Here is a 72,089-nt window from a genome sequence, read left to right as displayed (position 1 = left end):
GTTGTGATTTTAGTCAAGAGGAGAATCTCAAACTCTATGTATTCTTCAAGAATCTTCATCCATTCCTCCATTCCTGAAGTGGAACATTTCATGTCAAAGTATGGTTTTGTGATTCAATTTTTCATCTGTGAAGTATTGAGATTTTTTCCTACATTCAATTATGTATTAATTTTATGTAGTGTGATGACTAATGCGCTTGATTTATGTAAAGCCAATATATTGCTTATAATTTTGGAAGCAAGTGGTGATAAACTCTCTTGGTGTAGATTGAAGGCGAAAGGTGTGGATGTGGGGCAAGTTCTAGCTAGGATTGCTCCCCAGTCAACAATGAGTGTTGTTGATGAGTTACTGTTTGTTGAATTAAGGCGAAAGATATCTGATCTTTGTTCATTGACTGGGGTGTGTGTTTCCTATTTCTCTTTACTATTATTTATTGTTCACATAATGCTCTCAATTTCACACTATGCTTCTCAATATTTAAATATTTAGTTATTTGTTGTAGGATGGTGTGTGCACTGTTCTAGCAGATATAGTAGACTTTCGTACTGAGAAGGGTTGGATGTATGTCTCTTGTAAGCATTGTGGGAAAAAAGTGGTGCCCCATGGGGAGGGGTTTTTTTCTTTTTTTTGTGAGCAGTGTACTTCCATTATTAAGGCAATCATATCAAGGTAATGCTTTTAGGTGAAAATGTTATACTTCTGAATGTTTGAGGGACTTGCATGACACTTTGTTCCTATTGGTTTAAATTGTTATCATAGGTATATGGTTACTTGTGAGGTTATGGATGAGAGTGGGTCCTGCACTGTTGTCATATTTGATAGAGAATTTTCTAGGATGGTTGGTTGTTCTGCAGTAGAGATGGGGGACTGCATTCTCAAACAGTTTGGTGATGAAGGGGTATGTCTATATTAATATATTTATTCAAGTATTGATATGTTCTTGTGGGATATTATTTATTAATAGATTTCTTGATGTATGTTCAAGTTGGTGATGGAGATGGAATCCCAGCAAGCATCTTAGAGCCCCTCACTTGGAAGAGATACTTATTTAAAATGCGTGTTCCTGAGGATTATGTAAAGGCGTATTCCAACACATGTATCCCTGTGCGCTTGACCAAAGATAAGGATAAAATTCATTCCTATCTAAATTTAATAGCAGAGAAGATGCCATCTCAGAATCTTGATATGGAAACTGACGTTCAGCATGAGCCTGTTGTTGGGCTCCCATCCCAGGATGATATTGGAGAAAATACGGATGTATCTTTGAAGGTTGAGGTGAATGAGCAAGGTCTTGATGTGGATGTTGATGGTGAAAGAAACAGTAAAGGCGATAGCTTGGCGGTTTTACATCGTCGTGGGAAGGCAAAATGGAAGTTGACCATTGAAGATTAAATGTAACATCTTTAAAATATATATATATATATTATATTTTATTACTATTAAATAATAATATTTTATTTAAAAAAACAAAAAAAATGGTGGAAGGGGACAACACGTTCAGCTTTCCATCAAAAGCTGAACGTATTTAAGAGGAAGAGGAATTTGGGGGGGAGTTTTTGACTGAAGGAAGAAAAATATGGAGGGAGCATTAATAAATGAAGAAAAAATTGAGGAAGGACGGTGGAATTTGAAGGATAAAAAGAGAAGTGATCGCAAAGAATGGAAAGAAAGAGTGAGATGCGCTGAAGGAGAGACTGAGAGAAAAGAAGTGTTAGCAGTTTGAAGAGTCATACAAGCTTTGGGGATCATATAAGTACATAAAAAAACACTTCTTTCTATTAAATTTTCCTTATGAATATTTCCTATATATTTAGAGCTTTATATTAGTAGTATTACTACACTGTTTAGAGAAAATTTTGTGATTTGGGTATAGAATAAGTATTGAGTTTCGAAAATATTTAACAGTAGAAATTTAAAGATATATTATTAAGAAATTTTAATCGGTTTAGATTTGTCCATTTATTACTTTTGGTATTTAAAATTAGATTTATTTGCTGAAAAATCTGTCATTTATGATATATATATATATCATATTTATACCGATTAAAATTAAGTTAAATAATTTATTTGGGTTGTTTGATATATTATTAAAATTTTAATCGGTTTATATTTGTTTATTGATTGTTTTGAGAATTTTAAACTAAAATTTTGGTTGGAAAATGTATCATTCAAGATATATAGAATATTTTTATGAATTAAATTTAAGTTAAATAACTTACTTGGGTTACTTAATATATTATTAATATTTTAATCGGTTTAAAATGTAAAATAGGTTAAGACTATATTATTAGAAAAATTTTGAAACTGGAAACTTAAGTTAAAAATTGAGATTCTTACAATATTAGATAAAAACAATATTTTATAAATATTTATAATTTAAATGAGTTATTTGATAGAAAAAAAATGTTATTTGAAGTAAGAATTTTTGGATAGTAAATATATGTATAGATATTATTAATAATAAATTCTATGTAATTTAAGTTAATTATTTGTATGCATATTAAATTATATCTATATTATTTGTAGATTATCTTGTACTTCGGAGTTTGTAATTTGCGCTCTTATTTCTCAAGCTGTGAGGTTAAGCTTGGAGTAGAGGTAACCGGGGTTAATTTATTTTATATACATGCCTTGGGATCGTAAGGTGTTTATTATGTTTTTATTTTCTCAAGTTAATTTGTGAAAATATACCTATGAATAAAATATATATTTTCTTATATGACAAATTTTGGTGAAGTGGGAAGTATATTGATTTAAGTATGCTTGAGTTGTGCTTTATTGTAAATTTTGTTTTCTTGTGGTGCTGAATTTAATATACTAATATTTTGTTATAAAAAAAATGATGAAAATGTGTCGTACTTTGTTTGAAATTATATCATCTTACTTTGAAAAATTATGAGATTTTTAATATATATATTGTGACTATACATGGGGTTCATATGTGGAGGTTAGGATTTTGTTATATGGAGAATAATTGTTCTTGAAGCCCGCGCGGCATGCCTACACTATTGATCCCAGTGTTTGGCTTCTTTTTGTTAGACCCCTGTAGTTTTTTCTTTTCCTTGGCCCGAAATTGAGAATGAACTCTTGGGTAGACACCTCTTGCACCATAGTCCATTCTTGGGTGACGTAGGTACAGGAAGGGGCCCGTTGCTTGATGTGAGTGGGGTGACCTTTGGCCGGGTTACTCAGCACAGAAAGCCCGGGTCCTTGTCAAGGAGTCATAAGGAGGAGAAAGGTGATAGGAGGGCATATTTCATTGTGTTGTTGCATATATGTACTTTTATATGAATTGTGTTGTGGATGGAGAGATATACTCTTTTTATGTGATTATATCTATTAAAGTACCATTTATTTCTTAAACTATATTTAAGCACTACTTCACCAACTTGCCATCCTACTTGTATATGTCATAAATTAATACTTGGTTACTGGGACTTTACGTTTCACCCCGCTGTTCATCAATACTTTTCAAGAGAGCCATCTAGTTTGGCTCGGCGTGAAGGGAAGCAACCAGAGGCATAGGCAAGCATAACTTAGTAGTCCTCTTTTGGTTTAGGCATGTAATGTTATGTATATTGCCATCTTAGGGCCCACAACTGTGTTGACATATACTTTCTTTTGTTTGGATGACTGTAGTTGATGGAATGCTGTTAAAATGGCTGAAGGCCATAAGACTCTGCTGTATGTGATACTCTTATATGTATGCCTTATAGGCAAGGTTGAGCAACCTATGTTTCTTATGCCCTAAGTCTTTGTGGGATGAATATTATGTTGGGCTTGTGGACGGTTACTGTACCCTGAGGCTTTGTTCTACGTTGTTAAACCCATGGGTGTTTTATGTATCCTGAGCTACTTGGGACGTTTTCGAAATAAGTCAAACTTTTTATAACCATGGTAGTATTTTAACACTCTAACTCAATTCTTTTTCTACCATGGTTATTATTTTAAAAAAATAGTTTTATAATTATGTATTAAGAAGAGTTCTTTTCATTAAACATTGTGCTTGTGTCTTCTATTTAGTCTTACATTATGTCTATTTTGTTGTTCTTGATTACTTTAGCCTTTTAATGTTGGTTTAGACTTTGTATGGTTTTCTATGTTTATGCCCTTGGATTGGCAAGACTATGATTTGATGCCCATATTACTTAATGCATATCCCAATTCAGTTTTTTCCTGTTTTATTGCCTTGCTTAGCACATTTCCCATTTCAAACAACAATAATGTGGTAATCTTCATTGATATATATGACTTAGGAGTTAATGAAAATGTTCAGTTTTCATATTAACTGAGTATAAAATTGATAATTTTATCAACAAACAGAGTTTGCTGTTTGATAAACAAACAGTTTAAATTTAACAAAGAACTAAACATTAGTTAATATACTGTAATTTAGATAATTTTTGGATACATATAAATATGCGGTCAATGTTTCCATTTCAGTTTTTAAATTATCTACAGATTTAAATAACTGTGACAAAAGGGTTATGACAGATGGGTGCGGATTTTATTGCCCAAATTGCTCTCAAATAATATTAATGGAATGCTACAATTTAATGTTATCCAAAAATGTAATATTCATTATGTTAATCAGGGATCAGATTAATTGATACAATAAATATCAATGCATTTATATATCTAGACTAATAAAAAACTACCAATTACTGTCAAGGAAAAAAAGTCATAGCGATAAATATTTTAGTTGTATATTAAATAAGAGCAATATACTTACCAACTAAATATAAGGTATATTCATATTCAAACTATTGTGAAGTTAAGGATGCAGATATATTGGACTCAAAGATACTTTGAAGGGAAAATTCTAATTAAATCTATTTGAAATAGCAAAATTCTAATTTAAGCCTACACTTTTAACAAATTCTTAATTAGTCCAAGAGGCCTAATTGAGAATTCTTAAATATTTCTAAAAGACCAAAATACCCTTCATAATTAAAAAGCCTAATGTTAGTTTTAATTCTTTTAATTGAATTTAACTAACACGTTTTTTCTTTAAACATTATCACATGAAAATTTGTCCAAAAATATTATCATATAAAAAACAAAAAAAGAAAAATCACAATTATGACCAATAAAAAGTAATTGAAAATTCAAGATAAAAAAAATACATAATTTCTAGATATCTATAGAATTGCAAAAATATGGGAACTAATAAAAATTTTACGATTTCAAATGTAAAAGATTAACAAGATCTTTTTTTTTTGTGCGAAAAAAAATCAAATCAAAGATTCATGGAATTGTTGAATATCTATTAAAATTAATTTTACTATTTCACAACTTACATTGAGACTCATCAATTCATCTTCAATTTTCCGGTCTCTAAGATTTATTCAATATCAAATTTTTATTATATAAAAAAAAAACTAAAAGGCCATAAATTCTAGAGTTGACATAACGTTCACAATTACAAAACACACCTTTGACATAAAATCTAAGAAAGACCACATCCTCATTAGTAAATCTACTAGAATAATTAAAACTAAAATCAGATTTACACCTACTTTCAATTTTCCTTTTTTATTACAAAGAGGCATTCCGGTCTTTCAGCAACATTTGAAAATCCCTAATTAGGCCTCTTAGCCTAATTAGGAATTCGTTAAAAGTATAAGCCTTAATTCGAATTTCATTATTTCAGATGGATTTAATTGGGATTTTCCCTACTTTGAAATCGTTTATAGGTAGATAAATGTTCTTCTTCTTCTTTTTTTTTTTTTAAATATCACCTTTTTTAACTATTTTCTACCCACTTTTCTAATAGTCCGATATATCTGTGTTGGTGATCGCATTTAATTTAAACCAACAAACCCAAAATTTCTTATTTTTCAAATTATTTTATATGATCATGGGTATTCAATTTGAAAATTTTTGTTTGGAATTATGCAAGTTGAAAGTTTGTATTTGAAATCCAAAGCAAGGTTATGACAGATAATATTTAAACTACTTTATAAATTGATAAATTATATAAAGAGCTATAATCACAAAATCCAGAAATGTGGTCAGTTTTTTATTATATATTTATCGGCAATTTCTTAAAATAAATTGGTTATGAGGATATTGGGGTATATTTATCCAATCGTGATTATAACTCTTTACTATATATACCAAACAAGTGGTTATGCCGCTTAATACTGAAACTACCCACTTAAGATTAAAATTGATTTATAAATTGATAAATTATAGAAAGAGATATAATCACAAAATCTGGAAACATGTGGCAGTTTTCTATGTTGATGAAAAGGAATCAAACATTCTTTCATACATTAGCTTTCCTTTGTCTATACAACTTCCCCTATAATTATTAACTAGGACATTATCATATCAAACAAAAACATTATATTTTTCCTTTGTAATTATGATATGAAACTATTGCATCCAATGTTTTTCAAATGGCTAACCATTCTGTTTTCATTTGATTTTTTATAGGTAATAGAACATATTACACCCGTGCATTGCATGGATCTTGTACTAGTTTCTTCAAAAGCATAGCATCGTGGAGTTTCCAAACCAATGATGTGAAAGTTGGGGTAGGACCAAGTAGGAGTATTTATAATTAAAAGATTGGAAAACATTATTAAAAAAATTTATGCTACCACAAATGGGGCAAATCATACTAATGCTTGATAGAATATAAAAGCATGACAAAAGGGCAATAAAGGAAGATTATAATAAGGTCCCATCCAAGATAATTAAATACAAAAAGGTCTCTTAAAAACATTAAATTAATTTGAAATCCCAAGGAACCTCATTGCAAGAAATTCCACTTGTTTAATTACTAACTTACCCTTATCTTTTTTTCAAGTATGCATTGATAACTGAAAAGCAGTCATTAGCAACTTAAAGTGTAACGATTAGCAACTATCGTTGCAGGTATTGACAACTCATAAATTACATTTTTATGATACGCTAAGAAAATATGTTGTCAATACCTGCCTTGATAGTTGTTAATCATCATGCCTTAAGTTGTAAACGACTACTCTTTCAGTTGTTAATGCATGTTAAAAAATAAAAAAGGGCAGTTTAGTAATTAGGCAAGTGGAATTTCTTGCAATGAGATCCCTTAAGACTTCAAATTAATTTGATGATTTTAAGGGACCTTTTTGTATTTAATTCTCTTGTGTGGGACCTTATTGTGATTTTTCCAAAGATAAAAGATTGAGTGTACAGCTAATATTTATAACTAAATAACTAAGCCATCATTCTCTTGATTCAATTGTTCCATATAAATGGTAAACAAATGTTATAATCATACCCTTAAACAATTATTTAAAAGAACTTTGTGTGTGTCTATCTTTTTGTTTTTGAAAAATTGCATTTCTTGTGAATTTGTGATTTTTTTTAGAATAGATTTTTGTTCATACAAGTACCTCACCCTATCTAGAATGTAATTTCTTGCTAATTTGTTGTGTTGTTAAGTGCTACTCCAATTCTAAACATAAAGCAGTAAAATTATCATCCAATTTATTTATATGTAAATCATTAAACAATATAAATTTGCACTAAAATATTATCCAATTGGATGCTAAAACCTCATTCATCAACGTCCAATCTATTTATATATAGTGAAAACACAATCACATTAAAACTTATCTTCATAGTTATTTCTTTAAATAAAATAATGTCAAAGTTAGTTATAGTAGTTTGGGATGAGTATAGAATTGGATAAACCAATATGACTTTGTCTCGAATCCATCTTGTTGAAGGGCACAGACTGTGTTTTCTGATTTGTGTCTTATCTCGATTTGAAGATGTCACAAGTCAAAATTGAAGTAATTCCTCTTCTCTTGACTCTTAGGCATTTTAATCCAAGCTCCTCATAGAAGCCTCACACAATGGTTCGTGCAGAAAACCATTGGAACATCTCAGTTGATGAAGAGCTCAGTCCTTAGATGGTGGCATCTCTAATGGGATAGCTTCATCTTCTCTCTTGTATATAACTTTATTCTTTTAGCTTCTTTTAACATCGTTAAAAAAAAAATGTTGCGAAGGAATTGAAATTACAAAATCTATTACACGTACGTACGTTCATGGTTCATGATGTTTTCCAATATATTTAACCAAATCTGCCAAAGCAATTTGAAATATGAAAAATAAAATATAAAAATAAGATAAAATGCTTAGAAAAAAAAGAAAAAAAAACATAAAATTGGAGAACTTATTAAATAGAGTAACCCAAAAAATAAAAAGAAGCTAAATTATGCATAATTTTCTTGAATAGTTTTTTTCCTTATATGTATTTGCCGTCAATTTGCTGTGAATTTCTTCAAAAGTATAGCATTCTGAAGGTTCCAAATTGATAACGTGAAAGTTGGGGTGGGACTAGCTAGCAGTATCTATGGTTAAATGAGAGGAAATCATTATTAAAAAGAGATATGTCTATTGCTGCTCCAAATGGGGCAAATTATAGGGAAAATTTCGATTAAAGACCGCAGATGAGAATTAATTTTAAACATCCTCTAAAAAAATCAGAAATTTCAGTTAATGATTGTGAAATTTCACTGAAAGACCAAGAGGGCAAACTGAAATTAATTATTGAAGCCATTTTACTAAAATGCCTAGCGTACTGTATCTTCTGAAAAGGAAGAAGAAAGAGGGAAAAAGAACAGCTTCGTGTGTGAGGTAAACATTTTTCCCAAAATTTTGTTCTATTGAACTGATTGTTGGGTTGTAATAGTTGAATAATAAAGAAATGAGTGTTTAAATGCATGGGTAAGTAGATAGTGAGGGAGAAAAAAATTTGATATAGCTTTTAAGTTTAGAGAGAGATTGTTATCTTCTTCTTCTTCTGAGTTAGTAAACATGAGGTGTTAGTGATTTTTGAAAAGTGGGTGAGAATGGGGGAACACTAATTGTAACAAGTTGTTAAAGGAACTCAGGAAGGGAGAACTGAAAGGAAAATGGGTGAATGTACTGAAATGGCTGATATGAAAACGAAATGTGTAGAAAATGGTAACTTGCAGTTGTGAAAATATGTATTCGAATTGTAAATTTGCAGATTGGAGTTGTGCAAGAAAATGACAATTTAATGTTATGAAAACTGGTATTTCTGTTGTAAACCCGCAAATTCTTGTTGTTAACAGATACTGTCTATTATTATTGAAAGTTGATTGAAATTGATAGTTGAATGATGTGCAGCAATATATTATAAATAACAATTGGTGGCGAGAAACAACTATTTTGCAAAAATATGAGTTGATTAAGTGCTTATCTATAAGTGTATTATTTTTAGACTTCAATCTTGTACTCCACTATGTTCCTTGTTTGATGGTCCTTAATGTTGTGTAATAAGAAGAACTTAGTTCCTTAAGGTCAGACTTATTGTGGCGGCTCATTACTCATGCAAGAAATACATGGTTGGCAGTTGCTATACAACTACTTGCAAAGATATAGACACAACCAAGAGAAATTGAAGAGGGATCTGTCAGCTGAAGATGTTTTTTATATTAACAAAGGATGGGTCAATTTTTACGGATAAGGATTACCCACAATTTCATTTTCAATGCAATGAACTATATATTATGTGTTTATTACATGTCTAGTAATGATAATATATTTTTTCCTACAAATTTCATACTTTGAGTGCAAATGTTGACTACTAAAATTAGGAAATTTACAAAAAATAATAGCTAAGTTTACAACAGGAGTTCCTGTTTTTGCAAGTGGTTTTTTAAAATATAATTGAAATATCACGCTAGAGTCTATTAAGTATGTTCATGATTGGGTTTAGACAATTTGCATAAGGCGTTGGGAAATTTAGAATAGGAACTTGTGTATTTGTTAGTGGACTTACGTAATTGGCAATAGGAGTTAGGGATTGGGCTAAAATGATACGTGCGTTACAACAGGAATTAGAGAATTTGCAAAAACAATACATTAATTAACAACTAAAATACATCCATTCACAAATGGACAAAATCTTTCATACATTTACAGTTTTACCGGCCAATTTTAGTGCAAAAATTGGGGTAGCTTGTTATTAGATACAGTCATGAAATATTTCAACTATCAATTTATTATACGAAAAAGATTACAACCCACTACCAAATATGCCCACTTACTCTCGTGTACTGTCCAAATGTAACGCTTGTCTCAAGTCTTTCTCATTGTTTCCCATCACCAGTATCTATTTATAATCCGTTACTGCACATCATTCAACTATCAATTTCAATCAACTTTCAATAATAATAAACAGTATCCATTAACAACAGGAATTTGCGGGTTTACAACAGAAATACCGGTTTTCATAACATTAGATTGTTATTTTCCTGCACAACTCCAATTTGCAAATTTACAATCCGGATACATATTTTCACAATTACAAGTTACCATTTTCTGCACATTTCGTTTTCATATCAGCCATTTTAACACATTCACCCATTCTCCTTTCAGTTCTCCCTTCCTGAGTTTCTTCAACAATGTATTACAGTCAGTGTTCCCCCATTCTCATCCACTTTTCAAAAATCACTAACACTTCATGCTTATTAACTCCAAAGAAGAAGAAGATAACAATCTCTCTCTAAAGAAGAAGATAACAATCTCTCTCTAAAGAAGAAGATAACAATCTCTCTCTAAACTTAAAAGTTATATCAGATTTTTTTCTTCCTCACTATCTACTTACCCATGCATTTAAACACTCATTTCTACATTATTCAACTATCACAACCCAACAATCAGCTCAACAGAACGAAATTTAAGGAAAAATGTTTACCTCACGCACAAAAGTGTTCTTTTTCCCTCTTTCTTCTTCCTTTCCAGCAGATACAGTACGCAAGGCATTTCAGTAAAATGGCTTCGGCAATTAATTTCAATTTACCCCTTGGGTCTTTAGTGATATTTCAGATTTTTTTGGGGTTGTTTGAAATTAATTCCTATCTGCGGTCCTTAATCGAAGCTTTCCCCAAATTATTCTAATGTTGGACATGACATAAAAGATGCCATTACAGAAGGAGTAATAATATTAAGAACGATTGAAAAGAGGTGCGAATAGAAAAGGATAAACGATCTTGAGTGCACAACTAAGCCATCATTTTCTCGATCCACTTGTCGCATATAAATGATAAGCAAATGTTATAATCATACCTCTAAACACTGATTTTTTTTTGGAGAAAAGAACTTTTATATATTTTTAGGGTTAGTGTTTAATAATAAAGTTTATCTTAAAGGATACTGGACACCATGAAATTTACTTGTATGTAAAAATAAACATGAATTTGTCAAAATAGGGTATTTGGCACCATGCCGTGTTATACTGTTATTGGGGCCCACAAAGTTAGTTTTAAGGTGCACTTTTAATAGTGGAGTCTACATCAAGAGATATTGAGTACCATAAAGTTTGCTTGAACTTTTTCAAAAGGAAAAATAATAATTCATCAACTTCCATAAATGTCTGTTAACCTTATTCTTTTGGGTTCTACCAAATGCCACATTTTCTCTCTATCTATTCCCATCCGTCTTTCTCTCTTCATAGTTAACGCATGCTCTCTATGTCATATCGTTTTCTCAACATCCAAGTATTTTATATGTATTTACTCAAGACGAAGTCTTTCCCCTATAAGATACGAGATTCATTGCTTGCACCCAAGTATTACCTCTAGTCCTTAATACAGGATGCAGTTGACTAATTGGAGGGTATTAAAATTAAATAAATTTCTTTAAAGTGTTATATTCATCATTTTTTTCCAAATTAATCTACTTGGCTTATAAACTAATATAATATAATAATGCAAATAAATATTTTAAAGAGATCATATAATATATGCTATAATTAAGTAATTATTTTACTTTTTCAATTTTCTCAAACTAAGGAGAACGAGGAAGTAGAAATGAGTGGAGAGAAAACATGATATTTGGTGTGACCTAAAAGAATAAGGTTAATGGTCATTTATAAAAATTGATGAATTTTGTTAGTTTTTTTCCTTTTTAAGAAAGTTTGCATAAAAAAGTAAACGTTATGGTACTCAGTGCTCCTTGATGTAAATTTTATTATTAAAAATACACTTTAAAACTGACTTCGTGGGTCCCACTAACGATAAACTAATGCACATTAACGATATGGTGCCAGGTGCCTCATTTTGACAACTTCATATATATTTTTACATTCAAATAAATTTTATGGTACCTAATGCCCCTTGGAATAAACTTTATTATTAAAATTGTATCTTGATCCTATTTTTTAAATGTATTTTTCGTGAATTTGTGATGTTTCAGAATAGACTTCTGCTCACATATACCGTACCCTATCCAGAATGTGTTTTTTGTGAATTTGTTGTGTTTTTAAGTATATATTAACAATAAAACCGTGATGTTCTTATTTTTCCACACAAACTAATATTGAATAGATATAAATATTACTGTGACAGTAAAATTACCATCCAAGTTATTTATACGTAAATCATCATACAGGATAAAATTTGCATTAATGTATTATCCAATTGGATACTAAAACTTCATTCATTACCATCCATTTATAGTGTAAACACCCAAAAAAAAAAAAAAGAACTCGTCTCCCATATTCTTTGAATAAAACAATTTCCTTTCACCAAAAAAAAGAAGACAATATCAAAGTTAGTTATAGTATTTGTTTGACAAGAGCATATTAGTATAAATGAGGATGGCCTTATGCCGCGTCCCTTCTTGTTGAAGGGCAAAGAATGTGTTTTCTGACTCGTGCCTCGTCCTGACACGGAGGCATTTGAGCCTTATATGAGACAAAATTAAGATGAAATGAGATGAGTTGCTTGGTCTACTCTCTTGTATCTTTATGCTTTTACATACTTTTAATATAAAACAAAACATTGTGAAATAATTGAGATTATAAATATGGGTGAAAATAAACTTGGCCTGTTTTCAAAAAAAAAAAAAGGATCAAGTTTGTTTGAAAGTCTGTTTAGCTTAACAAATTAGATCTAGACTTTCTGATAAGCCTATTAAATCTGTTAGGCTGACCTGAACTTATTATAAATTAGTTAATGCTATTATTTTTTTAGGGAGAATCCCAATTAAATCCAATTAAAGTGCTTAAATTCAAATTCAGGCCTAAACTTTTAACAAATTTATAATTAGGCTATGAAGCCTCATTAGTCATTTTTGCATGTTGCTAAATAACTAGAATGCCCCTCTTTAATTATAAAAAAAATGATTGCTTTACCCCTTCCAAATGGTTCCTCTTTTCTCTTATGATTATTTTTTTATTCAACATACATAAATAATTTTATAATGTTTAAAATTTGTATATATAACTAAAACCTTTAAAAATATTTAATTAAACATTTCAAATTATAATATAAGTATCCTCTAAATAAATATTTTGTATTTTCAGATTGTAAAAATTTATTTTTAAGATTTTAAAATATCTTGATTACAAGAAATATTTTATATTAAGTTGTTACGAATTACATTTTTGGATTGGAATCCAATGTTTGCTTAAATAAATAAAACTAAAATAAATTATAAGAACATAATATTAAATATTTTATGTAATTGAAATATTTTAAGATCTTAGATTAAATGTTTACAAACATAAAATAAAAAAAATTTACTTTAAGGCTATTTATTTTAAAATTTAAAATTTTTTATTAATTTTTTTTAAAAATTTAGTTTTATATACAAATTTTAAACATTATAATATTTTTATGTTTTTTTATCCTAAAAATTATCATAAAAAGTGGGAGATCACTTGGGGGAATCAAATAATCAATTTTTTTATTTTAATTAAAGAGAGGCATTCTGTTTATTTAAGAACATTAAAAAATCTTGAATTAGGACTCATGTCCTAATTAAAAATTTATTAAAAGAGTATATTAAATTGGATTTAGGTATTTCATTCGGATTTTATTAGGATTTTTGTCATTTTTTATGTGCTCTTTTAATTTATTTTTTTTATACATAGTTAATATTTCTTTAGATTTTGAAGTTTAATTGACAAGTGAAGATAATGATATAATTCAAAATAAGAATGTCAATAAATAATATGATCTTTAAGTTTTAAAACTATAGATAAAATAGCAACCAAAAATTCTTTTTTAAAAGGATAGTTACAATGAAGGGGAAGAAGCGATAAATTAACTAACTTATGTGTTATGTTAATCAAATTATAATAATCCCTTCATTCATTGTAAAGTTATTAACTTTTCTTCCTATTTATTTGTCTTAATTTTAATTTTCATTTTGCACTTAGATGTAGTCTTTTTTCACGTTTTAACATACAATTATGACTCTTTTTTAATAATATCTTTATTAACTATAATTAAGATTTAAAATATTACCATGATATTAAAATTTAAATAAAAGAAAATACTAAAAAATAATTATTATATAGTACTATGTTTTGCTTTTTATTAGTGAATGTACTTTTTACTATATAATTTGAAAATTTTAAAAATACAAGTTTTTTAATAGGTCAGATTTAGGCCAAAAATAAGTATATAAGAGGCCACAGGTCAAGTTCTAGCCAACTTGCTATAAAACAGGTCTAGCTTGACTGTTTATTTCCAGCCCTTGTTGCAAAGCCTATTTAATGATTATGCTTCATGATATTTTCCAATATATTTGACCAAAAATGAAGAAGCAAGTTGAAATTTTGGGAAAAATAAAAATGAGATCAAATACTTAGAAAGAAGAAAAAATAAGCATGAGGATGTAATAAATGCGGTAAGTCAAATAATAAAAAGTTATAGGCTAAATTATGCACAATTTTCTTGAACTTTGGACCATGTATAGATGATTTTCATAACCTTTGAAATTTTACAATGAACGTCATAAACTCTTATATTTATGCAGATAACTCCCATACGAATAATTGTATATATTATTCATTTGCACAAAGAATAATCTACATATCAATCAAAGTTTGAGGGATTATACGCATAAAAAAAAAGTTTAAAGGAGTATATAATTGATAGTTGGTGGTTATTTACACGTATTTAATACTCTTCCGGTTTTAAACATAAGACTCACTTTGTAGTGTATTTAGGACCGAAGGAGTATTATGAAGTTTTAAAAGTTAAATGAATTATTTTTATATGATCTAAAGTCCATATGGGTTTTATTTATTTTAGTAAAAAATACAAGAAGTAAAAATCTAATGTATGCAACTTGGTGCGAACCCATAAGGGAAAATCTCATGAACCCACAACCAATCTGAATATACACACCCCAAAAATGTAAAGAAAGGTCTGGTGATTTATTTGAACCCTTGAACATGAAAGAACAAGGACCCTAAGTGTTGAAAGATGCCACAAGATTGATCAAGCCTTGATAAGTCTTTTAGTTCAATGAAGAACCTTAGAGAGAATTTCTCTTAAATTAGAAATTGCAAAATGCAACCTTTTAATTCAAATTCCAATCTGCCTTTAAAATGAGGGTTACAATATCTTATAGAGGATACATTTAGAAATCTGACATAAAAAGCATTAAATGCAATTTAGAAAATCAAAATACAAAATACTAACTTAAATAAAATCATAAGGACTTTATTCAGGTAACTTGGAAATTTAAAAGTCAAATCTGCCAACTAATTATGAATTTTCGCTCAAATGCATTTAATGAAATATAATCAGCATATCAAGTCCAAAATATGATTAATTAGGCCCAAATGAGTCTTCTCATGTGTTGTACTTTATCTAAGCTCCTTAAATTGAAGTCTCCAAGCCCAAGATATGATCAGTAGCTCCTTTTTCAGCCCAAATGATGTTGGTGATGTCCTTAGCATTTTCATCCAGATTTGATATTCCAACAAATGTCATTTGCTTTGTCAAGGTGTCTTACACTAACCCACTCAAAGCTTGCTTAATTCTTTTAGCTCTTGCTATTGAAAGTTGAGCAGTTAGCTTGCTGTATTGTATCACAACTTGACAAGAAGGCATCTTGTAAAAAGTCATTTGTATATGGTCTCAAATCTCAAACATGTATTGTAACACCAATTTTAAATCTATGTAATCTAATCCCGCTTTTACTATTTTATCATGGTAATAATTACTTAAAATCCACTGAACAGTGAGTACCATGGTAGAAAGTTTGAAAGCTGATTTTAAATTGTTAACCATGGATGAAAAAAAGGATCAAAACACAATAATTAAAGCCTACGAGGTTTCAATAGGAAATAACTAATGATTACGCAAAACTTTATCATAGTAACATGATACAGAAAAGAGGCTAGCATGGTAGGAAAAAAATTCACATATCAAATAAAATACTTCAACAAGAGTACGTCAACAAGAGGGATGAGGCAAAGTTACCAAGCTTCAACATTCTCCAAATTGTAATTCATATGGTCACCATAATGATATTCCAAGTTCATATTTCACACCAATCAAGTGCACTTAGTTTATAAACTACTAATTTCAATAGTTAATAGCGAGGAAATATCCAATTTGATGAAGTTCATAATAAAAAATAAGCTCAAATGAGTTAAGTATGCCCAAGAGGGGGAAAAAAAGTAAACAGAAGGATCCTAAGCGATAAATCTAGCAGAAAAGGGTTTATCTTTCACAACGTAACGAATCAAAATTCAAATTTCTATTAGGAGAAGTGCTAACATTTCGTGTCTCGAATAAGAGGATACCCATGTTTGGTGGGGAAAAAACATATTTAACACATGGTAACAGTATTTGACCAAAAAATGATAAAAGTAGACGCTTTACAACTCTATTATAATCCTCAAACTTCAAATCTCTTCAATTCTCTTAAGCCACCTCTAAAACCCTCCTCTGAAAAATGTTAGAAACTATGGGGTTAATAGGGCGATATTACTTGTATGAATCTTTTGATAGAAGGCAAAATATTCTTTCATAATAATAAATGTGTATTATTTTTCTTTTGGGCTCGGCCTGAACTTGCTACAGCCTACATGTGACTAATTCAAGACCACATTTCCACGGGAGTCTTAAGTCCAGCGGGCCTTGAATCAACAGGCCCAATTAAAAATGGGCTGTAACACAATCGGCCCATATGAAAGTCGCTTTCATTTAAAGCCCACAGTCCTGCAAGAAAATTGAAGGCCATAGTAAAATCTCTTCTATTGCTCATACGAGAAATTGTTATGTTCCGTTTAATTCACCGGGAGTGTATGGGCTAGCCTTCCATAATGTAGTAAACTAACCCTCTATTTTGGATGGGAAGAAAAGTTAAAAGGAAGAAAATGAGAAAATAAAATAAAATAAAGAGAAACCTAGAATGAAAATATTATTACTCATCATACCTGGATGAATGAGAGAAAACAGAGAGAAAAGAAAATGAGTACATGTCAAAATGACTAAAATATTTTAGGGATAATTAATCCACAGCTCCTTATAGTTTCAACTAATTTTGAATCAGGTCCTTATAGTTTTTTTTCTTTTTATTAGGTCCTTATACTTTCACCTGTTTTTAATTAGGTCATTGTATTTATTTTTCTTTTTATCAAGTCCTTATAAGTTCACCTTATTTTTAATTAAGTCCCTGAATTTTTTATTCTTTATTTTATAAATTCTAATAGTACTATTATATAAACATAAAATAGTATATATTATTTAATATTAGTTTATAAACAATAATATTCTAAAGATATTGAATTATTATAATGATTTTAATTTTTTCAGCAAAAAAATTAATTGTTCTAAAAAATTTTCCTGAATTAATTAATTCTATTACTTTTTTATTACATAATTATTAATTTAATTTAATTATTAATATTTTATATTTTAGTATTAATTTATTTAATTAAGCTTATATTTAATTAATAAATAAAAATTAAAACTACATGAACCTGATTAAAAATTTAGTGAAATTATAAGGACTTAATTAAAAGAAAAATAAATACAAGGACCTAATTAAAAAAAGGTAAAATTATAAGGACCTGATAAAAAGAAAAAAAACTATAGGGATCTGATTCAAAATTTGTTGAAATTATAAGGACTTGCAGATTAATTAACCCAATATTTTATTATAAACAATTAATAAAGAAAGTAAATAATTCAGCAAAAGAAAATTATTTTTCCAGGTAAAAAATAAAAATGCGATAATTTTTTAAATAAAAAATAAATAAATTATACATTATCCAATATTTTAATAAAATGATTAAAAACGAATAAAATGAAAGACTATAATAACATGAAAAATTGTTATTAGGAACATGTCAGTAATAATACTATTAAAATTAATTTTAATACTTATAAAATAAAATGTCTTACACCATGATCCCAGATGGCGGTGATAGGAATGAATTTTTTCAGTGAAAATCTCTCCACTCATGGAGTATGTAGTGAAATATTGGGAGTAAAATGAGGTGTGGAACCTATCTTATTTTTTCCTCACTTTTCCTTTTCTTCTATTTTCTTTTCTATCCAAGCAGGAAAACATTTCGTTCCTCCCCATTTTCCACCCTATTTTTCCTTCATTTCTCTTTTTCTCTCAATCCTGGCAAATCATAAAGTGCAAATCCCTGCATTTAGTGCTCAATAATGTATTGAACAAGAATACCGTGTCTAGCTAAAAATATCTCTTTTAAGCTCACACGCTCATTGTCACAACCAAATCCTAGTCTTCCCATAAAGGGAAACAGAAAAGGGAGTTGCCAAAATATAATTTAAAGGATAATTTTGAAAATCTAAAAAAAAGTGGTCTATGAAAACAGAATAAGGTCTGGGAGTTGATTGTGCATGAAGAAGGTGCTAGGCACCCCCATAACACCCATTCATCAGAAAAGTTACCCTAAGTTGAATATAAAAATAATATGACCTTTAAAAAAATATTTTAATTATCCAAAGAAAGAAAATAAATAAATAAAGGAAAGAAAAACTTTTTATTTGCAAAACAAAGAAATTAAAGAGAAAAGAAATAAATTATTTACATAGTTGGACTTGACCTAAGATAAAAACTTAGAGTCTATGTACTTTTTAGAGGAATCAAAGCCCACATAGGTCCAAAGTAAAAATGCATGTCATTTGGTTGGTGTTTTTTAGGAAAACATTTATGTTATTTATTAGGAAAATTATTTTCTGGTTTGTTTGTATTTTTTATTTGGCAAAACATTTCTTTTATCTTCATTTAAAGAAAAAGAAGGTCCTTGAAAAAACTTTTGGATTAAATTTTCTAAGGAGATTCTAATAATCTCACATAGAAGGATAATCAATTTTGCCTAAGAAGGTTTTAAAAACTTCGCATGGCATAAATTTATTTTGAAAAAGCTTTCTGAGGAAATTCTAATAATCTCACACGGAAGATTAATCAATTTCACCTAAGGAGGTTTTGGAAACCTCACACAGCATAAAATCATTGTGAAAACAATTTTTTTTCCTATTTGCGGAAATTGAGTGAAAATAAAGAAAGAAGGAAGAAGACAAAGAGGCTTCATCAAATTATCTAGCAAAAAGGAACAAGCAACAATGGTATGATAAAAACAAGGCTCAAGATGGCAAGGAGGGAAAACACGGAGCCAATAGTTATAGAGGGCATAGTGAGAATGCGTACCTCTGATGCTTTAAAATTTGCTACAAAAAACAAAAAGGGTGAAGGAGGCGTATAATAAAATAAGTGAAGGGACAAGGGTGAAAAAACATGTAGCAATTTAATCCCAATAAAACCATAATCAGACTACTTTCGCACGTCACAACATATTTTATGGGGGTGAAAGAAGGTCACTGAGATTACCGTCACTGCTACGCATGCGAAATGCCCAATAAACTTCAAGAGACATTCATAGCATTAGTAATAGCAAGTGTCAAAAATGATACTTTTTTATGTGTAACATCCTTATTTTTATCCCTAAAATTTAATTAAATTTATAAATAAATATATTTTAGTATCAAGTTAATGGAGATTTAAATATAGGCAAATTATTTTTTTTGAATTAATCATGACTCTCTTTGTGTGTGTGTGAATGTACATGTGTGATATTATAGAAATAAATAAGTGCAGCATAGTATAGAAATCCCACATGGACTAAATAATAGAATGAAGGAGTTTTAGGAACCTATATATAGGAGGTGATGCGTAGAGTTAAAAGTAAGCAAACAATTTTCGCACATATTTAAGGCAGTCTCAAAAAGTATTAGTTTTGAGTTTGTTAATCGTTAGATCAAATTAAAATTTGGTCAGCCCATTTAGAACATCTAACTTGTCAATTTCAATGGTTGGATTATCAATCTGATCTCTGAGTTACAAGTTATTAGATATAAATCCTATCATAACGTTTTTCGAATACATGCCTTATTTGTATTTAACTGTTAGCTAGGAAACCAGATAACTGAATTTCTATTCGTTGTATGTTCTATATGTATTTGTGAGTGGTTTTTATAACTAAATTCTTTTATATAAAGTTTTTATTTGCATAATCTATCTTGTGGTATACTGTTTTAAGGGGACTAAATACAGTAAGTTTAGAAATAATTGATTTTTGGAATATGATGCGTTTGTTAAAGTTTTGATGAGTGATGTTCTTATGTATGTGTATATCAACTTGAATGTTTTGAATCATTTGTATTTGGGATGGGTTGGGAGGAGATGATTGGAGTTACTAAGATATATATACTTACCATTGGGTATTGGCCTCTATACGAAGCTTTATAGTTGGCCTTTGTTCTTGTTCTACTGGTTCTTTAAGGGATTACGACACCCCAGTAGTTCTTCGAGGGGGAACCATGGTCCACTGACTGCTTTATGTACTTTGGCTGGTCCATATCATTCATGTAGTGAGCTTGTAAGAGTGGCCAGTCATATGGCAAGACTTAACCCATGGGTTCAGTCAGTAAAAATAAGGAGCAGATAAGGTTGGATTTTGGATTTGTACTAGCATGTTTTATTTGAATGATTCCTAAGTTTCTATCTTGTGGATAAGATAACAGTTCAATTTTCTTTTTGTTGAAATAAAAAGAACACTGGATCGAAACATACCGGGTCAGATCTCGGGTCGGGTCGGGTCGGGTCGGTCAGATCTTCTTAGCTCACGCTTAAGCTAGACTATAAAAGTCTAAGCTTTTTAAGTGCACAGTAGAGCACCTCTTTGCAAGAAAGAAATAAGAGAGAGGGAGAGAGATATAGTAGGAAAGTTCTACTACTGGAGTGATCTGAACTGATGGGGGGAAGCCTCTATTTATAGCTTTTGTCAGGGATATTTTGGGTAGCATAAAAATATCCACTGAGCCTATCAGATAAAATCTGAGATAAGATATAATATATCCTTATCTCATAATATCATGATATTTGAATTTAAATCCAGAATCAGTCACAATTAATTCTAAATATATATACTTAATATATATTTAATCTACACAATATAAATTAATTAGATTTATATCGTAACCGATTAGATATGATTTAGGGTGTTTGACCAAGTCAAACATATCACAATATCGCTTGGATATTTGACTGATATATTCTCTTTATACCCGGTCAAATAATCCGGCCCATCAAGGGCGGATCCAAGCCCAAAATCTAACATCTCCCACTCGCACTTGATGGGCTGCCCATCGTGCGATAGCTAAATCTTTCATTGCTTCATACTAGGTGTCTGCCGTGACCGCGTGGGCATGACATCATCAATTCGGGTGCTTGTGTACTAGGAATCCTTTATGCAGGACCAGCACACAAGAACACCCTTGGTGTACCTGCAAATTGTATGCTTGTTGCCTCGAATGCCCTAGTTTTATCCATACACTTTACTTGTGGCATATCTAATCCCTCTCAAGTTATTTTGTTTACTCAGATTGCCTTCCCATACGTATGGTATCCACACTTGCTTAGTTATTCTATTCAACCTGCAAGGGACATGTCACAGACACCAACGTAGATGTGTATTTCAGGATAAATCTTCCTTCTGACTATTCATCATTTAGATTTGGCATAGTCGCTTTCTCAGTTTTGACCCGTTAGATCGCATCATTCTTGACCATGGGGTTTAAGCTAGAGTAGCTGCCACTAAACCAAAACCTTGTGATGTTGTCTAAGTCTTAAGGGCATTATGAAAGGTTTATTTCCTTTCTGGGACTCATACCGTAATGGATCAGGGATCTTCCATCTACGTCCCATGTTGCGGATTTGAGTGAGCTCATGCAGTATGAATTGCATGCTATGGTGCTCAATCCACCAGGTGGAGTATGTCACTTTTGGTTTTAATAGCACCGTACAGACTTAAGTTCCAAATGTACTCCAACATTTAAACCAAGAGCTCTTTCATCACAACTATATATGACGTCTTACTAGTGAAGAGTTCCTTGTCTGGCTATAGGTCTCATGGACGACACATTATCCATGATTCAGCCTAAAATTTTATGGGTCTCATCTTAGTCTAGCTGAGGTGACATTTGTGCAGTGATTCTTCTCTACCATCTCATGGTGATCATCTGCTGTCAAACTTTCCATATCCCATGAGAACATAGCGAGGCCGTTGCTCGTGTGAGTGAGCCAACCTTGTGACCTGTACGATATATTTGTATTGCATACCTCGTGCCTATGCATGTATAAATACACAAATGTATATACAAGAAAAATTTCTTTGAACTGGATAAAATGCATTGAATTACTAAGTAAGAGGAAACAAAAAGTTCAGTACAACATACCTTGTGCCTGTGTATTTGAACAAAAAAAGGATCAAAAAGAAAAAGGAGTTCAATACATCATGCTCTACGCATGGCCAAGGCCTTTACATGCTTAACGAAAGGATCTCTAGCTATAGGCTTGGTTAGGGGATCTACCAACATCTTATGAGTGGACAAGTATTGAACTGTCACTTGTTTCTTAGCGATCATATCCCTTACAAAGTGATATTTTATGTTTATATGCTTAGTACGATTGTGGTACTTAGGGTCCTTTGCATAGGCTATTGCTACTTGACTATCGCAGTGAATCAAAGTTGGTCCCTCACTCCCACCATGGATTCCCAATCGTACTAAGAATCTTTTGAGCCACACAGCTTCTTGGACAGCTGCAGAACAAGCTACATATTCTGCTTCCATGGATGAAAGAGACACACACGTTTGTTTCTTGCTGCTCCAGGAGATTGCTCCGTTATTCAGTAGGAAAGCATAGCCTGATGTCGAGTGTCGCTCGTCCAGGTCTCCTGCCCAATCAGTATCGGAATAACCCTCCGCACGAAGGCCATTTCCTTGATAGCATAGCTCATAGTCCATGGTTCTTTTTAGATATCTCATAATCCTCTTTACAGCTTCCCAGTGTTTGACTCCTGGATTGGATTGGAACCGGCTCACAAGTCCGACTGCGAAGCATATGTCTGGCCTGGTACACAACATGGCATACATTAGGCTGCCAATAGCACTTGAGTATGGGACTCTCTTCATGCGTTCTATATCGCATTGTTTTGTAGGGCGCATTTCCTCGCTTAGGTTATGTCCCTTAACCACAAGGGTATCTATAGGCTTGCAGTCTCTCATATTAAAACGCTCAAGAATCTTTGCTATGTATGCCTTTTGTGACAATGACAGCAATTTTCTAGAATGATCTCTTTTTATCTTAACGCCTAAGATATATTCTGCTTCGCCCATGTCTTTCATCTCGAAGTTCAAGGATAACCACTCTTTGATCATCTTTATTAGTTTTAGATTGGTACCAACTAGTAGTATGTCGTCGACATAGAGGGATAGAATGACAAAGTTGTCTCCAAACCGCTTGATATAAACGTAGTGATCTTCCTCGATCATTTCAAAGTCATAGGAGCTTATAGCTTTGTGGAACCTTAAGTACCACTGCCTAGATGATTGCTTGAGTCCATAAATGGATCTCAAGAGTTTACAAACCTTTTGTTCGTTCCCTTTCTGTATGAAGCCCTCAGGCTGTTCCATATAGATTTCTTCATCTAGTTTTCCATTCAAGAAAGCGGTTTTTACATCCATCTGATATAACTCTAAGTCTAAACTTGCTACTAAAGCCAGTATCAGTCGTATCGAGTTGAAACGTACAACAGGTGAGAAGGTGTCTGCGTAATCCACTCCTTCCCGTTGTGTATACCCTTTGGCAACTAACCTTGCTTTGGGTTTATCAATTGATCCATCAGCCTTACGTTTGTCCTTGAGAACCCACTTGCTCCCAATTGCCTTTCGGCCAGGTGGTAGATCAACTAATTCCTATACTTGGTTGGATTCCATGGAATCCATTTTCTCTTGTAAGGCCTTCTGCCATTTTTCCTTAGCAGGTCCTATTAGTGCTTCTTTAACATTTATGGGGTCTTCTTCATCGTTTTCTGGACTAACAATGAAGGTTGCTCCTTCAATTGAGAAGCGTCTCCTAGGAGTTTTGTTTCTGTTACTTCTCCTTAGTGGGGTTGTTGTAGGACTTTCTTCCTGTGACTGGGTTAAACCTTGTTGTGAAAATGATTCAACCCTCCTACTCGGATCAGTAGACTAAGGAACACTTTGTTGTACCTCATTGCCATCATCTTCATAAAGACGGCTTGTTCGATCAATACTCCATTTACTAGGATATTCGGTTTCTATGAATGTTGCGTCCCTTGACTCTATCTCAGTCACTGAGCCATCATCATTTTCACCAATGAAGACATACCCTTTAGAGTTCTCAGAGTATCTTATGAAGATACACTTTTTGCCCCTCGGTTCTAGCTTGTCATACTTATGGGAAGAATCACGAATGTAGGCTGCTGACCCCCATGGTCTTAGGATGCTTAGATCCGGTTTGCGGTTTGTCCATGATTCATAAGGGGTTGTGGTGACTGATTTAGAAGGCACTCGGTTAAGTATGAATGTGGCAGTTAAAAGAGCATTTCCCCAATATAAGGTTGGAAGCTTAGCTTGTGCCATCATTGATCTAACCATATCGAGGAGAGTTCTATTTCTCCTTTCAGCAACTCCGTTTTGTTGAGGAGTGCCAGGGATTGTTAGTTGCCTAACAATACCCCTTTCTTCATAGAGCTCCTTGAACTGATCAGAGAGGTATTGTCGACCTCGGTCAGTTCTTAAGGCTTTGATTCTTGAACCTAGTTGATTTTCCACTAGATTGAGATATTTTCTAAAGCACGCTAATGCCTCAGATTTGTGGGAAATCAGGTAAGTATAGCCATATCGGGAAGAATCATCGATGAAGGTAATAAAATACCATGCTCCGTGACGTGCCCTAACACTCATTGGTCCGCAAATATCAGAGTGTACCAGTTCAAGAGGATGGTTAGCCCTGGTTGCCTTTCCGAAAGGTTTCCTTGTGCTCTTGCCAGCAAGGTAATGTTCACACAGAGACATTTCCTTTTTGGACAAGTTTCCTTGCAAACCCTCTTTTGCCAGTTTGGTCATGCGTTCTTGACCAATATGTCCTAATCTAGCGTGTCATATATCGTAATTGACATAGAAAGAAAGTGCATAGCAAGAACTAGAAAAATTATCATTGAAATTTTCTAAAACAAAGAAACCATCCGAAACATAACCAGAAACTGAAAAGTTGGTCCCATACGAAATGTCTACTGTGAAATCATGGAAAAAGACATTGAAACGAAATTTAACTAAGGAAATAACAGACACAAGATTTCGTCAGATTTCCAGAGCGTAGAGGACGTTTTGCAGGACTATGGTTCTTCCTCCATGCAGGGTCAACTTACAAGTACCGATCCCTTTGACTTCTACTCTCGCGTTGTTCCCAACATAAAGCCATCTGCTTCTTGCTGGTAACCGATAAAATTCTGTGAAGTTACCACGATCCTTACTCACGTGGTCTGTGGCTCCTGAGTCTATAACCCAAACAGGATTAGTTTCAACAATAAACGCAGTGCTAGAAACATAAGATAAATGTATTGAATCTGAATCCAATACCTTTTTCTGCTCAGGGCAATCCTTGGCATAATGCCCCTTTTGTTGGCAAGCATAGCATTTGATGGTTGCTATGTTCGCTTCTTTGCAGGTTTCTTGCCTTTCTTGAAGGAACTCTTTCCCTTCTTTACTTTAGGGCTTCCTTTCTTATTTTGAGAGCCTTTGCTTCTCTTGGACTGGTTTTGGGAGGCTGCTCCTCCCTTTCCTTCAATTAAATATGCCTTACTGATAGGTTTCACATTTTCCATTCGATCATCCTCCAGTTGGAGGTGGCGAGCTACATCAGCAAAGGTTTTTATACTCTCGTTGTGAGTAATGGTGTGCTTCATGGTGTCCCAACTTGCTGGGAGATATCTCATGACAGCTTGAATCTATTGCTCATCAGATAAGGTGCTTCTGGCTTCCTTAAGCTCCCTGATTAAGTTCTGCATTGCCCTTAGGTGATGCCTTATGGGAGTGTTAGGACCCAACTTGAAATTGTCAAGTTTGACGGTGAGTCTCCTAAGCCTTGCAGCAGAGGTACCGTCAAATACGGATTTCAGTGCTGCCCACATGGTAGAGGCTGAAGGGTGTGTTTCGAATTGCAGCAACACATTGTCAGTCATGGTACTCAGCATAGTAATTCTGGCAATAGTGTCCCTTCTTTTCTGGCCGCATAGCCGTCCTGGTCCCTTCACGATGCATTCGCCTCAGGCTCTGGAAGAAAAGTAGTCAACACATCAGTGACTTGTTCTTCGAGGACATATGATATCTTACGACGCCACATGCTGTAATTGTCTCCGTTCAACTTGTCACCTCCTACGAGGTCAGCTATAATGGACTTGATTCCTCTTTGAAACATCATGCTATCATATAGACAACAATGCATTTTAGTACAGTATGCAACATACATGTTATTCAAGTAGGTCATAGGTCGTCCGGGTAAGAGACTCACCATTTTCATGATCAGGAGACAACTAGGTTGGCTCCCATCCCATTCTCCATTACTCCTGGTTAGTCTATTACCTTTCTTATCTTTGACTTTCCTTGAACATATCCCCAATTTGAGTTTTCCTCATGAAAACTCCCACTCAAATAAAGCATTTAAAATTTTTAAAAAAAACTTTATTTATCAAAGCATAAATGTTTACAAAAATTTGGATAATCCAAAAATAAAGTCTCAAGAGTAAACATAAAATGAAAAAGGAAAAATAAATGTGAACAAAAACTCATTCGTTCATGATATATTTTATCATGGGTTCTCTCAAACTCTCTTTAACATCTTTCCAGCATCTACAAAGACTTTGTTTAAAAAATCTTTCACTAAAAATGTGCCCCCTCTGTAACATCCTGAGTTTTATCGGGTTTTAATAGCCTCTTTTGGGTTGATTTTGAGGATAGATTAGTGATTTAATCTTGATCTTGGTGTTTGGGTTGGATTTGAGGTTTGTTGGAGGAATAGGTGAACGTACCCCTCTCAGGGTATGTTCCCCGCGGCGAAGTAAACTTCGCCACGGCGCACCGGGAGTTTCAGAGGGGAGTGTCTTCCCGGGAAGGTTTGGCCGCGGCGAAGTTGTTCTGGTGAGCGAGGCTTCCCTTTCGGGAAGGTTTCGCCGCGGCGAAGGCAGGGGCATGCCGCGGCGAAGTTTTTCTGGGCGAGCGAGAGTTTCCTCTCGGGAAGCTTTCGCCGCGGCGAAGATTGGGGTTCACCGCGGCGAAGTCAGGTTTTCAGGCGAGTAATCCCTCTCAGGATTAGTTCGCCGCGGTGAAAGGTCGCGATTCTATATAATCGCTGGAGGGTTCAGTTGTGCGAAAATAAGAAAATCTGAAGGAGGAGAGAGGAGCTCTGCTAGGGTTTCGGTTTTGAGGCTTGGGAAAGACATTTCTAAGGATCCATTACCTCAAGTAAGTGATTTTAACCTCTAATCTTCTTTCTTTCTTGGAATTTCTTGGAATTTCTGAGGATTTTTGGTGGAACCCTAGGATTTTCTAAGTTGTGATGAAATTGAGGTTTTTGACCGATTGTTTTGAGTTTAATTGATTGCATTGGGTTAGTTTAAGTATTTAATCGGTATAGTTTTCCTGGATTTAAAGAATCTTGAATTTTTGGAGCTAGGGTTTATGGAAATGGATGATTTGGGATTGAGGATGATAATGTAGAGATTGATTTTGAGTTTTGTGAATTGGGTTATGTTAAGGAGGGTTAAATTGGATGTTTAATCGGTTTAGATTTGTTGTTGGAACCTTAATTGCTCAAATGAGATGTTGGAGGTTGAATTCCTATAGTGGGTCCTTGAGGTTTGAACTCTAATTGATGCTTGGAAGGAGACTTGATGTTTTAAAAGACTTTGAGGACTTTGGAGTGTTGTTTTGATAGTTATACCCTTTAAGTTGGGTAGAGTGTTGATGGGAGATAGGAATTTTTGTGTCCCCAAGTGTTGTTTTGGCCACATTATTAGTTTGAAAGCTAATATATGATGGTTGTGTGTTTGTGTGCTTGTATAGACCGGTTGTGAGTCTTGGTGGTGCATGGGGCCACATCGTTGGTTTGTTATTCCTTGCTCAGGCGAGAGGTAACCACTTTCCAATCCTTAGTACTTGCTTCTGTGGTATTGTGAGTAGATTTGTGTTTGGTGCTCCAAGTAATAATTGTGTTCAAACTATATGTTGTGTATAAAAAGGAAAACCGTCTTGTGGGGTTTTGATTGATGATGAATGAAATCTTGAAGTTGTGAAAGATATGCCACTGAATGAGATTAATTGTGAAATGATTATTACTCTTGATTATGATTTGAGTATGATACATTGATTGGGAATTGGTGAGAGATTTGTCTGTTATTACCACGTGGTAAGGCCTCCATTAATGCATGATGGTTGGCTTAGTACGTCCCCCATAGTGAGGGATAGGCCTTTTGGCTCCCAACGTCCCCCAGAGTGAGGGATAGGCCTTTTATGGCTCCTTACGTCCCCCATAGTGAGGGATAGGTCGGCTCCGGCTCCTGAAAATCCCCCAAAGTGAGGGATTTGGTTGATGGGATTGCATCATTGCACTTGCATGAATTGTTGTGGCTATCGTTTTATATTATTTGTGAACTGCCCCACTTGACACCTCACGAGCACCTATTTAGTAGTACCTAGTATTGGAAAGGTTGGTTACTGGGACTTTGTCTCACCCCGTGGTTTACAATGTTTTCAGGTGAAGGTTCCGGGCGTGCGCCTTCGGGAAGAGACGCAGAGGCTTGAGCTTGGTTAGCTTTAGGCCTCTAGCATTTGTATATGTATGACTAGTATATATTGCCACATTTAGGACTGCTTTTTGATATATTTGATTACCCGGCCTTGTTGTAAACGAGCTAGTGTTTGATGAACTCTGGATTATATAGTTGAAAACTTTTTATATGGGCTGTTGTGGATGTGTCTTGTTACCCGGGCCGGAGGCTCGGAGGCCCAGTGGATATGAATGGATTATTTTAGTTGCATGCAACGTCTTACGGGTTGACCCGAGTTTGAAAGTCAATTTCTAAAAATATGAAATTTTCCTTCTACTATGGTAGCTCGTTTTAACAGCTTTCCTTTTCTACCATAGTAGTGGGCTTTATGATGATTTATGATGTTTTTGGAGGTTAAGGGTTTTACACCCTCCTTGCTAGTTCCTCTTTGTATTAGATTGCAATGTTTGAGAAAAAGAGTGCGTCTTGTTCATTGACAATTTATTTAGCATAATAACTCAATTTTGAAAATAGGCACTTTTGATGCTTGTATTCATCAGCATGCTTTTCTGCTATTTGTTCTATTAAATTTATGTCCTTGGGTCTGCAGACTTCTTCTTCTTGTTGGTTAGGAACACATTTCCTTTTACTACTGCTCCCCTCAGGTACATTAGAGTTTACTTGTGATTGAGACGCTTTTCTTTTATTTGTACTTTCTTCAGCATAATAATTTGAAGATTTCGGAGCATCAGAAAGAGGAGAATAAGTTGGATATTTTCCAAAAGAGTGGTTAGAATTTGAGTGTGAGTTGGCCACTTCCTAAACCCAAAAAGAAGGAGTTAAGAAAAATATAAAAATAAATATTCAAAGCATTTATTTCCTATTTTTCGTACCTAAAAAGTCATAAAAAATAGGCACATAATATATCAATTTATAGTTCATGATTTTAGAAATATTTCAGGTCGAATAGGGCTAAAAAATAGGCCCTCACGCACCCTCACGCGCCTCAATATGCATTCCCTTTTTTTTAAAATAAAATTAAGGAGGACTTTTGCCCACTCTCGGGATCGGCGTGTGTCATACACGCGCCGCCTTTCTGGCCTCTCGCCATTACCTAACCTATTCTAGCTGATTCCTCACGTCTTAAGGAGTCTATATATGTGCTTTTTATGACAAAAGGATCCCTAGGTGGACCCCAAAATTTTAGAAAAAATCAATTAATCTTTTTTTTAATTTAAGAAGGAAAAAAAGAATTTTTAAATTTTTTTTTTAGGTGACTGACCTGACTTCCAGGGAGGATCCGGGTCCATAGACCCGAAATGCAGCGTTTCACTTGAAGTGAAACGCTGCATCCTGGCCAACCCAAAACGACACCGTTTTGGGCTGGTCAGGTCGTCCCTGACCTCCAGCCGGGTCGCCCCAAATCCAGCTAGAGCTCCCGCGGGTCCATCGCGACCTGCCATTTTCGAACCTCGATTTCTTCCTCCTCCGAGCTCCGTTTTATGCATTTTAGGTGTCTATGAACTCGTATTTTCGTGCTCTACAACTCTATGGGTTCATTTTCTTTAAAAAAACATCATTTTAAAGACCCAAAAAACAGGATTGTACGGCCGACGCTGGGGCTTTTGGGAAAATGGATTTAGATCACGTTTTTGAACCTCACGGCATTACAGGTAATGTTTTTGAGCTTCAAATATATATACAGAGTGTGTATTTGAGTTTAAAACACAAGCATATCGAATTCGAATGATATACGGGCATATTTATGATGCAGCGGAAAAAATGAGCGTGAATAATATATGCATACATATATTGAAAGCCTCAAGAACATCTCGGCTCTGATGCTAATGTTGAAATAAAAAGAACACTGGATCGAAAACATACCAAGTCAGATCTCGGGTCGGGTCAGTCAGATCTTCTTAGCTCACGCTTATGCTAGACTATAAAAGTCTAAGCTTTTAAGTGCACAATAGAGCACCTCTTTGCAAGAAAGAAATAAGAGAGAGGGAGAGAGATATAGTAGGAAAGTTCTACTACTAGAGTGATCTGAACTGATAGGGGGAAGCCTCTATTTATAGCTTTTGTCAAGGATATTTTAGGTAGCATAAAAATATCCACTGAGCCCATCAGATAAAATCTGAGATAAGATATAATATATTCTTATCTCATAATATCATGATATTTGAATTTAAATCCAGAATCAATCACAATTAATTCTAAATATATATATACTTAATATATATTTAATCTACACAATATAAATTAATTAGATTTATATCGTAACCGATTGGATATGATTCAGGATGTTTGACCAAGTCAAACATATCACAATATCGCTTAGATATTTGACTGATATATTCTCTTTATACCCGGTCAAATAATCTGGCCCATCAAGGGCGGATCCAAGCCCAAAATCTAACATTTTTGTTGAGATTAATCAAGATGTTTTGAGACTGACTAATAAATATAGTAAATATATTCTACCGGCTGAGTGGAGGTATATTTGTTTTAAAAAGTACATTCCCCTGAACATCTCATTAGCCCATGCTAGTGTGTGATATAGGTAGGGATTTAGCTATTGAGACGTTGTCTTACTTCTATTGGTTTACCATTTTCAGAAAACAATATGTTAACAAGACCTTCAGGGAAGACTCCTGAGGCTCAATAGTTGCAGTTAACAATATAGAGCTTCTAAGCCTTACTTTATGCAATCGTTTAGTATATTGCCGTATCAGGACCACATTCATTTTGGACTTCTTTTACTTTCTCATATTTTTATGTTGTTTATCTTGATAAATATATTACATCTTCTATTTTTAGTTTATTTTGTCTGGATACTGGTTTGGAGTGCTGGCAGTGGGCTTGAGGCCCTTAGTTTGCATGTGATTGGATTATTTGTGGATCCATAATGAGATAATGATAATTTCTGCAAGTTTAGTCATTGTTACTGTCAATTGAGATAGTCAAATCTGAACTACTATTATAATTTATCAATCAGGAGCGTGTTGTTTTATAAATATGTTAGTTATGACTAATCTTTCCTAACATAGTTTGTATGTGAATGTGCTATATGATAGTATATATTGATTACAGATGATATTTTTTTTCTTCTAACCATGATAGCCTTAGTTGAGGTTGAATGCCCTTTTACTTCTAAATAATCATGATATGGTATGTTTATTAGTTTTATTCCTTTCTATCATGATTAATTCTTGTGAGGTAAGTGGTGATGTTACATTATGCCTCATGCACACTCATGCCAACTTATGATGATGACATCATGGAACCAACTGAGAGAAAAAAGGAATCAAAGTAAGCACATACATGGAGCAATGAATGAGAACACAATTCAAACATGGATAAGGGAACCAGAGTAGTGAGAATCAAACACAAAAGAAGTAACATAGATTAATCCAAATTATAATTGACTCTACTCTCCAACCATTGATGTTCAAGCGCACATATATGACAATGATCACAAGAGCATAAGCTTTGCTTAAATAGGAGAAAGGGGGGAAAAAAAAGAATAATGGACTTCACTCTCACTAGCCTCTTCTTTTCCTTGCTAAATCCTAGTTATTGTTATGAAAAAAGATGAGAGAAGAGCTCTCTGCCTTGCCTCTCTCCTTAGAAAAATTCATGTCTTTCTCTAACTGATACTCCCTATTTATAAGCTCCAGCTAGGTTTTTTTAATTTTAATTTTTGTCAATATGACTCATAATATGACTTCCTATTTAAGCATTAAATTATCATCAAATCTTGATTTTTTATTTTTATTTTTTCATAATTATGATTCCAAAGGATATTTTCAATTGGAGAACCAATCAACTTAAATGTGGGATTTTTATTTTTATAATATGATTTTTCTTATTTTCCTCTTTCATGTGTTCATCCCATATTTCCTAATTTAGAGGTCAATCAACAATTAACTGCATCTTATCTTCTTTTTTTTTGACCATGTTCTTTTTATTAAAAATTATGGTTAGAAAGATATTCTTGCTTGCTATTTTTGGAAGATTTTTAAACATGGTCTCCAAGAAAGAATCAAGGAGAAGTTTTTGATTATCTTTTTTATTATTTTTAATATTTTTGTTTATTATTTAGTGGGCCCAGACAAAGTGAGGTGTTTACACTCACTAATTCTTTTTTCCCTGAAAAAACTTTTTATTATTTAAAAAAGGGTTGACCTAGAAAAAAAAAGATTGGGAAAATCCCCTTAAAAAGACACTTAAATAACTCAAGTTCTTGTTTGGGTCATTAAATATGTTCAATTCTTCATTAGGTCACATGAACCAAAGAAAAATTTTAAAATTTTATGAAATGACTCAAATGCCTCTTTCATTAGAAATCTAGAGAGATAAGAGCATTGTGTAAGATCTCTAAATGGGTGAAACTTGGCATCTACTATTACAAAGTTAAAAAATAAAATTCGGAGGCAATATTGAGTTATTTTTTATATTAAATCTTTCTCTATTAATCCTGATAGTTTCGTCTTGACAGAAAGTTGTATATTTAGAATTTAAATGTGTTAAGTGTGAGATGAAATGTATTAATTTTCAAGGTTGTATTGTGACAAAGTTTTATTCAAAGACTTATTACAAGTGTGTTATGGAGACAAATAGTTGTTAATTGAGAATTGAAGCGTATCTATCTATTACTATTATAAGGGAGGGGTCTCCGTAAAGCTATCTAGAAGTTCGACAAGTGGCGCAATGAGGAGGAAGATAAATGCCTTAATTTTTTTAATCATTTTTAAATAATAAGCACTCGTTTTTGCAATTTAACAAATCAGTTAATATTTGTTTGTTAATTGCAGATTTCAGTTACCCCATATTTTGTTCCTAAATATTTTGATTTAGCTAGTTTTTTCTGAAAATTGGGTTGGTGGTAACTTAAAAAATTTGATTTAGCTCAATTAATAATATAAAAGTATGAAATTTTCACTAAACCATTCCACCTAGATTAATATAAACTCGAACTAAATACATTTAAAAAAGAATTGGTATAATTAAACATAGGATATGTATTTACTTGCCATCAAGTTATCTGTTTTAATTTTATAGTGCATTAATTATTAAGTTTGACCTCTAGAATTTTATTACGAACAAAATATATCATGGGTCACAAAATATAGAAGACTCTGCAGCGGGCTTTATACAGATCAACATTTTTGAATTACACATTTCAAGATTGTGTCATGTACATATCGCATGTTTAGGGGTTATACACGCACGCATTACTAATATTGTTCATTTTCTTATTGTAACTTTAGATGAATTTTTGGCTGTATAAAGAGCAGGAGCCTATAGATTTATTCTTGTCAGTAAATTACTTTTGTTGTTATTGCACCATCTGTTTTCTCCTAGTGTTGACATGGCTCTTGCATTCGATTCAGTTAGTGCTATTAACCCATGTAGACAAAATTGGAGAATCAAGGTTTGCGTGGTTCGATTATGGATATGCCTGGATGCTATTCTGATGAAGAGATATCATCTTTAGAAATGATTCATAGGGACAAGGATGTATGTGTTTTATTGATTAATTTAGGCATGTTACTTCTTGTGTTCTAACAATTATTTTTCTACAGGGTGACAACATTTATGCTACAATTAAGACTGCCTTCCTTCCACGACATTGCAAGAATTTTGAAGAGGGAAAAACTTATGTGGTGTCGTATTTTTAAGTTTTTCCCAATACAGGCTCGTACTGAACCATTGATCATCTCTACCGAGCAAACTTTATTTTTTCCACTTTTGTTCGACCATGTGCGGATGACTGCAAAATAAGCAACTTTGGATTTGCATTCGTTCATTTTCTGAAATATTATTCGATCAATTTCATGATCGATATCTAATTAGTAGGCTATTATATAAGTGTTGGGTATGTGATTATTATGTTGAAATTATTTGTGGTGAGCTAACTCTATGTTTTCTCTTGTTGATGTCATAGGGTTACTAACTGGAGTAAGAGAAGAAAAAGAATGCAAATGTCAATAGATGCACACAGTTTAGGCTTGATGTAAAGTTATTGGATGAAGGGAACACTCTTATTCTGAGTTTGTTTCTCCCAATTTAACTAAGTCGGTGATTAAAAACTTAGGTTTAGCATGAAATTTTTCTTTTTGTTTCTGTCATTTTGATTGGAAGGAAAAATTAGAGTGTACGTTGGGGAAGATTTTACTGATGAAGTTCTACAGCATGCGCCCCGTGTCCATGTTGGTTCTACTATTATCATCATTCAAAAGTGCAAAGTTAGGGAGTTTAGAGGTCTGATACTATTTAGTTGACACCATAGCTACATTGTGTTCCTTTGAACAATAATAAGTCTAATTTTTTCCATGTAATTGCATGGCAGGAAGGAAAAAAAAATCTAATTTCATGTACTCTTCCTATCTCTTGATTCATTCTACAATATAAGGAGTTCAGGAGTTTGTGGAGAAGAATAGAATTATACTGGTTTGAATATAATAGAGTCTACATTTATCCCAGGTTTTACTGTATATAATGGTATTCATGGTCTTTTTTAATATTTTCCACATATTGAAAGGTATGGGGACTCAATTGGGCCAAATACTTGCTTGAATTGCTCCACAAACTGTACTATCTGTGGCCAATGATCTACTGGTTGTAGATGACCGAAGAAAAATATTAGATTTACGACCTGGACAAGTAGTGCGTATATAATGCAATGCATTGTTTTCTACTTGTTTTGTTTGTATTTTCATCATTCTTGCTATTCTTATCTTAATACTATACATATACCTTGTGTTATTTATTACAGAAATCTGTCGTGGTTACTCTGGCAGATATTGCAAATATGAGATCTGATCATGGATGGGTGTACATGTCATGCAAACAATGTAGCAAAAAAGTGGCCCCAAATAGAGAAGGTTTCTTTTGTGATAAGTGTCAAGCTATAGTAAAAGTTGTTATTCCCAAGTAATATTAATGAGATATATCTCTTTCAGTGGTTGTAGTTTTAATACAAATATGTTTATTATTTTATACAGTATCGATATTTTATTATCAGGCTCATGGTGGACTGTGAAATACTAGATGACATTGGATCATGTCATGTTGTAATTTTTGATCAAGAATTATCCAAACTATTTGGATGTTCTACAGCTGAGTCGAAGGCATGTCAGACTAATCAGGTTGTTAAACAACAAGCATACGAATTGTTTTGTGTCATGCAAGTTTTTAATCCTATGTCATTTATATTTCTAACTGTTTGTCAATTATTTATCAAGGACGAGTCTGATAAAGGTATCTTCTTGTATATTCTTGAGCAAATATCTTAGAAGAGGTATTTGTTCAAGATACGTATTCTAGGAGACTATGTTAGTGGGAATTCCAATGTGTATGTGGCTACTCAGTTGACAAAACAATAAAACCATAATACAGTCTTTTTTGAACACATCACGTGAAGACGTTGCATCAAAGGGTTGTATTTCCATTGGTCTCATAGAAGAAAAGGTATAACTGTTTCATTTTCCATTATATCATTTTATATATGTTTCGAATGTATTACACAAACATATACATATATTTTTGTGCACCTAAGTCTTTGTGTTTGTGTAGAACACTGAGTAGTACTTGGTAGAATCATCTAATGGTGCAAGTTCTTCTCCTAATCAAACTATGCATGCAAATTTCCCTGAATTATCAAAGTTTGACTCAACCTCTGCACACCAAGTGGCAGCTGCAACAGGCCTAAGTTTTGAAGCAATAAAGTCCATAGTAGAATTCAAAGTTCCAATTGTAAACACTACTAATGTTGAGAAGGTAAACCCATCTAGTAATTTCCCATCAGCTGACTGTCAAGTTCAGGTAGAGAGTAGCAAGCACAATGCTAGTTTTGTGGAAATCCCTTTTGTTACATCTAGAATGGTACTGAAAATATGTTAAATGATTCACTTGGTGGAAATCTTGAAGCTGATGAAAATAACACATTGTTTGCAAGACGCTGTAGAGCAAAATGCAAACAAATCTTGGAAGAATAGGCTTAAATTGATGATTTGAACTTTATGCCGTGTTGTTCATTTCATTTCTAGCTCGTAGTCTTAATTTGGTCTTTTTAATATGTTTTTAGGTTATGTATTCATTTCTAGTTATTGTGTGCTTTGGTCGTGTTCCTAGAGACAATTATGCTTTTTATAATGGTCAAACAATTTTGTTTGTTTCATTTCATACTTATCTTTTTTGATTATATAATTTACATTTCGTCTTGGAATGATTAAGAAAAAATATGATGCATATTTCATCTATTTCATCATTCATACAATATTTTACATAATTTTTTTTACCTTCTTGTCATTATAAATAACATATATAATAATGATGTAACTTCTGTTTTTTCTCCTTTAGTCTATTGAGATGGTTATACAAGCTTTAAAAAAAAGGTAAACTGCTAATAAAAATTTAATATATATAGCTAGGATGCATGGCATTTGTATTTATTTGTATTATCCACTTGCAGGACTTCTTTTTTTTTTTTGGAGCAATTATCCACTTGTGTTGCAAGTGGATTTAAAAATAGCTAAATGTACTGATATCTTACACGCCAAGTTTGTTCTAGGCCCATTGATGTATTCCTATTTTATAATATATTTTTATATATAATTAAGGGATTTTGTAATATTTAAAGGGTTTAAAATGCAATAGATACTCATAATTTGAAGCAAGAAAATTATATAAATGAATTGCTTAAAAGTTCTTTTTTTAATTATATTTTTTATAATTTTCCTTTTGAAAGGTATCTTTACTTTGATTTTAGGGAATATTCTGTCAAGCAAAATAGGGGTCCCATGGAAACTACATTTGTGGCAGCCACTTGGCATTAAAAGAGAATTTTTCAATTATCTAATTGGAAATTATCCAAAATATCTAGCCAAAATATCTCTTATCTTCCACCATAAATTAAAGAGCTTGAATAATTAATTTCTTTTGTGGATAATTTTTTTATCGTATTTTTTGAATAAATATTTTATTCATATATCCATTATCTATTTAATTTTCCAAATATCCACAATATCATCTTTATCCTCTTTCTAAACCCTAACCCTAGTTCATCCTATCATCGTATCTTTATTCAAATTTGAAATATTATCCTTTTATTTAATATCATTTAAATTCAAAAGCTTTTTTTACTTTGGTTGCCATGAAGATCACCAAATCAAGAGAATTCAAATTCAAGGTTGTATCAAGATTACAAGATGAAAGAAGATGAAAGATCAAGCTAGGAGTTTCAAAGGTTTCTTCATCTGACTAGGACAGATTCAAGAGCTGTAAAAAGAGATCAAGGAGGCCTTGGAGAAGTACGAAGTTGTCTACACTACACAAGCACAAGCTTACACTTGGCTTCCTCTTGTGTCTAATTGTTTCACTCTTTTCTTTTTATTATTTTCTTTTTATCATTATGGTGCCATCTAGCCATATGTGTGACTAGTCCTCTGTTCCTAAGGATAAGATGACGTGGCTTGAGTTCTTGTTTATTTTAAGGAGTTTGTTAGTGTTTATATTTCAATCCACAAGTATGTTGCTTTCATGAATTTTTCTAGGTTAGGATTTCTATCTCTATGGATTGTTATTAAATTTGTGTTTTAGTTAAACAATTATGTTTTGAAGTTTTCAATGAATACATTTTCAGTTTCCGCATAATTCTATGAGTGTTTATCTTAATGGATTTTACAAGTAGTTCATGTTCTAGGATTTTTCGATAGATAATTCTCTTCAAGGAACAAGATATAATAGTTTAATTGAATTCACAAGCTAAGTGATTTTTAAATGATTAATTGAAAGATGATTATATGCTAGCTCTCTAGGTATAATTATTAATTAATTAATTATGACTGAGACGTTATCTAAGATTTTTCTTTTTGACTTAGTAATTGTTTTTATACGAACTCCTTATCCTTTTAAACCGTGATAACTACTCATCAACATCCTTAGGAACTGCATCATTCTAGTAAAGTCTTCATTCTTTTTACTTTCTTTTAATTATTGTTATTCCCATTTTATTTTTCTTGATTTATTTTCCAAAAAAAAAGTCAATCAATTTTCTTTCCAACTTCTTCCTTCTCTACATCATGTTTTTTTTAATTAAAAAAGTTTTTAAAATTTTAACAAAGCTCCTCATAGAGAGAGACGACCTAGATTGACTTCTATATTATATATGATTAATTTTCACGACAAGATGATCACCCACTGACAATTTAATAAATTCCAACTTAAGGTAAGGTGTTTGTGACAGCGGTGTGGAAAAAAAAAAAGAAGAAAAAATTGCCTCTAATATGATAAATACTCCTATAGATTTAAATTAGCCTACTACTAGCGAACAAAAAACGGAGCAAATTGATCAATTGCTTCATCGCCAACTTCGTGTACAATATTCCGAGCTAGCATTAATTTTTTCCTAGGTAATATTAATGAGATATATCTTTTTGGTGGTCGTAGTTTTAATACAAAAATATTTATTATTTTATACAATACTGATATTTTACTGTCAGGTTCATGGTGAACTATGAGATACTGAATGATACTGGATCTGTGGATCATATCATGTTATAACTTTTGACTCAGCCAACGCTTTTTTTTTTTTTTGCTTTCTCCACAATAATTAATAATTAATTATTCCTTATTTGGTTTTCATTTTTTTTTCGAGGAATTAGCTAATAATATTAGTGCCCTTAAGATATTATAGCATTATTTTTATCATAAAATATATTTAGAGAGAAAAATAAGTTAATAGAATTTAAAAAGACTAACATGCATTGTTATATTTTAATACTTAAAGTTCATTATTATATTTACAACTAAAATATTTAATATTTATTTTGCATTTTAGATTCGGAATAAAATCTTGAATAAATATTTTAAATTAAAAAAACTAAAAATCATAATATACATATGGGATCTTATATTTAAAACAAGAAGTAATAACTAAGAAAGAATGAACACAGGTTAATGATTCCTAATTTACATTGTTGATGGTAGTTATCAAATTAAATTATACAAGTGTATTTTAAATCTCAAATTGGAAAAAAAATCTCAAAATTAAATAACTATTTATACATATAAAAGTGGATACTTAGTCTTCTATCAAAATTTAGTGGTTGAATCATATGTATACATAACAATATTACAAGTGAAGTCACTTGGCCTTTATAATGCCATACGGTTAATTGTGATTATATTAGCAAAACATGTTACAAGAGCATATAGAACGTTTAAGAGCAAATAATGATATTAAATGATAGAAATGTCACAAAAAAAAAAACCTTCAATATTGCTTATAAAGAAACTTTTTATAATCTTATATTCTGAGCATATACATGATTTTTTTTTGGGTGACAGAAACATATATATAAATTTAACTAATTTAACTAATCATTATATAGTGATTGAACTTTTTATACTCTATGAAAAAATACTAATTCACACCTGTGCGTTGCACAGGTACTGTACTAGTTTAAATGTGAAATGAAATATACTGATTTTCAAAGTTGTGTTGTAATCAAATTTTATTCAAAAACTTATTGCAAGTGTCTTATAGGAATAAAAAGCTGAAAATTTAAAATTAAAATGTGTTAACTATGAAATGAAACATATTAATTGTCAAGGTTCTGTTATGATCAAATTTTGTTCAAAAACTTGTTACAATTGTGATTTGGAGACATAAACCCGTTAATTTAAAACTGAAACTTGTTAATTGTGTAATTAAACTTATTTATTTTCAGAGATGTATTGTTATAAAGTTTTATTAAAAAACTTATGCAAATATGTCATGGAGATAGAAAATTATTAATTTAGAATTAAAACATATTAACTATGAAATTAAACATGTTAATTTATAGTTCTTCTTTTTTGGTCTCTAATAAAAATGGTATTAGAATCATTTCATAAAATTTTGAAATTCTTGTTGTAGGTCATGTGACTTAATTCAGAATTCAACATACTTGATGATCCAAATAAAAAATTGAATTATTTAAGTATCTTTTATAGGGTTTTTCCCAAAGTTCAAAAAATCATACCGATTAGTAAACCGGATGAGACACTGGTTAAATGGTTAATGGGTTAGATCGGAGTCCAATTAGAGTCAAATGGTAGTAATTAAAATAATATAATATAATTAAAATGTATAAAAATATTCATATTTTAATTATAAAAAATACATAGTTTTTAATAAGCATTTCTTTTCCTTTCTTCTTCCCTTTTGACCCAATGAAATTTTCTTTCTTTTTTTTAATTGTTTTGTCTCTTTTCTCTCTCCCACAAGAGCACACCCATTCCATCATTCCTAGGGGTGTTCAATTTGTCCCATCCTGATTATCTCGTCCCAGTCCTAGTGAATTCGGGACGTGATGAGATAGGATAAAAAAAATTTCGAGACGAGACGGGACATGAGATGGGATTGTCCAGTCCCGTCTAGTCTCGGGGCTTTTTTTTAAAAAAATTTATTTATTAATAATTATTATTAGATTATTCAATTTACATATTAATAATAATAATCATTTTTATAGTGATTTTTAGCTCTTAAGTTGTAGTGCTATCTTAACAATATCTCCTTTCTCAATAAAATAATTCACAAAGCCATTATATGATGTTTCTTTTACTATATTTTTTTAGTATTATTTTTACATCTTTTTTATACTATATAATTGAGCTTTCTACATAATATTTTTTATAATGTTTTTATCTTTAAAAGCCCAATAAAAAATAAGCATTATAACATAAAAAAAATTCATATGAAAAATTATATTTTTTTAAAAAAGGGAGAGGACGGGCCTGTCCGGTCTCATCCCGGCTCGTGAACACCACTAACCATTCTCATTAGTTTTTTTTTTGTTTTCTCTTTTACTGAACACAGCTGATATTGTCTCATTAATTTCTTCCTTGAACACGTATCATCAGACCTCATTTTTCCCTTCTTATTTCTCTTTTTTCCTCACTTTCTCTCTACGTATACCCCTCATCCATCTCTCTCCCTCTTATCTTCCTCATTTCCTTCCCATCTTTCGTGGGTAGAGGCAGAGCACAAGCTTCTTCGACGAATGGCAAGGGCGTGAAAGAAGGTAAGAAAACAACCGGTGACCAGCCTAACCCAGTAGGTTTCCTAGTTTTTTCTCAGTTTAAGCAGTTTATGCCCAAGTTATTACATGTTGATCGAGGGCGGTTTACACACTACACCAGATCGGACCCAAGGGCAGTTCATTAGTTTCTAGTTTGAACTAGTTGGTCCGATCTAGTTTTTTTTTAACTTAGGTTTTTCCAAAAAGATTTGTTTGGTAAGGGGCACTTCATGGCAAAAAAAAGGGGAAAATTGTAATAAGGTTCTACCTAAAATACAAAAATGTCCCTTAAAATTATTAAGTTAGTTTGAAGTTTTAAGGGATTTTATTGTAAGAGATTTTATTTATTTAATTACCGAATTGCTCTTATTTATTTATTTTTAATTATACATTGATAATTGAAAGAGTAGTCGTTGACAACTTAAGGTGTAATGATTAACAACTATTACGATAGATATTAACAACATATTTTTTCAACGCATAACAAATATGTAATGCGTAAATTGTTAATATCTGCCATGATATTTGTTAATTGTTATACTTTAAGTTGTTATTGATTACATTTTCAGTTGTTAATACATATTTAAAAAAAAAATAATTTGATAATTAAACAAATAGAATCTCTTGTAATAAGGTCTCTTAGGATTTCAGATTAATTTGATAATTTTAAGAGTTTTTTTGTATTTAATTTTTTAAAGTGGACCTTATTATAATTTTTCAGGGAAAAAAAAAAAAACCAAAGAAAAGAACGTTGCGCCTATACTCACGTGCAATTTCCTTGCGTGCGCGCGGAAGCGGCTGCGGGTTGCCGGCGATCAACAAAGCGATTCTTTCAAAGGACAAAGAGGACGTTAACATACTTCAGGTGCTTGAGCCTGCAATTCATCGTCGTCGTAGATTATGGAGCTACTCTTCTCTCTTCTCCTTCTTTGTTCTACAATTTTATCTCTTTCTCACCATTGTATTGCCAGGGGTGGTTTATGGAGCTCTCTCCATTCAGGTCGTTGTCTCTTCAGTTCCTTGGAATAGTAACCTTTATCTCAGCATCTTCTATATTATTCTTCTTGGTTTCGAGGGAAGTTTTGAATTGATAAAGAATTGTGAACTTGGAGCCCTAAATTTATTAATAAGCACTGAACCGGGGAAATCTGATTCCTTTCTCAAGGAAATCTGATACGATGAATCAGTTCCGCGAGGAAGTAAAGTTATATGTAGAAAATTGGCGCATTTATCTATCTATTTTTTAAAATTTTGTTATATCTTCATATTATAAGGCTTAAACACTAGTGGTGGTGGAAGTCATGCAAGGCATTTGTTTGAAGACCATGAAAGTCAGAGTCAGACAAGGTAATCGTTATGGAACTTTTCTTAAGTAGCTATGACACGGTGGTTGTTTTCCCCTATTGTGCATTAACTTCAATTCTGTTTCTCCCATCTCCCGAAGTGCTTTTGACTCGTCTCGCGGGTACATGACCAATTCTGACCTTGAGATGGCAATAAAGGATTTGGGACGAAGGTGCAGCAACATTACTAGAATATACAGGTGATTCCTCACATCTGTGCTTTACTGATTATCCATCTCCAAATTACTTTTCTCCGAATGACTTCCACAAGATGTATATCAATAGTAGCTTTCATGAATAAACGGATCTCAATAAGTTTTTTCCCCATGTTATTTTGGCAATGGATAAACTGACTTGTGATTTGTTTCTCTCTTTGAGGGATTTTTATCAGTATTGGGAAGAGTGTGAATGGAGTCCCCCTGGTAATTTTCTTTTTCCCTTTTCCTCCTGTTCTTTTCATTTTCACCCTTTCATGTGCAATTTATTCGTGACTTAAATATCTTTTAAGATGTGAGTGGCGCTTAAAAATCTTAGTAGTAAGTGATTTTTATCACATTCGTTGCATGTAGTGGGTGATAGAGATTTCTGACAACCCTGGCGAAGAAGAGGCTGAACCTGCATTTAAGGTGAGTGGTTGTACAGCATTAGTGAAGCAGCCATTTCATTGTTTTTGGTTTAATTCATATTAAGACGTATTGACACATAGTTCAAGAAAATCCAACAAGGAGACATAGGGAATTACTATAGTATGGACATGACATGTTGACAGGAAGACATAGAATCTTGGAACAACTTTTCTAATCATTTTAATCTCACCATTCCTTATAGATCTTTGAAAGTGAGGAGAAAATAGAATGATCATATGTAATAGTAATTGTTTGGTGCCATCTATATAGCCAACTCCACCTAGTGAGAAAAGGCTTGTTGTTGTTGTTGACACGTAATCATATCCCATATGTAAATTAGAGCAAACATTTTTATAAGTTTCCTATGCCCTATGGCTTCCTTTTTCTTGTTACGGGGAATCAAGATTATAACATTTTGAAGAAAATTTAACATCTAATTGCAAGACCTTAGTAATGTGCATGCGTAAGTTTTCTGAACCTGGCTGGACTTATGGATAAAGGGTTTAAATTATTTAAGTGAAAGAACTCACACAATTGCATAGAATTAATAAAGTTTTATGGTAGTTGTGTGGATACTGCAGTTGTAATGAGCATGTTAGGCCATGGAAACCATTTGCATCCCACAAATCAACCTAGGGGGCAAGATGAATTTTTTCAACCAAGAATGAGTATTTTTTGAAAATATTTCTAATTTGAATGAGCACACTTACGTTGCAAACCTCATAAGTTGCCTTCTTTAAATTAACTCTATAGATGTTCTGTAAGAATTGACAGTACTTGCTGTTTGTATTAGTTGTTCCTATGACGTTTGTTAATTATAGAGCTGGTAGTTTGTCGAATGATCTCCAATTCCAAATGAACCTGCAAATTCTATAGTATAAATCAACAAATCATGTCTTTTTGAAGATGTAACCCTTATAAGATCCATCATCATGTTGAAGTAGTTTTTTTAATAGATTAACTTATATGAAATACTAGTATTTTCTGAAATTCCTTCATACATGAAGGAATCTAACTTGTATGATCATTTGAATCTTAACTGTTTTAGAGGCTAATTTTGCTGGTTTTCATAATTTAGGACTCTGACAAGGTCTTATGATAGAAATATAGTGATAATAAATTACTTATGAATGCTTAATACCCAAGTGGAATGTGGAATAGGAAATTTCCATGAAAGCCAGTTATTGGGACAAGAGAGCTAAACCATGAAAACCTGATACGAGTATCCCGGTGTGATTTAGGCATCTTGCACTACTTTACTTTCCATCAATTGGATCTCTTTAGAGGGTTGATGTCTAGACAACTACACTTTGTGAAACTTTGCTTATTGATGCTTAACCTTCCACTAGCTAGAACACCTTGGAGGTTGCCTTTTTTAAAATTATCAACAACTTAGCTTTGATACCAATTTATATGCACCCTTGAGGAATGGAGAACCCACTCTAGAAAGCTAGAAGCGGGAAAACCTACCCACTTGGATACTACTTAGAGCATCCCATGCTGTGCAATGTGGGAATTAGGCTTCCTGTATGACCTTACTCTTTGTCAGTGTAAGACGTGTAGTGATACATTATCATGCAAAGGTTACTATAGAAACAACTGTTGAAGTGTGCATCTCCAATTTGCAAGTTGCAACAGCCTCTATTTCACCAGAGGCCTGTCACCTTAGTTTATATTTTCTTGGTTTTTGCATTTTTTTGTAATAGAAATATTTTTATTTCTGAAAAATATTTTATCTTCTTTTTGGCTTATTTATCTTCAGTTGCAATTTTGATGATACGTTCCACTCATAAGGGCAAGGCAATACACGTAGGAAATTAAGTAGTGTAGATGACTTTACACATACATGGGTCACATAGCTGTAATTTCCATCTCTGAAGTCTGAATGCGTCTGTTTGATGGCATATTGAGACATATTTGTATAGTTTTATGTTATTTTCTGGTGATCTTTTATTTCTATGATTGATTTACTAATGATGCAGTATATTGGAAACGTACATGGAGATGAGCCTGTGGGTCGTGAGCTTCTTATGTTTTTGGCAAATTGGTTATGTGATAACTATCCAAAAGATCCGCTGGTATTTAATGTCCTTATGCCTTTTTCATTTTTTTAAAAATAAAATGTTGGCTGTGATATCGTTGTTTTTTCTATCTTGTTTGCTCTAGTATGTCTACCTTGCACAAATTCTTTCGTTTGTTCTTGCAAATTGGTTTTGACTCTCATATTTATCAAGATCTTATATTGAGACAATATCTGATGCATGTAGTTTGGCAGCCAGTAACAATTCCCTTCTGCATTAAGAGATAAGATTGAGTCATGGAATATGATCTTTTTAACTTTTATTGGCAATAGTCTGCTAAAATACTTTTGGCATTCTCAAAACCGCGGTTTCAGAAGCACTTTTCCGCAAAACGAGGTAACCTCCTCCATATATTTACTTCGTAATCCGTAAAAGTACTTCTGAAACCATGGTTTGGTTTCTATCCAAACACCCCCTTAGAAAGACTTTCATTCAATTGGTAGTCATTGTTTTGGGAAGAGAAAGGAACATAGGCTACACTATGCTCCTCTATGGGGTGTCATCCATTTGGTTAGAGCATTATGCTTGTGCTTTTAATTTATGTTTCCTACCTTTATATTCTATGGGATAGGCTTGTTATTTTGTTGTCTTTGCTGACTTCACCTACTCTTCTGTGAGAGGGGGTTCTTGAAACTTGTATAATTTCCTGTCTTCTTGAAATGTTTGACACTGAAATGTTTCAGGCAACATTGATTGTGGAGAACATTCACCTTCATATGCTTCCATCTTTGAATCCTGATGGCTTTAGTTTGAGAAGACGTAATAATGCAAATGATATTGATCTCAACAGAGATTTTCCTGACCAGGTAAATTTCATTTTGCTATTTATACCTTTCTTCCCTTTTAAATGATTGTCTCAAGTTCTTTATCAGGATGAGTTTGGGTTTTTATTTTAAAATCATTTCATCCTTTACATGATTCAATTTTATTTCAACCTAGATTTGTCCATATCTAACCTGTGAGTAGTCATCCAAGCTTAAAGGTTAAGAGATTGATTGATGAGAAAGGCGATTGGAAGAAGACCCTATGGGATTGAAGTAATCAATACCCCTTTCAGTAACTACGATTTTGGACAACTTCGTTCGTTCAAGTTGAGCATGATGTATTAACATCATGGTAACATAGTGGAAGTTACCCAAGAAAATGGGTTCTTGGAGTGCATTACATTTATTGCTTGAATAATGGCTTCCTAAATATGATGCTAAAACAAACAATCATTTTCTGTTTTTGTTAAAAATCACGTGGTTAATAGAATTTATGGTTAATTTAATGATGGATTATCTGCTGGCTTTTATTATGTTTTCTGGTGAAAATTCTTTCTTATTCTTTTTCTTTTTCAAGTTTCAGTTTAGACTTGTAATGTGAATATCTGTTGCTAGTTAATATTCCGTGATTTTCAATCATTAGGTGGGCAAATTCTATGTAAGAACCGCTGTGAATTTTTGAGGGTTAATGGATTGAAATCAATTGCTGGTTTTCCCCTTTGCTATCACTATATTTTGCATGGGACCTGTTGTTTATTAATTGGAATGTCCTTTTGGCTTGAAACTACAGTTCTTTCCCATCAATGAAAATGAAGATGCACGCCAACCTGAAGCAAGAGCCATTATGAATTGGTTGAGAGAAATAAAATTCACAGCATCTGCCACTCTGCATGGGGTAATATATTTTCAGTATGCAGATATTGTTTATCTTCAATTTCTTATTATTTTTGTGCTGTATTGCCATGAACTTTTTGCTTAACATGCTGGGCTACTCCTTTTATCTATTATGTTAAATACTGGCTATCTTCAACTTCAGAAATTCTTGCTTTCTCTCTATCTATCTTCTGCTTTAGAAGAAACTTAATGCACAAATTGGATTATATTTATATGGGCTTGAGTAAATTTTCCCATTGGCTTGATATTGATTCTGACTTGCTGCAGACTTTGTCTTAATGGATGTTGTATTTAGATGCAGTAGACATGAACTGATGAGATTTTTCTTTCAAACTCAGGGTGCACTTGTTGCAAATTACCCTTGGGATGGCACCCAAGATAAAAGGTGGGAAATAATTTTATTTTCCTAAAAGCTTTTTATGATATTTTATTATGCACTTGTTCTGTTTGCTTTGAATTTTATGCATTAGGACACACACACACTTGTGCACATGCACATTACACTTCTGCAAAAAATGCGTATGGATGACTGTGTGCAGATGTGCATAGATATTTGTGAATTTGAGATCAATTAAAATTTTATATTTATAGATTGTGGTTTTAAAGATTTGCTGTTGAATGGAAATGTGATGAACTTTCGTTGATTTGTGGTCTGTTTAGTGCACAAAATACAACTGATCTTATTGGTTTAACTGCAAACCAGCATGAGTTAGGGAAGGATTGTTGGTCTATTTAAAAATGCGCTTTTCTGGCCTGTCTAGGTCTATTTTGACAGTGCTACATATTTGTTTGGAAGACTCCTTAATAGAAAACATGGGGCTAACAGCAAGAGAGCCCTTAAAAACGGTGGGGTCAGAGTTGTCAGACTACTAGGAGGGGCCTTAAAAACAGTAATATCACGTAACAGCTCCAAGATGGATGTGTATTATTGAATATTAAAATCTATAACAAGTCTCATTATTCACAATCCATGAACAGTTTGATTCATTTCTTATATCCCATGCAATGCTTCTGAAAACAAGTCTATTTGAGAAAATATTAAAGACGACCAATTTGCTCCTGCCCATAATATAGAGAATAACATAGACAACACACTGCTAGAAATCCTTTCCCTCCTTAGCCTTACTAAAGTCCATGATGTTTGTGAAAAGAAACTCTGAGCTGGGGGTGCATATCCAATAATGTGTAAAATGCCAATAGCCTGCTCAAAATTGGAAGTGGTTGTAGGGCATTGTGAAACAAATGGGGACTCTTTGCAGTATATGTTTTTGCAGGGATGTTTGATGGGGCTCCTTCTAATCTACCCATCTCATATTGAGTTTTACTTTTTAAACACATAAATACAGGACAAATTATTATGGATGTCCAGATGATGATACATTTCGATTCATGGCAAGCATATATAGTCATTCTCACTACAACATGTCTGCAAGCACAGAATTTCCAGAGGGAATCACAAATGGGGCAGCTTGGTATGGAATCTGAAATAATGCTTGAAATTCATTATTGATTCACTTCATTGTTTTCCTAGTTCATCGATTATTACAGAAGACACTAACTGCAGGTACCCCATATATGGAGGCATGCAAGACTGGAACTATATCCATGCTGGCTGTTTTGAATTGACCTTGGAAGTTAGCGACAACAAATGGCCTAAGGCAGCTGAGGTGAATTCAGACTTTTCCTTTTAGTGCTCTTAAAATTTAAAAGTATATGTGATGGAAATCTGACCTAAATATATTAATATAAGCTGTGATAATATTAAGCAGAAGCAAAATCACTAATTAGCCTTCAATCTCGGTGGGAGAGTTAAATACTAGAACCAGCATACACAGCTTAGCAGCCCACTCACTGTACAATAGAGCAAAGGAAAACAAGAGACACAATGAAACCTCTCGGGCCTCACCCTGCGCGGCCGGTCTCTTCTCAGTTTTTCCATACTCCCCACACATACCCACACCACCAGTATATGTGAGAATTCTTTAGTCTGGTTTCTCCTTTTTATGCCAACTCATCTCTCTTATTTGTCCTTTTCTTTCTACAATAATATTGGGCTAACGTCTCAGGCCCAATATTCCCCTAGATCCATCCATAGGCTAATATAAAAAAAATGTACCTATGTCAGCGAAAGTGAGGACCCTTCCATGGGCTAAACATAGTTCATAAAACATGCTGAGCTGTTGGTACATCTCCAACTAATGCTATCATTTACTATTTGCAAAACCCCTTTGGAAATCTAAAACTTCATTTAAGTTCAATTTATGGAATTATTACATCTGAAGAAATTGTTACTTAATATGAATAACACTTACGATAGTTTTATAGTGTAATGCTTTTCTCTTCTGGTGCCACCCCTGTATTTTCTTGTCACTTTCATATCCATTGAGCTGCTATGGGATTGGATGGTTTTTGAAGAATTTTACTATGAAATTTCTTCAAAAAAAGAAGCTTTAATATAAAGAGGAAGTAGGCTAGTAGCCTCAAAAAATTAGCCAAAAAATCATTTGCATCTAGGAAGCATTGATAAGAGATTGGCCGAAAAAAAGGACTTACTGATATGAATACATGTATCATGTAGGACACAATATGATATTTGTGATACGACAACAATTTTTGAAGTTTTAGGATGTGTGCATGTTCACTTAATTAAAAAAAAAAAAAAAAAAGGGATGTGTGTATGTGTGTATGTATTCAACAATTAGGACAAAAATGAACAACATAAAAAAAGATGAGTTTTAAGCAAGTATTTCAAACTTAAAATAGATGTCAATAACAAGTTATCAATAAAAGCATAACACAAACTAAAACTGCAATTTTCAATTCAAACTAAATTTCGATCATCATCTTCATTTATATTATTTCATTTTCATGCTTCCTCTTGGCCAGAAGTAAAGTGACTTGAGATACTGGGGCAAATAATCTACATGTTATTGGTGATTTTTTGTAGGAGTTATTACCTTTTTGTTGTTTAATTTTCAGCTTCCTGTTATCTGGAAGTACAACAAAATGAGCATGCTTAATCTTGTTGCAAGTCTTGTGAAGGTAAGCTATTTCTGTTGATACCTCTTTACCCCAAAACATAGAAATTAATATTCTAGTTCCATGTCATTTTCATTTGCTTTTATTATGAATCTTAAAGAAGACCCTTGAATAGTTCCTGAAAAGTAATTTTTGATCTTTTATTATCGATCATTATAATCCATTCCATTAAAGAGAACTCACCTTTCTGCTCAGGGAAGATCCAGAATGATAACATGTAAATGTGCAAACCAAGAAACAGAATAACAGAAAATTGCAATATGAAATTGAACCATGTAAAACTTCCAAGAACCATCCCTGAGCAACAAAGGACTTAGTGCATGGAGTGTGATGTATCATTTGTGAATAACATGTATAAGGTAGTTAAGGTAGTTATGTAGTTACAAGGTAGTTGACTTTCTATCAGAAGCTATGTTTTTGTGAGTAATATTCAGTGCACTATTCAGCTATCTCTTTCATTCTCTCTCTGCCTTTCTCTTCCCTCTTCCTTCTTCCCTTCTCTCTCTTTTCACCTCTTTCTCTCTACCACTATCCGTCAGAATGAAACAATAATTGCACGACGATTCTCCTCAAAGGAACTAAAAATCTCATCTTATAGTTAGAAATATGGCTATCGTGTTTGAGCATCCACTCCAAACACAAGGAAATTTGCAGCAAAGCCAATTACACCTAGCTTAGTACATATTCTGAGAAATTTTCCCAGAATAAGATTCAATATTTCAATTCATTTATCAAAAAAATAGTACGGAAGCCTTTTAGGATACTGTTATTCACAGGTTGACTATTCTGCCCTAAATCATGTAACTAATCAAGTGAAAGAATTCCTAATTTTGATTCCAATGTAAGCAGCCAAACTCTTTAGTAGAGTAAACCAGAGCTGAGAAAAATTTGAAAAAATAAACAAAAGAATAACAATGTAACATGGGCCTATGGCTCTGCCCATTCCAATATGGAAATACAACAAGAAATCTTATGAAATAAGGTCAGCTGCATTTTCATCACAAAATGAAAAAAGGGTCAGCTGCATGCGTTGCATGATGACATTATACTTTGGTCACAATCAACTCTTTAGATATATCACATACCATTGACCAATGGATATGCCATTCCAACATATTCCATACCAATAGGAAATCCCAAAGATCATTTCAGTTTAGGCATGTTTGATGAAGAGTGCAAAGGTAAACATCAGTTTCTGTGAATCCCTTGACATGCCTCAATGCAGTAACTATTGGTGTATTGTTTTTTTTTTTGAGAAAATGACAGCTAGGTCCCAAAAATTTTACTTAGTTACAGTCAGGTCCCAAAAAATCCTGCTGAAAGGTAAATCACGAATATCAATTCAAACAATTGCTCATATGGGAGTTTCAGTTGTAAATCACTGGGAGTCACTTACGAGACTTAAATGACTTGTTTGCAACTGAAATTCCCATATTTGCAATTGTTTGAATTGGTATTTCAACGCATTTTTCAAAAATATTGTGAGACTCAATTGTAATGATCTTTTGGGGCCCAAGTCATTCCCCCTTGCTTCATGGACGATATCATCATGACTGATAAGCCTCTTTTGATGAGATAAGTGAGATCAACCACAATAAAATCAGTAAAATCAAGGGATTATGCAATTAAGAGATCAGAAACTTTAGAAGGGACTTGAGTACACCAAAGTACTTCCCAAGTAATTGTTCCTGAATGTGTGCTAATTACTTAATAGCCTTTAACAACGCTTGTGTTTGCTTCCAACTTATCACTCTTTCCCCTTCAGTTTGCACAGATGTAAAAGAAAGCTTGTGAAATAATCTGGTTGGAAATAAGCCAAAGTATGCTCACGTTTGAAACCATATTGGGCTACAAGCTGGAAATGGAGAATATTTGTCAGTCTTTTTATTGTGCCGTAGATCTTTTAGGGTCCCTTTATCTAGAAGTTGAAGGAAAAATGTAAAAGTTCATTTATAGTTATGGTGCACCTCTTCGTATTAGAATCCCTTGGATTGGAACCAGGAAAAGCTCGGATATTAGAAACAATGTTTAGAAGAATGTAATACAGGGAATTGGATTTTTGATAACTTGTTCAAGGATCCTCGAGTACTACTTTAAAGAATCACACATCCAAATAGTTTAAACCATTAGGTGAGGGCCGGACATAGCGTCAAATAATTTCTTGATTTGTTGATAGTTGGATAATCTTGTAATTTGTATACTTTATATGCTGTTGGTCTCAGACGATTCATTTAATTAGTTAATTATCTTCTGCTCTGTAGACAGGGGTGCATGGAAGAATTTTTTCTTCAGTTGATGGAAGGCCATTGCCCGGGTCTGTAACAATCAAGGGAATCAATTACACAGTATGTTTGAACTTTTGGTTAATTGTTTTTTAAACTCATGGATGCATGTTTTCCCTTGAAGTTATGACAGTCAGCCTCATGTTTGGAAGTGCATTTCTTGCACATATTTGTTTTGATTAGCTTATGGTCCAGACGTCCTCTGCTTGGATAAACACTTGCAAGATACTATCTCCATATTTCACATTTTCACGTGACTTCACAGACCTTGCTTGATTTGATATGTTTTGGGTCTGCTGATTCGTAACTAACAGGTCAGAGCTGGAAAACGTTTTGGCAACTACCATCGGTTACTTGTTCCTAGAGAAAGATATGAAGGTATTTTGTTGAATTTTGAAGTATTTTGGTTAAAATAATGCTTGACAAAATATTTATTGACATTCCTGAGATATGATGTATTTTAGTGTGATTGAAGCTGTCTAGGTGGGGTCATAAGTTGTTTGAATCAAATTTCAATTTATTGGTAGGGTCTACTATGGAAGTTAAACAATAAGACAATTGGCTGTTCGTTTGGCTGAATATTATATTGAATACAATATAATAAATTAATATTTTAGGGTGTAGCCTTGAACTTATTCTCTTACAGCGAACTAAACTGCAAATGAGAAATAAATCTTATTTATGTCAATTCAGAATGCATGATTCGCAAGAAAGAAAATGATTATATTTCTGGATGGAGGCTAGAAATAGTCAAATTTCGATTATACAGTGTTCAGAAATAGGGAAGTGAAATGGTTGAGAGAATTAGAAGAATGCAATTGTGTTTGTTAAAAAAGCTCTTCCGCATAAGATGATCCTGAACGTCTACTTATGCCAGGGCTTTAATGATTTAATTGACATTTATGCCCTTATATCTGGGGGCACTAAAATAAGTACCCTGTTTGGGTCATGAAGAAAAAAGTCTAAACTAATTTCTTAGTCCAAGACTTGTCTCAACATTCGTATAGTTGTACTCCTTGGTACATAGAATGTTTGTATTTTTTGCCATTTCAGAGGGCTTCTTTTTGTTCTATTTATGGGATTATGTAATTAATAGTGTTTACATTATATTAATTTTATTCGTCGTATTAATTGAAGTCCTGCTCTGCCATTCTAACTGCATCCTGTTATCTCCTTTGGTAATCTTCTAGTAAGCAAGCAATAATATATGAAGGGATTTAGGAAATTCAGTAGGTTTAAACAAATAAACAGACGGTGCATGGACCAATCCAGGCCAAGCTAAGGCTGGACCTGAAAAATTGATTTGATCGCAATGCAAGGCACATTGTTAGTCTGAACTAGACTCATTTTATCCCAGAGAGAATTGGGATGTGTTGGGATTGGGTCTCACATATTGAGCGTAGGCTAATTATTAGTAAAGACAAACTTCGACAGCTTCCTTGGGTATGGAGTGGAAAACCAACATTCTACCAGCTTTATTATTGTGAGGTATGAGGGTGGAAAGCCAGTACGCCAACTTTGCTGGTGTAACTTTGGGAATGGAGAATGGAAAACGTTAAAACAGCAAAACATTGATAGAGATGTTCCAAGCTTTGACAGGGATGCGTTGAAGTGGGTGAACGACAGTGAGGGATCAACAAAACAACAATGAGGGATAGAAAAACAACCATGGACACAGACAAAGGGGGTGAGAGGCTAATGATGGTAGGGCCACAAAGGAAAATGTCAAAGGGGTTTTGCCCTTGGTCTAGTGAGCTAATGGGTCAGTCTTAAATTGTGTCGGGTTAATTGACCTGTAACTTCGACTAACACAAACCAATTACCAAACTGTCAACTGTTTTTCTTTTAATCTCTTTCACGTTCAATAAGAGAATGAGAGACATTTATTTCATATCAAATTGAGGGCTAAGGGAAGATAAATTACACGAGGCTCAGTTTAAGTGTTGTATTCATGCATAATGTCTAGTTTTCATCAAATATTTGGGCAACTATATTCCATTCCATTCTGGTAGAATTTCATTCGAGTTTATTGCTTTCTAATTTCTCGATCTTAACTGCAGTTATGGCCTCCATGCCTGGCTACAAATCAAAGAATACATCTATTTGGTTAGATGAAGGACCTGCGACAGTGGATTTTATTCTTGATCCAGAAGTTGCAGTCAAAGGGGCTGTTCTACAAAACATATACGATTGCAACTGCAGCAATAAATGCAAACTTGATTTTGTTGAGTTCCTTTGGGGTGCTCACTTGGAAGTCTATCTTGTGTTGATCCTTATTTTAGGATTTCTTTGTTTTGTTCAAAGAAGAATTAGAGGCAACTCAATGGGAAGCAAACGAATTGCTGTTTGATTGGAGGCTATAGATGATTCATTTGTACCAATTTCTCTGTATACTAAGAGACGCGAAGAAATGAAGCTGCCTTGTCATATAAAGTGTCTGACAGGTAATGTTAGTTAAAACTACTGCATTCCTTAGTGTAAGAATGATTCTTTTGTAATTGAATCCAAATAAGCAATTTGCCATCTCTAATTTGTTCCAAAATACTAGACTTCATTACAGACTCTTGGCTAGTTTATTTTCCCATTATTATGAGATAAATCTTGAGATGAGAATCCTTTGATTCTAGTTGTACATTTAAGTTAATTTGGAGAGCCATAGAAGAAAGAGGAGGATATAGAGGCAGGGAAGAACCAATCAATTTCTCTTCTTTTCCATCTTCTTTGCGTTGGGGTTGATACTTCTGTAATAATGTCCAAAACATTTTAGAGACACCGTGACATGAGCAAGTTTTCGTAGGAAATTTATCTTTTTATTTTTTATTTTATTTTCAAGTCACGTTGAATTTTTTACTTATATTTACATTTCACCCCATCCCACTAACCAGCACGGAGAGATATTTTAGTATTACTGAGGACTGTAGTAATGTAGCCTTTAAGTTATATTTACTTCATCTCTGGTACCTCTTAAAATAATTGTTTTACAAGGTAAAGTTCATTTTGTACCCTTCTTACAGGGCAAAAGTGCTTTTTAAGCTTATCCAAACGAATAATAATAATAGACCAGTTGAGTTGTCTATGGGTCAGGCCAATTGATTGGGAAGTAATAGACCTATTGGGCCATGGGGTCCAAAGTCGTGAGGCAAGATCAAACAGTAACAAATTTCATGTCCGTATGAATACACGAAACACCAACTTCTAAGACTTGACAATGTTCGAATCAAACTCGTTTAAATAGTCATGTAAAAAGAATAACCTACTTCATGTCATATTAATTATACTAGCCTGTAAACTTGTAATGTACGGGGCCAACGCTAGGATAAGATTGAACTAGTGCTAAAACTAACCGGGCATTGAAAGAGTGGGAAGAAGACAAGGCATATGAAGAGCAGCATTAAAGAGTTGAGCAGAAGCAGCACCAAATAATATGGATCTTCCCTCTGCCACTGCCTTTCCAACAATTTCACCATTTTTGGGAACGTGATTCTCATAAAATTTAGTACATATCTTCTTTTCTTTTCGCACAAGGCACCCGATATCCAAGGCCAGTACATATCTTCTTTAACTGTACAATCTATGCGTAATTTGAAAAGATAGAGAAAATGGTGGCTAGAGGTGAGACTCATCATTGTATCTAATCCCTCGGACTCCTATTTTAAGCAACCTATAACAACTTTATATAAATTAATGAACTTCGTTAAAATTAGTTATTTTGTAAGCCATTAGTTTAAGGAATTTGGTTAATTAGTTAAGGATGTTAGGTGGAAAAAAATTAATTGAACAAAACATGTTATATTATGAAGCATGCTGGAGATGCTTCTTATAATAACCGGTTGGAGTATTATTTTTTATGGTTAGAAATTTACCTTAGACCCTAACTAATAAATTTTAAAGTAGGGACCATATTGATATATTACTTCTGGTCCTTAATATAAGATCTTATTTGATTTTTATTTTGGTCCTAATTATAAGACTCCAATCCATTTTGTCTCTCATATTTATGCATTTTTTTCGAAGGTGGTTCCTCTAATAATGGTAGTTCTAGCCAATACACTTGATTAGTAAGGATATTTTAGAAAAGACAATACATATCTATTACAAATAACTAACTTAACTTATTTCCTTAATCTCCTCAAATTAGTCAACTAGCTCTTATAATTAGGATTGGAGGTAGTATAATTCTCCTAGCATCAATTTTTTTTTTTGGTACACCAGATTTGAAATTGAGACCTTACTCAGGAATAAGCATTGAACCACATAACCTGCTTTTTATTATAGGTTACTTGAGTGATTTAGAAAGTGTTATTCATACGTTGATCACTTATATGTCTACATCAGAGAGATCTAGAACCACCGTCTATCTTGAAAGTTTTAGGTTATTCAAGATTAATTGAAAAACCAAGAAAATCGTTCGACCAAGATGACAACAACTCAGTAACTATTGTTTAGTCATTATTGCATATGATTTTTCTTTACATTGCGATGGATGTCACCTTGGCGCACGCACACACACACATATAGTGATTATTTGACCGACTCAAACTCATGGAATTATTTTATTTATTTTGCTAATTAATTACACTTATTTGGTTTTTGTTCATGTGTTTTCTCTAACAGCCGAAGAGATTGAAGGCATGACTGTGACGTCATCACGTTCCTCAGAAACTATTTTGTTGAGTTGTCGCAATAATAAATCGAAATCATGTTGGCTCTTCACTAAGCTTAAACGAACATAACGGTTTTCCGTGCCAAACAGGCTGCCGGCGCGTCCAGTAATGTTGAGATTCTTAAGAACTTGATAGCAGTCTCTATCTTCTTCCCTTTCACATTTCACCCACGCAAAAGCTGCACGAATTAACAAAATTATGTATAACATTAAAATAATCTATATTTATTTATTTCTATTTTATTAATGTGATATTAATAGTATTGAATTTCATTTATTGTCAAATTTAGAAAAGAAATCTATGCATAGCAAACCTCATATAAAATTTACAGTGTATAGCAACACTTTTCACCTCGTATAACTTAAAAAATCAATTAATAGTAGTAATCAAATATAAAATTCAAACTTCATACTAAGAAAATCCGCCTTATTCAAGGATACTAAAAATATTTGTTTCCTATTTTTTTTAAAATTTGAATCTAATATGCATGCCAAACATCAAGAAGGACCAACAAATGGATCATATTAACATTTTGTTCATGCCTCTGCCCCCAACCTCATTTCGTCCATTTGACTGTTCATTCATATGATTTAAGCTTGAAAATCCACATTTAATTAATTTCTTTAATCTCAAAAAAATAGTCATAATAGAGCCCAAGAGAAAGGAGCAGTGCGGTAATTAGCAAGAGATATATATTGGGGTACCTGGATATGGAGTCCTGAGTTGGTGGAAAAATGAACAATATTGAGGTTCAAGTTGCTGAATGGAAAATCGTGTTGATTGAGACATTGTTTGGCTGAGTTTCATCCATCTGCTTCTCATGATGTTGTGTCCAAACTCACTCATTTCCTTTCCATTTCCATTATGAAGAAGCACTTTTAAAAGCTTTAGGACTCTTAATTGAGTCTCTCTTGATACTCCAAAGGCAGTCAACTCAATGTATGTCAACATTTTTCTGTAAACAGCCTCATCCTTCACTATTGCCCACCTGATCAATCACATGTAGCGTTTGTATAGAATATTATATTAATTTGACAAAGTCTTTTGTCCATGTTTTTTGTGAAAAATTTTTTAGGAAAAATTAATTTGTCAGTCTTTTTAATTTTACTTAGTTTTCAATTAGGTTCCTATAGTTTTTCTTTTCTTTACTTTATTAGGTCCTATGATTTCCTTAGTTATAGCTAGGCGGCATTAGTCTCTATGCTCATAACATATGCTACTTAGAGATGATGTGGATGTCGACTAAGTGACATGCATAAGTTTCCTTAAATTAAAATATGAAATAAAAAGAGGTTTTTAAAATAAAATGATATAATGAAATTTATTTATTATCAACATAAAAATAAAAAAAAATTATATGCAGATAACTGCTCCTTGCATCTATTTATAATATATAATTTTGTTGATTTTGATTTTATTTATATTCATATGGCAAAATTAATCAAGATGTACTATGTTGAGTTTGAGCCGTGTTTATCATCAGTTACAAACATTGTTTCCTTTACAACTTAATAAATTATTAGTAGATGAACCAACATCTATAATTGATAAAATTTTAATGACTGGCTCGATGAAGAGCCAAGAAAGGAAAAGCTACAACAGCAAAATTGCCTCTAACCTCCGGAAAATTGAACTTAATTCAATTTGTAGCTTACCCAAATCTGCTTCCAGCATGGCCAGTGAGCTTAGACAAAGTAAAGATCATAAGATCCTCATCTGCAGGTTCTGGTATAGGTGTGAAGTGAGGCCAATAATAGGCAAGATCATGAACTTTCTTCACTGAAGGCCCTTCAAGAACAGCCTTCCTCAATCTCCCATCTGGGTTGTTTGGGGAAGTCACTAATTCAATTATGTTCGATGATGTTTTCAAATAATCATTATCTTCCTTCCACTTTGCACTATCCCCACTGAATTTATAATCCTCTGCTTTGAAAAACTCAGTCTGCTCCTTATAAACCTGATGAAAGCTAATTGGATTAACTTCATATTCCTTGGACTCAGTCATACATAAAGGATATATCGACCAAACAGATCTTGCACTTAAACCTACCATAATTACTAATAGCAATAGGATCTACTTATTATATGCAAACCACTATTATTACTAGTAGCTCAACCTTTTAATTTTATTTTTTTCTCTTGAAAAAAGTGCACCTTTGCTCCTCTAACATTATATACGGTTTCAATTTGATCCCTTAATAATTTTATAAAATATATTTTCAATAATCTAACCCTATTATTATTGGTTCCAAATGATGGCTTTTTTGGTCAATCATCACTATTATTTTAAAAAGAAAATAATATTAATATGTCAGCAGTTGTAAAAATCTTTTGCTAATTTAAAATTTCAATGTCAGCATCTTTTTGTTAATAAAACTAATGATGCTAAGGTTAAAGGACTAAAAAGACATTTTACAGAATTAAGAGATAGAAATGAAATCTTGTATGAAGCGAAAGGATTAAAGATGCATTTTTGCTCTTTTTTTTTTTTAACAGATTATTATAGATAGGGTTTTTACTATAATAAGAATGTTTGGACACATTATAGTAAAAAACATTCCTTTCCCAATTACTATGAAAGTCACTTAATTCAAGGAGTAAGCCATTCATTAGATGAAAGAAAGAAAGAAGAAGGAGAAGTGTACTATAGGCTAGGGTTTTGTGCATTTACTGGATAATATGGGATGGAGGCGACAACATTTGAAAGTGAGGCTGAGGCAGAATGTTGATGGGAAAGTGAATGTACTGCCGCGTGAAGAAGAAATGTAGCTCCAGGACCAAATATGATGTGCTTTCCCTGTGTTATGGCATTCCCAGTTATGGCATGAACTGTTTCTATGTGTTTCTTCAACTCTTCTGAGATCAGAGAGCCATCACTGAATTCATAGCTCATCCGATGCCATCCTGATATCACTACTGCACTGCTACCTGCATTCTTCACCCAAAATGGCTCCAAAAATGTTGGGTCCCCACTGTTACAACAAAAAGAGTGAATCATTAGTACTAGCATGAAAGATACAAGTCTAGAAAATATTTAAGAAGACTACTGGAAAATTTGAAAAAACCGGTGATTATTGAAGATTTTAAAGGTAGGTATGTAAGATACAGGAGATAAATACTAGAAATATGAAAAAAAAAAAATAGTGATGAAAAATTGACTCAATAAATACTTTAAGGATAAAATTGCACCGAAAAATTACTGTAGGTGTTGAGTGCTACTGAAAAGTTACCTTTAGGGTGCTGGATGATTTTAAAGAGCTAATGGCGATATTAGAATTGCTTCTAAAAATTACTTTAGGGGAAAAATCATGTTGCTATTGAAAAACACCCTTCAAAAAGAAAAGCTTCAAGGTGTTGGATGATAAACTTGACCCCTTTTTTTAAACTCAAAAGGATGTCTTCTTCGGCTCAGCAAGGAGAAAAAATGTAGAAAATGTAAACCAATCAACCCTTCCAAAACTCTTGACTAGATTGGCTAAAGGATCATTGGTTCACCGGTTCACGGATTCAAGTTAGGTTTTAACACCACGTATATGATACAAAGAAAAAGTTGAAAACTTGATGGATCATGCTATATGGTTCCCTTCCTCCACCACAGCTACCCAGATATAGAATATGCTCAGCATATAGCTCTAAACAGTTATCTGCAATTTTCACGTGCTAAACCCTATGCACATAGTTCCTCTAACAGTTAATGAAATACTCCTCCGGTCCTAATTATAAGACCCAATTGACTTATTTGAGGAGATTAAGGAAGTAAGTTAAATTCGTTATTTATAATAAATAAGTGTTATCATTCCTAAAATATCCTTGCTAATTAAGTATATTGGCTAAAACTATCATTATTAGAAGGATTATCTTGGAAAAAATGCATAAATATAAGAGACAAAATGGATTGGGTCTTATAATTAGGACCAAATAAAAAGTCAAATTGGGTCTTATAATAAGGACCGGAGGAGTAGTTCAATAATTCCATAAGTTCACGCAGTACCTATCTGCATCAACTTGGCAATCAGGCAAGAGTTGAGTGCAGTCAGATCCACCATAGCATGCATTGCATTCACAAACAGGCCTGCCATGATCAGCACTAATAACACCATCCAAGAAAGCCCTTCCATTGCCCGAACAATGGATCGACGCTACTGCTTCGGCTTCCTCCATTGCATCTCTCGTCCAACTGTTCTCCCATGATCTGCTTCTCAGGGACACATTAACTAACAGCAAGAGATTTAGAATTAGTGAACAAGTGATTAAACAGCACAATATGTTCTTGGAGCTGCAAATTTGCATCTTGGCTATTATCAATAACGTCTTTAATTTGTTTGTTGTGTGAGATCTCTGATCTCTCCCTTTGGAATGGACGTTTATTTATATTAGTAGAGCCTTAGAGGCACAACGGACTCACCGAAGAGGAAAGCGCGGTGGTGAGTTGTTAATTATGAATAACATGATTAGTTTATTGTCTTTGGTTCTAAATAGATGTAAAAGTTAGATAACTAATTTATATGGATTAAAAAAATAGTTAAATTAGCTACCTATAAGAAATGTGCGTTGGTTTCTCTAAAATAGTTCTCTTAATCACTTGCATTGAAATCCCCTTAATATATATGCAATTAATGGGGAGAGTTCGGAAAGAAAATTGTAAATTCAACAGAAAAAGTGGATTAAGGTATTACAAGTATAAGTCTCAAGGAAGAGTCTAATCCTTAAAAACTAGCTTATTAGAACATAAACATCAAGCCCTCAATAAAAGCACATCTTTTATGAATCCAAGCTCAAAAGGAGAGTCCAATCACACAAAAAAATGGCATATTAGCTAGGAGGGAGAGCCCTTGAGTTATAAACCTCGTCCAACTCGTAAGGTTTTTGATGTGATACTCGTAACATAATGTCTTACATTTAATATCTCTAGTCCTTAAAAAAAAGACCTAATTGACTATTTTAAAAAGATTAAAGAAGCTAAATAAATTACTTAATTATAGCACATATTATATGATATCTTTAAGATACTTATGTGTATCATTATAATATATTAGTTTATAAGTCAAGCAATTTAGTTGAAAAACAATAAATATAAATACTTTAAAATAATTTATTAATTAGTTTTCTTAATCTCCCCAAGTTAATTAACTGGATTTTATATTAAGTATTGAAGTGGTAATTAAGATCAACGCAAACCCCCTAACCTCTAACACTAACTTATAAATAACCGGAACAAGTAGTCAATGTGTAGGTATATAATAATTGTCAAATTTAAATCAATTTGAAAGAATATTCGACTTGTTAACTATTGTGTATTTTTTTTTATAATTCATTTTTTTTTTCAAACCAAGTGGATGAAAGAAAGGTAATATTCCCAATGCATAATTGATGTGGTCCATCTACCACTAACCCTAACTTAACCTTTCTTTCTCGTTCTCATTTTTAAATTGTACTATATAGTCAATCCGCGTTAATCAACACATGGCACTGACTCTCACGTATAGGTTATTACTGTTGTATGATCCTTTTTTTTTTTTTCCCTTTTTCATTTTATGTAAAGAAAAGTTTGATTTAAAAGTTTAGCACTGACGGTCATGTGATTGCATATGACCTATTTTCAAGGCCAAAAACATAATTTTTCAATTTATGGATTGTTTTATTTCGGTCCAAAAATTTAAGGATTGTTTTGAGAGGTGATATGAGAGAGAGTGTGTGTATAAAATGTGCAGAGAAATATGGCATATTCTACATTGACTTTTGATTTTTATTGACGTAAATTACGAGGTCAATTTGAAAATAATAGGATACTCCTTATTATTGTAAGCATATGAGAACTATATGATTTACTGGTGAAGATTTTTTCGGAAAAAAAGTTAATTTCGTTTTAATTAAAAATATAAAAATCATTTTCTATCTTCACAAGTTGCAACATATAAACAACGCGGTCTTATCAAACTTATGAACATTTAGGGAACAATTTAAATTTAAATTCAAATTGGTAGTTGAAAGGAACTGGAAATTAAAGGGGTCATTTCCTGTGCATACGTGACTGAGTCCTTATAGGATAACACCAAATTATTTTATGGTAGTGACAAAATATTTTAGAGTATAGAATGCAATTTAATTCTTAAATAAAAATGATGATGATGATGATGCGTGGGAAAAAGGAAGAAATTGAAATGCCAACAAAAAATCACGTGATGTATTTCTATTCCCGCCGCCCAAAAAAAAAAAAAACAGCATGATCACAGAATGTGGATGAGAATCTAACTTGGCATGATGCGATCATTAATCAATAAGACAAACATCAAAAGATGAAATAATATTAATTAATAATGAAATTAAATTAATTGATTAATTTTGCTTGACCCGATGTCTCGTCAAATTTATGTGATTAATTTAAGTTGACGTTGAATGAACATTTTGTAACAATGCATCGAGTCTGAATTGAGACAATTATATATGTGTGTGTGTGGCTGATGATAGGTGGTTACTTTCTTACAAGAACTTGTTTGTTGAGTTCAAGACATGTTTATTTGAGTCAGATTTGTTTTCTTTTTCATTTTGTCAATATATATATAAAATGGTGTCCACTATGATGAAGGCTACTTTATTCATTGTTCTTATATACTTGTAAAGAAAATAACCCAATTGATCGATATTTAATACATATATGCACACAAGTGATGCCATTATTTTTCTTGTTGAGATTAATTCCGATAAATCATGCATTAATGCACTACTTTTCTTTTATACGTCACTTTAATATGTTTTATTTAATTAAGAAAAATATTAAATTTCATTAACTCTATTTTAAAGCTTAACAACTTTATAATTTTGTCTCTTATTTAATATATATCACTTTGGTCCTAAATGCAAATCACTTCTAAGAGGAAGTTTTAGTTCTAAATATAATTCATTTGAAGCATATTTAATACTTGTTTTTCAATTTTATCCTTATTTGGAAATAGAGAAAAGACAGGAGAGATATGAGAATGATTTGTAAACATAAAAAGAGAGATAAAACTTCAATAGGGATATAATAAAATTTTTTTGTCAATTTAATACATTTTTTGATATGCGAAAATGTGTTATAAATAATTTATATGTTAAGGACAAGAATGGTACACTTTTAAAGAAAATCTATACAATAACAAATGAAAAGTAAAATAATACATTCATGTAAAAAAAATTAATAAAGTGATTTATAAATATAAGCAACAAAACATTCTCTTTTATATATAAATATGCCCAGAAAGTAGAACCATATATGTGTTGCAATTTATGATACTCTTTCAATCCTTAATATAAAAATTAATTAACTAATTTAACTAGATTAAAGATGTTAGTTAAATTGGTTAACATAATATATTTTTTTCTAAAACACTATCAATATCTTTCTTAATTTTCTTCCTCCCTCCCTCTCCTATACTGATTATTGTTCGAGGAATATCAATAAAATTAATTTGAAAAAAAAATTGATAGACATGTGAAATAGATTTTATAGATAGGACAAACATCAACTCTCTAATTAGCTCCTATATTAAGGGTTGGAGATCCCGCAATTGCAACTATCACTTTTTAAGGGTCAGGATGGCATTTTATGTCGGTTTGTGCATGGACATAAAAATAGAATCGTGGTAAATAATGTTAGTTTACAAATTTTTGTCTTTTAAACATTTTTTTACAATAAAATATAGTGTGAATAATAGTTTATACTCTATAAATTTAAATTTAGAAACTTACTTGCAAGAATGCTCGAATTATTTTCACTAGCACAAATTAAAGTGTATGTGGCAGTTTGGAAATGACTTCTAAAAAACTGTTCTATGAATTAGTAATAAATACCTGAAATTCTGATTTCAACATAAGAACGATATGCTAAACATATAGAGATTTAAAATAAGGGAACAATTAAACAGCACACTATAGACTTATTGAAGCTGCCATTATCAATAATGTTTTTTAGTTTGTAGAAATCAGAGAGGGAGAGGGGGAGGGATTGAAGATATGGATCATTGTCAAGTTTTACTCTTCATTTCAATCTTTTATAACTCTTCCTCTTTTTGAACTTTACAGGAACTTCGTAAAATTTAGTTGATCTCTACTTAATTAATTTAAATATTTATCTATGAACAACTGATTTAAAATAACATGCCACGGTAACAAGGCACGAAGTAACCGCATTTCTAAGAAATGAGTTTTGATGCTAAGTGGAGTGATCATCAGTACTAAGAACTTATCCCCACTGTATGCTGTCTAGATTTAATTTGGATTGTTCAAATTAAGTTTTATTTTCTACTTTTATTATTTTGAAAAATTATTTTAAAGTGTACATAGTTCAAAACAAAGATAATCTCTTAATTGTTATTTTTTAAAAAAATAATTTCTTATTTAAAAAGCAATGGTTGATAATTTTACGTCTGAACTGTTGAAATTATATCTAGAGGGTATGGATTTTATCATCATGATGAATACCATAATACTTGTCATTGCAATGAACATTAAAACTAATTACCATTTGTAAATAAAAAACATGACCGTTAAAAGTTGACTAATCTAAATCCGATGTTAGTTAGGAAAGCATGCGTACATGTCTTACGTAAGATATATTCATAGTTAAATTTAAAAAAAATTGTTTTTTAATCTGAAAGTTGGTCTCCATCATAAGTTTGTGTAATATATTAAATAATTTGATATCATCAGCTAGCGTTCTCATCTTACACACAAACACACGCGCACTCAAAAAAACTATTTTTTTATCTAATTTTTTTCCTTTGTTTTTATCCACTTACTCAAGTAACAAAATTACTTGAAAGAAACTCGAATTTTTCGTATGAGCAACGTGCGCTTGTGACTCAGTCATAAGGATAAAATAGATATGGGCCAATGCATATGTACTTTAGTGTTTTGTTTTTATGGTTACTTTCAGATATTTTCTCAAAATTTGTGGATAAACTAGTGCACAAGAAATGAAACTACCAAGATAATACTAACTAAAAATTGATGTACATGCGTGGGTAAAATAGTCTAGTCAAATAACAGGTAAGACTTATTTAGAATAATAATTTTTCTTGCGTGTTCCAATTTCTATGTAGTTATACACATTAGTTATAAATTTATCATCTATTATTTGTTAATTTATGATGCAAATGACAAGTACAGTTAAAAAACGAAAACAAAGGGAGAGTTTAGTTAGGGTTAATAGGAGATCGACCATTTCAATGAATTATAATTTAAGGAGACTTTTCTTTGCCAACTGTAACTTAAGCAGACTTAGTTTAATAAAAATAGTAATTATAAAAATTCACAACAATTAACATTTCAAATGTTCTTTCTTATTTTGTGTTGGTATGCATATGTATTCTTTTATTAGAGATATTTCTATCCTCTTATTGCTGATAATCCTATCTGATGTACTATCAAAGACTAAAAATGAGTACTTCTTTCAGTAAAGATTTAAACTTTGATTCGTTACGTTGTGAGGGACTAGCCCTTTCTATTAGTGTCAACCCCTTTCGTAATATTGTTTTTACTTAATTTAAATCTGACATTTACCCCACCTTCAATTGGCATTTTTATATTAATATGCTTCTTCTTATATTGATAAAAATCAAAAGAAGGATGCATTTATTACGGAAGAAATAAAATAAAATGACCAGATCTGTGAACCAAATTACTTTTTTTAATGAAAAATGTCAATTTCTAATTTGTAAGTATTTTCTTTTAAAAATATGCTTGTGCCGTGTGGTCAAGTCATTTTCGAATAAAAAAAATTTACCCAATAACCAACAAGCGGTTGGTTGAGGTGGCAGCAGCCTCATCCTAGGAGAACACAAGTTTAAATCCTGGGAAGCGTACTTGTTGAGAGAGCTATTTCTTAACCACTCTAAACTTGAAAGGAATTAGTTCTTAAGTCCAATGTAAACACCCTATTTTGTCGGGGCCCATAAAAATAATAATAAATCTAATATATAAGAAATCAATAGAAAATAATAATAATAAAAGAAATATCCTTCTTGATGTTTTCTTGAAGACCAAGTTTGAAAATCTACCCAAAAAAGAAAATCTGTTATGAATATAATAATATTTTTACGGATGTGCATGTATCTCTTATTATCTCCTATATCTTCTATAATCTACAATATCTCACATTATCTCTATATCTCATAATTATCTCCTATTATTATGTAATCTGTAGATTCTATCAAAGATATAAAGTTGTGCCTATAAATAGAGGCTATATATAATGTATTTTGTAACTTTTGAATGAAATGAGAAATACTTTCTCTTGTTGATCCTCTTTTCTTTTCTATTATTTTTCTCTATTTCTTCTTTATTTATAATACGTTATAAGCATGAAGCTCTGACCAAGATATGTATAATATACCTTTGATCCTTTGCATAACTTTAGAGTATCACCTCTATGATTTTTTTTCCCTAAAATATTGTTTATTCTATTCAAATGAAAATATCTCAAACATTGTATATATGGTGTTTCAAAGTATTCGTATCTGTAATTAATCTTCTAGGATAATCTGAGCCATTATATGGAATTGAAAAGATCTTTTACTGTTGTTTTATACATCTAATTCCATGGTTACGATTGGAGATTCTCTTTTACATTTTAGCGCTACAATTTAATTTTGACATGGATATTACACCTTCTGAACTAATTGTGATGAGAGGATTTTTTTCCTCTATTCCTTATTGACTTGAAGTCACTATTTTGATAGAACTTGAAGTTCCAATGGATACCAACAGTATCCTTAAAGGGTTGCCATCTAAAGTTAAATGGCCAAAAGCCATATAATTCTAATTTTTCATCTCATAGAGATTAAATGGCCAGAAGCCATATAACTCTGATTTTCCATTCTTCTCAAATTAAATGGCTAGAAGTCATATAATTTTGATTTTCTATACTATGGCCATAAGCCACACAGCTTTAACTTTTTATTTTATGACCAGAAGCCATATATACACACACATATATTTAATTCTCTATTTTATTAAATGGCTTGAAGCCATATATATTCGCTATTTTATCTTATTAAATAACTAGAAGTCATTTAGTTATGATTTTTCATCTTATGACTAGAAGCCATATATATTTGATTTTTTTATCTTATTAAATGACTAGAAGCTATATAACTTGTATTTTCTATTTTATGACTAGAAGCCATATATATTTAATTTTTCTTTATCTTATTAAATGGCTAGTAGCCATATAATTTTGGTTTTCTATCTTATGGCCAGAAGCTATATATATTTGATTTTTTGTTATCTTATTAAATGGTTAGAAGCCATATAACTTAAATTTTCTATTTTAAGGCCAGAAGCCATATATATTTAATTTTTTTATATCTTATTAAATGGCTAACAGTTATATAACTTTGGTTTTCTATCTTATGGCCTGAAGTCATATATATTTGATTTTTTGTTATTTTATTAATAGACTAGAAGTTATATAACTTTAAATTTCTATCTTATGATTAGAAACCATATATTTTTAATTTTGAAATTAAATGGCTAGATGCTATGTATCTTTATTTTTTATTTTTTTTAATTAAATGGCCTAAAGCCATATAATTTTGATTCTCTAGAAGATTATTATATGGTTTGTTTATAAAAGAAAATTATGATAATTAGAATTTTTTATTTGAGGGCTATAAATATTATAACCCACAAGACTAATGGCTCAAATGTCTTTTATTATGAGAAACTATTGACTATATAGTGAAGAATGTGTTGGTGTAAGAGTTTACTTTTTCTTCTTATTTCATGTTACTTTTATGTTTTACTTTTTATTAATTTAAATCTTAAATTTTATTCTTATCTTATTCTCATATATTCTTGACATTCAATTTGATATTTATTAATATTATAATTTTCTGTTACTAAATGGCCAGCAACCATTACAATCATGTTATTGAATGACATGAAAATAATAACTTATGGTGTTTTTAAAGCCTCGAAGGCTTATGTTTCAAATATTGAGTGACACAAATGATCTTTAAAAAATATATTTATTATATAGAGTCTTGGAGACTAATGACTTATGAATAGTCTTAAAGGCTTATGATTCAAATCTTTGTAACTACATAGTTTGATTTTAGTCCTTATAAATATCTTTATGTTGAATTTATAAATTTATGAATAAGTTTTGAAGCATTACATAATATATACAAAGAAGTAATGTTTTTAAATAACAAAATATTGAGAAAATATATATGTTTTGAAAAAAATACTTCATATTTTAAAAAAGCATAACAAGAAGTGAAGTATATCATATAGTGAAATAATAATAATATATGTTAGTTCCTGAAGAACTATACACAGCATTTTCTGAAGAGTTACATGTAATAAAAAAATTGATATAATTCTAGAAGAACTAATAACAAAAGGTTGATATAGTTTGAAAAAAACTGGTAACAAAATTGATATAGTTATTGAATAACTAATGTAGTTCCCCCATTTTTTTTGTGGGCAGAAAAGGAATTGATAATGAAAATTATGGCACACAAACATATATATATCAGAATATTTGTTTATCAAAGGGTTTGAAGGTAATAGTTCAATTGGATTGAAATCCATGATTATATCCAAATCAGGAAGCATGTGGATTTTCAAGTTCAATATATGTTATTAGCTTACTATATATTATTCACTCTATTTGAAATACAAAAATAAGAAAAATATTTATATGACACACACTTGAGGGAGAGATTGTTGGTGTTGGATTTTGGGCTTGGATCCACCCTTGATGGGCCGGACTACTTGACTGGATATTAAGAGAATATACAGGTCAAATATCCAAGCAAGATTATGATATCTTTGACTCGATCAAACATCCTGAATCAAATCCAATCAGTTGCGATATAAATTTAATTAATTTATATTATATATACATTTAATTAATTTGTATTGTATAGATTAAATATATATTAAGTATATATATTTAGAATTAATTGTGATTGATTCTGGATTTGAATTCAAATATCATGATATTATGAGATAAGGATATATTTATATATCCTAATTCAGATTTAACCTGATGGGCTTAGTGGATATTTTAGCTTCCCAAAATACCCCTGACAAAAGCTATAAATAGAGACCTTCACCTATTAGTCTAACTCACTCCAATGGTTGAGCTTTCCTATTATCTCTCTCTCTCTATCCTATTCTTTCTTGCAAAGAGGTGCTCTGCTGTGTACTCAAAGCTTTGACTTTTATTGTCTAGCTTATAGCGTGAGTTCAGAAGATCCGACCCGAGATCCGACCCCGTACGTTTCCCGATCCATTATCTATTTATTCTGACATTGGTATTGTCATAATAAATAGATAATGGATCGGGAAACGTACGGGTCGGATCTCGGGTTGGATCTTCTGAGCTCATGCTATAAGCTAGACTATAAAAGTCTAAGCTTTGAGTGCACATCAGAGCACCTCTTTGCAAGACATGTCAGAATAAATAGATAATGGAGTATGAATTGCATGCTTCGGTGCTCGATCTACTAAGTGGAGTATGTCGCTTTTGGTTTTAGTAGCACCATACAAGCTTAAGTTCCAAATGCACTCCAATATTTGAACCAGGAGCTCTTTTATCACAACTACATATGACGTCTTACAAGTAAAGAGTTCCTCATTTGGCTACAGGTCTCATGGATTACACATTATCCATGATTCGGCCCAGACTTTTATGGGTCTCATCTCAGTCTAGCCGAGGGGACATTTGTGTACTGATTCTTCTCTACCATCTCATGGTGATCATCTGCTGTCAAACCTTTTATGTCCCATGGGAACATAGCGAGGCGGTTGCTCATGTGAGTCAACCTTATGACCTGTACGACATATTGGTGTTGTATACCTCGTGCCTATGCATGTATAAATACACAAATGTATATACAAGAAAATTTCTTTGAACTAGATAAAATGCATTGAGTTACTAAGTAAGAGGAAACAAAAAAAAGTTCAATACAACATGCCTTATGCCTATGTAATTGAACAAGAAAAAGGATAAAAAAGAAAAAGGAGTTCAACACATCATGCTCTACGCATGCCCAAGGCCTTTATATGCTCAACAGAAGGATTTCTAGCTATATGCTTGGTTAGGGGATCTGCCAACATCTTATGAGTAGACAAGTATTGAACTATCACTTGTTTCTTAGTGATCATATCCCTTACAAAGTGATATTTTATGTCTATATGCTTAGTATGATTGTGGTACTTAGGGTCTTTTGCATAAGCTATCATTGCTTGACTATCAGAGTGAATTAGAGTTGGTCCCTCGCTACCACTATGGATTCCGAATCGTACTAAGAATCTTTTGAGCATACAACTTCTTGGACAACTGCAGAACATGCTATATATTTTGCTTTCATGGATGAAAGCGGCACACATGT

At 32.3% G+C, this 72,089-nt stretch overlaps 2 protein-coding genes across 3 annotated transcripts; one reads left to right on the top strand and one right to left on the bottom strand.

Moving 5' to 3' along the window:
- The first annotated feature begins 42,824 nt into the window (after positions 1 to 42,824).
- Positions 42,825 to 55,654, top strand: LOC114745706 (carboxypeptidase SOL1). Of its 2 annotated transcripts, none has more exons than XR_003740228.1 (15): positions 42,825 to 43,012; positions 43,287 to 43,359; positions 43,457 to 43,555; positions 43,747 to 43,777; positions 43,925 to 43,981; positions 45,964 to 46,059; positions 46,746 to 46,868; positions 47,617 to 47,721; positions 48,059 to 48,105; positions 49,067 to 49,192; positions 49,285 to 49,387; positions 50,700 to 50,762; positions 53,021 to 53,104; positions 53,225 to 53,419; positions 55,102 to 55,130. XR_003740228.1 is itself a non-coding variant. In XM_028933874.1 (15 exons), exons 1-15 carry the CDS (start codon positions 42,913 to 42,915, stop codon positions 55,389 to 55,391), a joined length of 1,461 nt encoding a protein of 486 aa, XP_028789707.1. In that variant the 5' UTR covers positions 42,825 to 42,912; the 3' UTR covers positions 55,392 to 55,654. The 2 variants fall into 2 exon arrangements, 1 of the variants encoding a protein (XP_028789707.1); XM_028933874.1 differs by having other exon boundaries at positions 53,356 to 53,419; positions 55,102 to 55,654.
- A 1,981-nt stretch (positions 55,655 to 57,635) lies between these two features.
- On the bottom strand, positions 57,636 to 61,995 carry LOC114745729 (tryptophan aminotransferase-related protein 4-like). The gene is made up of 5 exons (XM_028933895.1): positions 61,697 to 61,995; positions 60,377 to 60,677; positions 59,361 to 59,662; positions 58,410 to 58,693; positions 57,636 to 57,883 (listed from the first exon to the last, which is right to left on the bottom strand). Exons 1-5 carry the CDS (start codon positions 61,993 to 61,995, stop codon positions 57,636 to 57,638), a joined length of 1,434 nt encoding a protein of 477 aa, XP_028789728.1.
- Positions 61,996 to 72,089: the final 10,094 nt, after the last annotated feature.

The sequence above is a fragment of the Neltuma alba genome, unplaced genomic scaffold (genome assembly GCF_004799145.2).
Source record: "Neltuma alba isolate B1F8T4 unplaced genomic scaffold, ASM479914v2 tig00000777_pilon, whole genome shotgun sequence".
In the NCBI taxonomy this organism is placed as follows: domain Eukaryota; kingdom Viridiplantae; phylum Streptophyta; class Magnoliopsida; order Fabales; family Fabaceae; genus Neltuma; species Neltuma alba.
The sequence above is the reverse complement of the archived record's forward strand: the minus strand, read 5'-3'. Positions and strand labels throughout refer to the sequence as shown.

Coding starts and splice junctions, on each gene's coding strand:
- LOC114745706 (XM_028933874.1), top strand. CDS start 42,913: ATGGAGCTACTCTTCTCTCTTCTCCTTCTTTGTTCTACAATTTTATCT. Junction 48,106..49,066: donor GATGGCACCCAAGATAAAAG/GTGGGAAATAAT, acceptor ACATAAATACAG/GACAAATTATTATGGATGTC. Junction 49,388..50,699: donor AATGGCCTAAGGCAGCTGAG/GTGAATTCAGAC, acceptor TTTAATTTTCAG/CTTCCTGTTATCTGGAAGTA.
- LOC114745729 (XM_028933895.1), bottom strand. CDS start 61,995: ATGCAAATTTGCAGCTCCAAGAACATATTGTGCTGTTTAATCACTTGT. Junction 60,678..61,696: donor TGCCAAGTTGATGCAGATAG/GTACTGCGTGAA, acceptor TTGTTGTAACAG/TGGGGACCCAACATTTTTGG. Junction 58,694..59,360: donor CATGCTGGAAGCAGATTTGG/GTAAGCTACAAA, acceptor GTGATTGATCAG/GTGGGCAATAGTGAAGGATG.